Here is a 72,089-nt window from a genome sequence, read left to right as displayed (position 1 = left end):
AACAATGCCTCAGCAATGAGTAATCTGATCTACTATTGAACCAAGCCACAATCTATCGTGACTCCGGCCTCTATGTAATCCACCCAGTTGATAATGAATAGAAGGAATCCCCAAAACTGTTTTGGAAAAAATTTTGCTTTGACGGCTGCTAGACCCCAAGCAAAGAAAAAATGATTTTTTTATATATATTTTTAAGGTTTCTAAAAATTCAATAAATATAACTATGTTTTAAATCGAAAACTATAATTACATTAATTATAATAATGATTTCAGTAAACTATATATTTATTTGAATTTATATACTAACAAAAATCATGTTCTCATTGTGCGTACAACAACCTTGTACATAATGTGTTTGATATTTGATTATCCAATTAAATTAATTCTATAACTAATTTAATTCAAGCGACAACCAAACACAATACCAACTATGTTTTATTCCATTCATTTCAACTATAAGGTGTGACCCTGTAGGTTCTTGTAATGCTAGCAGTAATACTAGAACGATTCCAATGTTACAAACAATGAGTGGCACCTAGCAATGCATCATTGCTACCTAAGTCACAAGAAATCATGATTCGACATAACCTTTTATGATTAACTTTTCATGCAATAATCCTTAAGTCCTTTATCTCTGGATTGGACACAAGTCATGGAATAGTCACACTTGCATAGTCCATTCCATGTTCCTTGATATCTTAAGTAGACTATGATATACAAATAAATATGACATCTCATATCAGCTTATTTGAGCATGGCCATGCATTTCTAGCCTCACTCAATCAAGTGGCCTAAGATATTACTCTCATTATGTATGTGGGACTTATCCTATATCGATCAACTATATCCCTCTACATAGATTGTGGTATATCCAACATCAGCCTTTATAGAACAACCAGTTACGGTGTACGTTTGACTATATCAAAATATACAACTCACGATGTTGGGATTATGATAATCTCAAGTGTGAGGATCATAGACATAGTAATCACTATGAGTAATATTGTGACAATTACATAATAATCCAAGAAACATACTCATAATGGGTCAGTCCAATATGTTGTTTCTAACACACATATTCATGAATCGATTTTGACATTCCATATCAATGACAACTCTTTATCATCAATCAACTACATGTTAGTCTTAATGCATTATTCTCGTCCTATCCAATAATAATACTTGACTAAGGACCTTTTAAGAATAATCATATTACTCTCAGGACATTATTATAAAACATTTTATTTATGCACACAGAAAAAAAACTGAAATAATAATGGTAACGCCTTATATTAATAAACATGATAAATCAAGTATGTTATTACAACCATCTCATGATTGATCTTTGGGCATACTCTAACAGTTCCAATGCTTCCACAAAAGGTATATTGATGTGTAATTGCTTCAAGACCTCCAGAAATTTCTTGAATTGAGCATCTTGTTTCGAATTTTGGAAACGCTGGGGAAAAGGTGGCAGTGGCCTTCCTTCCATTTATTGAAGTTTCCTTGCCATGGCATTTGTATTGGCTCGGCAAGATAAATTTGCTTCTGTATGCTTTTTTCTAGTCCCATCTTTTGTAGCTTGTTCCATTTCTGGTTTGAAAGTTGTGATTCCAGGAACTTCGAAACTTTCCTCCTCAAATGAGCCATCATTCACAACCCTTGGTAGCTGAGTGCCACTCTGAAGTGTTATGGCTTTACAATGTTCTTTTCCTTGAGATCTAGAACTTTCTGTGTTACTAGGCAATGCTCATTATTGTCTGGAGCTTAATGCAGTGGTAATTTGCCCCACTTGATTCTCTAGAGCTCTTAAGGAAGTTGTCTGGCTCTAAATAATTGCATCATTCTTAGCCATATACTCTTTTAATAAAGCTTCCATAGCTTATGTTGAAGATGATGAACTCTGTTGCACATTTCTCCGTGGCATTGGTTGACTGTGTCCAGGTGTTACACAAGCGGCATTCTATCTATTAACAGTGTTGACATTTCCCATTCATTAATTACTCCAGCTAAAACTTGGATGTTGCTTCCACCCTGGATTGTAAGTGTTGGAGTAGGGATTGTTGTTGCTACGATTAAAATTTCTCATGTAATATGCAGAGGCTGGATTGGATGGGCATTCATCAAAAACATGATCTTCTCCATAGTATACACATGCTAGTTCTGCAGCCTTCATCTCCTGTACTGCAGATGGTTTTTTCAGAGTTTTAATCATATTCGTTAAAGATGATACCTGAGCTATTAACGATGCAATCGCATCAAGTTCTATTGCTCTAACAACTCTTCTACCAGTACCAACTCTGGTAGTGGGGTACTGATAATTATTATTTTCTATTCTTTCCAGAATTTTTTATACTTCATTGTAGGATTTGCCAAGCAACGTCCCATTAGGAGATGCATCCACAACCATTCGAATATGAGCATTTAATCCATTGTAAAACATTTCTATTTGTGTTCAATGCTGAAAACCATGCATCGAGCATTTTCTAATTAATTCCTTAAAATGCTCTCATGCTTCGTATAATGTCTCATCTTTAGATTGCTTGAACGATGTAATGTCATTCCTCAACTTGGCATTCATGTTGGGAGGATTGTACCTAAGCAAAAATCTCTGACACAGTTCATTCCAAGATGCCACCGTATCTTATGGTAATGCATTCAACCATGAATAATAATTTTAATCTAAGGGTATATTCAGGAACACCCTGCTACCTGAATAAGTCATAGACTTCAAGAAAAAGTCTCAAGTGCAATCTAGGATCTTCAGTTGGTAAACCACTAAGCTGCCCTACCGTATGCAGCATCTAAAACATTACTAGTTTTAATTCAAAGTTTTGAACTTGAACATGTGGCCTAACAATTCCTGGACTTAGATCACCCAAAGTAGGCACTACATGTTCTCTAATGGGTCTATCTCTATCATCTAAGATTCTAGGAATATCATCATTCCTTTCATTTCAGATTACCTGACCTTTTCTGATTGGATCATTTATAATCCTTTCCATTTCTCTTAATGTTTTCGGTCTTCACCTTAATGTCCTTTCAATCACAGGATCAAAACAATACTATGTATCATCTTGAATACTTCTTCTTATACACTAGTACAAACCTAAAAATTCAAATAAAATACTAATTAATTGTTCTAACAAAAATAACAAGAATAATAGTAAATCAATTTCTCACCAATGCTGTTGATCCCTGACAATGGTGCCAAAAACTTACTGCATGGAAATAACTAATGCAATTGTGCAAATGTACACGTAATTCAAGTAATAAGGTGATGAGTAAGTATCATCTCCACATAGATCAAAAATTGGTAAGAGATTGATTAAGTTATTATAATCCTATTAACTATACTAAATAGCAGGAAATACTCTTAAATTGAATAAAATGTTGGTATAATGAATTAATGTAATTTAATGCTAAAAATAGAGAATTGATATGGAAAATATAATGTAGTGGCAAATTATAGAAAAAAGCAAGAGTAATTCTATTGTTGAATGAATAATGTTGGAATTATTTAGGTGAAATGCTCATATCAAAATAATGTCATGGCAAAATATTGTCTAATCAACTGCTCAAAGAGTTACTACTATAACCTGCCTCTTTCGATAGCTAGAATTTAAGCTAAAAATCTAAGTTATTGTATGTCTATAGAACTCTAGATTAATAACTGCAATGAACGTTCTTCTCTACACAACTCGCAACATCTATGTCTAGCGTGCTAAAAATATTCTGTCAAATATTCGCTTGCATCAAACGGTTCTAGATCCAGTATATTTAACCTTTTCAAAATTAAAAATACATCCATGAATACAGCATACAAACAACTATGTCTAGAGCTTGCATGCATGCATTTAAAATAGGCAAAAATCGAATGAAACAGTGATATAGGCAATCTCAAATCATGAGCATTAAAGATGATAAACATCCACCCAAATAACTCCAACCCAGAAATTATTTAGTTCATGGGTGGAAAAGTAAACACCAAATTTAAATCATTCATCAACATTTAAAAAAGTTTGAATCACAGAAATTAGGAAAGCTAAAGGTAGAACTGAAGGATTTCTCGCTACATTCCAGCTTCTCTTTTATCTTCCGATCATACGTGAATCTAGGATAGATTTTTCTTCCCCTTCTTCACATTTGTATTCTTCTCTCTATAGCTACAACCCTTTCTTTCTCAAAAATCCTCTAATAGAGTTTTTCTCTGTGCAAAGAGAGAATTGTTGTCACTAATCTCTTTCTCACACAAATTCTCCTCCCTTTTTTTTCTTCTTCTTTTTTCCTTTTATTGGGTAGATCTATCCCACCTCAGCATACTTTTTTTCATTCCTCTTTTTCATGTTGGGTTTTCTAGTACATGCATAGCTTACTGCCAATGACGTGGATAAAGTATTGAGTCATCTCAGAATTACCATGGCAAATCTGTGGCAATCAATTTCACCATTTGTCACGCCAATATTTCACTTCCTTTATTTTCCATCTTCATCTTCTTTCTCTTCGTATACCTGTATTCACACAAAACCACAACTTTCCTCCCAAGTGATAAAAGTAACAAATAATGACCATTATATCACAATCCAAGCTTTGTTATGGAATGTTCTAAAAATATCCTAAAAATGAAAATGTATTCACTTAATTACAATCAATTAATTATTTAGAGGCCTTAAATATAACACTTTTCAAGAGTTATCAACTATTCCAGATATGAGTATGTATACCTAATGTACCACAAAAGTGAACCTTTAATAAATTCAAAGAGTTTCGTGCAGAAGTGGATAAACAACTAGGTTTACCCATAGAGGCACTTCAGTCTAATTAAGGTAGGGAATATTTATCTGATGAGTTCTTATGGCACCTCATAGAGAATGGGATTCTATCTCAATTAACCACTTCGAGGACTCCACAACAAAATGGTGTGGTAGAGAGAAAAAGTCAAACTTTATTAGACACGATACATTTGATGTTAAGTTATTCGAAGTTGTCAGTCTCTTTTTGGGGATATGTTGTACAAACGGCTTGCTATATTCTAAATGATCTGCCAACTAAGGCAGCATCAAAATCCCCATACGAATTGTGACATGGCAAGAATCCCCATTGGATTTGGGGACGTCCGACCCACGTATTGGACAAAGATGCAAGAAAGTTGGACTCACCAATAGAATTGTACATATTTGTAGGACATCGAAAGGGAACAAATGGTGGCTTGTTTTATAACCCAAAAGACCAAATTGTTATAGTGTTAACTCATGTTACTTTTCTTGAATAAAGTTACATGAATAACTTTAAACCTCGGAGTAAAGACATACTCGAAGAAATTTCAAGAAATATACAAAACCCAAAAAAAATCCAGAACCAACTCTTAATAGTGGACCTGCAAACGATCAACAGCATAGGGTGCTTTATTGCAATAGGAGCGTAACAGCTCGATTTTAGCTAAATCAAAACAGTGGTTTCGAAACAAAAAATATAAAATCCTAAAATTATTTTAATATTATTTCAAGTATTTAAAGCATGTTATTTGATATGTGTGAAAATTTCATGAGCAAATTTTATCGTTTAATTGCTCAATTTGAAAAAAAGAACTTAATCGCGTAAAATGAAAAAGTTGTATTCTACTTGTTAAAGGTATTAAATAGCTATACAATATTAAATAAGAGGTCTTTATGTTGTAATTAAACCATAATTAAATTGAATGGACATTAATGGGCATAATATCATGAAATTTGATGGTTTTTCATTAAGGTTAATTTAGTAAAATGATAAATAACTTAAGTTAAATGAAACAAAAGCTAAAATTTGGCGTTCATCTTCTTCCTTAACCAAAAATAAGAGTGGAATCCACCATTTTGGAGCTTTAAAAGGTTCGGCCATAGTTCCTTATGCATGGTATGTATTTTTTGCTCGATTTTTAATGATTTCTATGTTTTTCTAATCATTACAGCTCAATATAGCTAGCCCATACCTTTAATTTCAAAATTTTTCAAGATTTTGAGAGTTTCTATTGTTGAATATATGTGTTCTTTGACATTTAATGTTGAAATATGAAAGCTTGATGATAGTTTTATGTGTTTTGTAAAGTAATTTTTGACAAAAACGTCAAATAGGGATTAAATTGAGAAATGTGTAAATTGAGTGGTTAAAATGCCAAATAAGTGCAAATCTTGGGTTGCTAGGGACCTCTAATCAATTTGGCTAAGCATGGGTGTATTGAAATTTTGTGTAATTTGTGATTTTATGAAATAGGGACTAAATTGAATAAATGTAAAATTTTAGAGGCTAAAGTGCAAAAATGTCCAAATAGATATTTTTCAATGAAATTGAATGAATAGGTGATTAAATGAGCTAAATTTGAATTCAACTAGATCAAGAAAGAAAGAAATCAGATTTAAATCGAGGGAAATCGAAAGTTGACTGGTAGTCGATCCGATCTGTTCATCGTATATACGAGGTAAGTTCATATGAAAATAGATACCTTTAAATTAATTTATATATGTTTATTTGTTATTGAATTGCTTTGGATGCTGAATATTTGAATACAAGAAAGTATCAACCGAATTATGACATCCAAAATCCCCGTACGAACCATAGGAATAGTATAAGATACGTATGTCATGACATTAGGATTCTGAGGTGTGATTTTGTGTAAGAACATGTCTGGGACATTGGCATCGTATATGATTTCGTGTAAGACCTTGTCTGAGACAGTGGCATCGATATATTATAACATGTAAGACCATATCTGGGATATGGCATTGTACAAACTTTATATACTATCCGAGTATCCTTATCAATTCCGAACAATTCAACGGGCAACGTTGAGAAGTGGATGAATATGAGAATGAGTAATCAATTCAGGTATGTATGATGTTATATGAAAATTGAAAGGTTAAGGTAAGTAATGCTTATGAATCATTAACAAGTGAGTTAGATGAGGAATGTGATATTTATACATGTGATCAACCATGATTTTTCATTGATGAGTTGGTTATATTTACTTCATGTATTATAAGTTTATTTGTATATGGCTTACTAAGCTTTTAAAGCTTACTGTGTTTATTTTTCATTATTTTATAGATTATCGAAGCTAGTTCGGACTCAAGGATCGTCGGGAAACGTCATCACATTATCGATCATCTTGTTGGTACTTTTGAAGCTTTGTATATATGGTAAATGGCATGTATAAGCTAATGAGCTTTTGGTATGTTTTGAATTATAATACTAGCCACGTGAGTTGGCTTGGAAATGGTATATCTTGTGTGATGGATGGGGACAATTCAGTTTGTGTGATGATAAGATGCTGTCCAAATTGGTGCTTAATTGCTGTCCATTTTTTAGCATATTAATGTTGTCCAAATTAGTGCTTAAATGATGTCCATTTTTTTTAGCATATTAATGTTGTCCAAATTGAGGCTTAATTGTTGTTCATTTTTTAGTATATTAATGATGTCCAAATTGATGCTTAATTGTTGTCCATTTTTTAGTATATTAATGTTGTCCAAAGTAGTGCTTAAATGCTGTCCATTTTTGTACAAATCAATGTTATTCGAATGTTGTTACTGTTGTCCAAATATTTGTGAATTAATGATGTATGAATGTTTCAAATCAAAGCTGTCCAAATCAGGACATGTTTCCTACGATTTGCTAGTGTAAATGCTTGTTTAATTGGAGTATAAATGATGTCCAAAACAGGGTAGGTTACCTATGTTTTGTCTTATTTTACATGCTTATTGTCCAAATGTGTTGTCATTTATGTGGTTTTATTTAACTAACTATGTTGTTCAAATGTGTTGATTTTCACTGACCAGTTGTGATGCTGTTATGCTGCTATATTGTGTAATTTAGTTGTTATCCAAATGGAGGAAAACTTATTGACTTAAATGATATATGTTGCTGTTGTTTATTGAATTAACTGTGAAATGTTAAGTGCTTCTTGAACAAAAAATATAGGGATTATCCGAATGCTGAAATTTCGACATTTATCTTTTGATTATAATGTGTCTCGCTGGGTTAGTATGGCTTGCTATGTAAATGTGCATAGGTTTATAAAATAGAATGATTAGTAATTTTTTAATGAAATAAATGTATGCAAATGGATGTTTTGGCATATGCTCAGTATATGAAATGTAATGATATATGCTGGAATATATTTTAAGTATTCGAATGACATGAATTTGATGGTAATGAAATGGTTGAATTTCGAAGCATGATTTGCAAATGTGATTTAATTAGTAAAACATGTTTGTTTAAATTAGCCATGTGTTTTAATTATGTGTTTTATTGATATGGTTAAATATTGAAATAAAGTTCGATTATGTGAAATGATTAGTAAGGCATGATTGATTTTTGGTTGGCTGTAAGAATCTAATATACGAATTTGGTTTATGTGAATAGGAGAATTGAGGCTAATTGAGTTTAGAAAATTTTGTAAAGAAGTAGATATAAATTTGTGCATGAAATGTAATAAATGATTGTGTTTAACTATGTTTTGTTCGGTAATGCCTCGTAACACTAATTCGGTGACAGATACAGGTTAGGGGTGTTACATTTAATTGGTATCAGAGCTGCGATTTAGTTGGTTCTAGGACTAACGTAGCGCGTGTGAGTCTAGCTATACATGCCATATAAATAAACTGCGATAGTGTGATGATTTCTGACAATTAAAATATGTTTTTGTATAGTAAATGGATCCCGATCGAGCTGTCGCTGATGATGTGGAAAGTAATGCACCCGCTCCCACTTAAGCAGTGGCGCCGGCTGATTCTAGGCCGATTATGAGTAGCCACGAGGGAAAGGCTAAACAAGCCTTCTTCCAGATGATGAACAAATGGTTCACACAATATATCCAGACAAATCCAGCTGCTCAACAACCTTCACCCCCGCCTAATTTTCCTCAAATACCTGTGATGCCTCAAGTTACTAATCCGATACGATTGAATAAGCCCCCGGTTGATAAAATTAGAAAAATATAGGGCCGAAGAGTTAAGAGCTAATATCGATGATGATGCTGAACGAACTAAATTCTGGCTTGATAATACAATCTGAATGTTCGATGAATTATCCTGTACTCTTGATGAATGTATCAAATGTGTTGTATCTTTGTTAAAGGACACTACATATCACTGGTGGAATACATTAGTATTAGTGGTTCCAAAAAAATAGGTTACTTGGGAGTTCTTTCAGACTAAATTCTGGAAGAAATATATCAGTCAGAGGTTCATAGATAAATAACGCAAAGAATTCTTTGAGTTAAAACAAGGTAACGTGACAATAACAGAATATGAGTGGGAATGTGTGAGACTCGGTAGATATGCCCGTGAATGTGTTTCAACTAAAGCTATAATGTGTAAAATATTTGAAGATGGTTTGAATGAAGACATTAAGCTGTTAGTTAGGATTCTAGAAATAAAAGAGTTTGTGGTACTCGTCGAGCGAGCATGCAAAGCTGAAGAACTTGGGAAAGAGAAAAGAAAAGCTGACTTTGAAACTAGAGATTCACAAAAAAGATCATCGAGTAAGTTATTTTAGTCAGCATCAAAGAAGTTCTGAGATAATTTTAGCAGTTCAAGGGCTACAATGGGTTATTCTAGAAGAGACCGAGACAGACCACTTGTGCATTCGAAAGTTACTTCAATAGCTAATATTGGAAATGTCGGACCAAATCAACCTGAGTGCAAACATTGTGGTAAACGACATCCTGGTAATTGTAGATTGAATAATCGAGCTTGTTTCAAATGTGGTTCATTAGATCATTTTATTCGTGAATGTCTTAAGTTGGCCGAGCAAGATACAGTGCAAAATACGAGGCTGAATAACACTGCAGCTAGAGGTAGACCACCTAGAAACACGGGTAATGTGAGTAGTAGTCAGAGGGGAACTAAAGACACTGCTGTTAGATCTGAAGCCCGCGCACCAGCCAGAGCTTATGCTATTTGCGCTCACGAAGAAGCTTCGTCTCCAGATGTTATTACCGATAGTTACACTCTCTATGATACTACTGTGATTGCATTGATAGATCCAAGATCAACTCATTCTTACATATGCATGAATTTAGTATCCAGTAAGACTTAGCCTGTAGAGTCTACTGAATTTGTGATTAGAGTATCGAACCCCTTAGGCAAGTGTGTCTTGGTAGATAAAGTGTGTAAGAACTGTCCGTTGATGATTTGAGATTTTAGCTTTCTCACTGATCTGATGTTGTTACCATTTAATGAATCCGATATAATTCTAGGTATCGATTGGTTAACACTGCATGATGCTATTGTAAACTGCAAACAGAAGATGATTGATTTAAATGTCAGAATAATGAGATTATTCGGATTGAGTTAGATGATCTGAATGGGTTGCTGACTGTGATTTCATCGATGAAAGCTCAGAGTTATGTGAGAAAGGTTTGTGAAGCTTACTTTTCCTATGTACTTGACTCTAAAGTGACCAAAAAGAAGATTAAATATGTGACAGTTGTGTGTGAGTATCTAGATGTATTTCTCGAAGAGCTACTGGGATTATCACTGATTCGAGAAGTTGAATTTGGTATTGAACTAGTGCCAAGAACTACTTCGATATCAATAGCTCCATATAGAATAGCTCTGACCGAGTTAAAAGAATTGAAATCTCAGTTGCAAGAGTTGACCGATAGAGGTTTTGCACGACCAAGTTTCTCTCCCTGGGGTGCTCCGGTATTATTTGTGAAAAAGAAAGACATAACTATGAGAATGTGTATTGATTATAGACAACTCAATAAAGTGACAATCAAGAATAAATATCCTCTGCCATGAATAGATGATTTGTTTGATCAGCTGAAAGGGGCTACAGTGTTTTCTAAGATAGATTTGAGATCGGGTTCTTATCAGCTGTGAGTTAAAGATTTAGATGTGTGGAAAACTACTTTTCGAACGAGGTACGGGCATTATGAGTTTCTAGTTATGCCTTTCGGACTAACGAATGCACCTGCTGTTTTTATGGACCTAATGAATCGGATCTTCAAATCGTATTTGGATAGATTTGTTGTTGTGTTTATATATGACATTTTGATCTATTCTCGTGATGAATATGAGCATGCCGAACATCTGAGAATAGTGCTACAGACTTTGCGAGATAAATAGTTATTTGCAAAGTTCAGTAAATGTGAGTTCTAGTTACGAAAAGTTGGTTTTCTGGGGCATATTGTGTCAGCATCAGGTATTCGAGTCGATCCGAGTAAGATTTAAGAAATATTGGATTGGAAACCTCTGAAAAATGTATCCGAAGTCTGAAGTTTTCTAGGACTCGCCGGTTATTACAGACGATTCGTAAAAGGTTTCTCAATGATTGTAACTCTGTTGACGAGACTACTTCAGAAAGATGTTAAGTTCAAGCGGTCAGACAAGTGTCAGAAAAGTTTTGATCAGTTGAAAGCTCTTTTGACTGAAGCTCCAGTGTTAGTACAGACAGAATAGGGTAAAGAATTCGTAATCTATAGTGATGCATCATTGAAAGGTTTGGGCTGTGTTTTGGTGCAGGAAGGCAAAGTCATAGCTTATGCCTCGAGACAATTAAAACCTCATTAAAAGAATTACCCGACGCACGATTTGGAATTAGTAGCTATCGTGTTCACATTGAAGATTTGGCGTCACTATCTATTCGGTGAGAAATGTCATGTTTATTCTGATCACAAAAGCTTAAAATATTTGATGACTCAGAAAGATCTAAATCTATGACAGCGAAGATGCTTGGAATTGTTAAAAGATTACAAGCTAGTGATTGCCTACCATCCGGGAAAGGCCAATGCTGTTGCTGATGCTTTAAGTCTAAAATATTTGTTTGCTCTATGTGCAACGAATACTTAGTTAGCTCTATCTGACGGCGGCTCGATTATAGCTAAGTTGAAAGTAAAACCGTTATTTATGCAGCAAATTTGCGAAGCTCAGAAAGTTGAGAATGAATTGTTAGTGAAACGGGCTCAATGTGATTTGAATTATGATTTAGAGTTTTGAGTTGATACTAATGATTGTTTAAGATTCAAAGGCCGAATATGTGTACTGAGAAATTTAGTGTTGAATCAGATGATTTTAAATGAAGCTCATAACGGTTGGTTCTCTGTTCATCTGGGAAGCACGAAAACATATAACGATCTGAAACAGCTTTACTAGTGGTCTGGTATGAAATGTGACATCTCAGAGTTAGTTTCTAAATGTTTGATCTGTTAGCAAGTTAAAGCTGAGCATCAGGTACTCTCTGGTTTATTGCAGTCGATTATGATTCCTGAGTGAAAATGGGATAGAGTGATTATGGATTTTGTGTTGGGATTGCCCCTATCTCCGAAAAGAAAGATGCGATTTGGCTTATAGTTGACAGATTAACGAAATCAGCTCATTTCGTTCCAGTACGAACGGACTATTCTCTTGATAAGTTAGCTGAGTTGTATATTTCTAAGGTTGTGAGATTGCACGGAGTACCTATTTCTATTGTTTTGGATAGAGATCTGAGGTTCACATCACGGTTTTGGAAGAAACTGCAAGATGCACTAGGTACAAAGCTACACTTTAGTACCGCTTTTCACCCACAGACAGATGGACAATCCGGACGAGTTATTCAGATACTTGAGGATATGTTACGATGTTGTGTTCTTGAGTTTGAAGGTACGTAGGAAAAGTGTTTATCGTTGATTGACTTTGTGTATAATAACAGCTATTAATCGAGTATTAAAATAGCACCTTAAGAAGATTTATACGGTCGCAAATGCCGAGCACCTCTGTACTGGATCGAACTTACTGAGAACAAGATTCACGGGGTCGATTTGATTAAAAAGACTGAATAGAAAGTAAAAGTGATTCGTGATAGTTTGAAAGTAGCGCCAGATCGTCAGAAATCGTATGCAGACTTGAAACGAAAACATATTGAGTTTCAGATTGGGGATCGAGTGTTTTTGAAAGTATCTTCGTGGAAGAAAATACTTAGATTTGGCAGAAAATGCAAGTTAAGTCTGAGATTTATCGGGCTGTATGAAATTATTGAGCGTATCGGGCTAGTTGCTTATAGATTGTTGTTGCCACCTGAATTAGAAAAGATTCATAATGTATTTCATGTATCGATGCTTCGAGGATATCGATTTGATCCCTTACATGTGATTTCCCCATCTGAGATTGAGATTCAATCTGATATGACATACGAAGAAGAACCGATTCGAGTTTTAGATCTCGAGGTTAAAAAACTGATAAATAAGAAATTTTCTTTACTGAAAGTCTTATGGCATCGACACGAGGTTGAAGAAGCTACGTGGGAGCCCAAGGATGCTAAGAGAGAGCAATATCCAAACCTAATTCGCTGGTAAGATTTTCGGGGACAAAAATCCCTAAGGGAGGAAAGTTGTAACAGCTCAGTTTTAGCTAAATCAGAACAGTGGTTTTGGAACCACAAATCCTAAGTCGTAAAATTATTTTAATATTATTTCCAATATTTACAGCATGTTATTTGATATGTGTGAAAATTTCGTGAGCTAATTTAATCGTTTAATTGCTCAATTTGAAAAAAATGACTTAATTGAGTCAAATGAAAAAGTTGCATTCTACTTGCTAAAGGTTTTAAATAGCTATGGAATATTAAATAAGAGATCCTTATGTTGTAATTAGACCATAATTAAACTGAGTGGACATTAATGGGCATAATATCATGAAATTTGATGGTTTTTCCTTAAGGATTATTTAGTAAAATGATAAATAACATAAGTTAAATAAAACAAAAGCTAAAATTTGGTGTTCATCTTCTTCCTTAACCGAAAATAAGAGAGGAATCCACCATTTTTGAGCTTTAAAAGGTTCGGCCATAGTTTCTTATGCATGGTATGTATTTTTTGCTCGATTTTTTATGATTTCTATGTTTTTGTAATCATTGCAACTCAATCTAGCTAGCCCGTACCTTTAATTTCAAAATTTTTCAAGATTTTGAGAGTTGCCATTGTTGAATATATGTGTTCTTTGATGTTTAATGTTGAAATATGAAAGCCTGATGATAGTTTTACATGTTTTGTAAAGTAATTTTTCACAAAAATGTCAAATAGGGATTAAATTAAGAAATGTGTAAATTGAGTGGTTGAAATGTGAAATAAATGCAAATTTTGGGTTTCTAGGGACCTCTAATAAATTTGGCTAAGCATGGGTGTATTGAAATTTTGTGTAATTTGTGATTTTGTGAAATAGGGACTAAAATGAATAAATGTGAAACTTTAGAGGCTAAAGTGCAAAAATGTCCAAATAGATATTTTTGAATGAAATTGAATGAATAGATGATTAAATGAGCTAAATTTGAATTCAAATAGATCAAGAAAGAAAGAAATCAGATTTAGATCGAGGGAAATCGAAAATTGACTAGTAGTCGATCCGATCTGTTCATCGTATATACGAGGTAAGTTCATATGAAAATAAATACCTTTAAATTAATTTATATATGTTTATTTGTTATTGAATTGCTTTGGATGCTGAATATTTGAATACGAGAAAATATCAACCGAATTATGACGTCCGAAATCCCCGTACGAGCCATAGGAATAGTATAGGATACGTATGTCATGACATTAGGATTCTGAGGTGTGATTTTGTGTAAGAACATGTCTGGGACATTGGCATCGTATATGATTTCGTGTAAGACCTTGTTTGAGACAATGGCATCGATATATTATAACATGTAAGACCATATCTGGGATATGGCATTGTAAGAGCTTTATATACTATCCGAGTATCCTTATCAATTCCGAACAGTTCAACGGGGAATGTTGAGAAGTGGATGAATATGAGAATGAGTAATCAATTCAAGTATGTATGATGTTATATGAAAATTGAAAGGTTAAGGTAAGTGATGCTTATGAATCATTAACAAGTGAGTTAGATGAGGAATGTGATATTTATACATGTGATCAGCCATGATTTTTCATTGATGAGTTGGTTATATTTACTTCATGTATTATAAGTTTATTTGTATATGGCTTACTAAGCTTTTAAAGCTTACTGTGTTTATTTTTCATTATTTTATAGATTATCGAAGCTAGTTCGGACTTGAGGATCGTCGGGAAATGTCATCACATTATCGATCATCTTGTTGGTACTTTTGAAGCTTTGTATATATGGTAAATGGCATGTATAAGCTAATGAGCTTTTGGTATGTTTTGAATTGTAATTCTAACCACATGAGTTGGCTTGGAAATGGTATATCTTGTGTGGTGGATGAGGGGAATTCGGTTTGTGTGATGATAAGATGCTGTCCAAATTGGTGCTTAATTGTTGTCCATTTTTTAGCATATTAATGCTATCCAAATTAGTGCTTAAATGATGTCCATTTTTTTTGAGCATATTAATGCTGTCCAAATTGATGCTTAATTGCTGTCCATTTTTTAGTATATTAATGTTGTCCAAATTAGTGCTTAAATGCTGTCCATTTTTGTACAAATCAATGCTTTTCGAATGTTGTTACTGTTGTTCAAATATTTGTGAATTAATGATGTATAATTGCTGCAAATCAAAGCTATCCAAAACTGGACATGTTTCTTATGATTACCTAGTGTAAATTCTTGTTTAATTGGAGTATAAATGTTGTCCAAAACAGGGTAGGTTACCTATGTTTTGTCTTATTTTACATACTTATTGTCCAAATGTGGTTTTATTTTACATACTTATTTATGTGGTTTTATTTAACTAACTAAGTTGTTCAAGTGTGTTGATTTTCACTGACCAGTTGTGATGTTGTTATGCTGCTATATTGTGTAATTTAGTTGTTATCCAAATGGAGGAAAACTTATTGACTTAAATGCTATATGTTGCTGTTGTTTATTGAATTAACTGTGAAATGTTAAGTGTTGCTCAAACAAAAAATATAGGGATTGTCCAAATGCTGAAATTTCGACACTTATCTTTTGATTATAATGTGTCCCGCTGGGTTAGCATGGCTTGCTATGTAAATGTGCATAGGTTTATAAAATAGAATGATTAGTAATGATATATGCTTTTGATGTAAATATATGCAAATGGATGTTTTGGTGAGCATATGAAATATAATGATATATGCTTGAATATATTTTAAGTTTTCAAATGACATGAATTTTATGGTAATGAAATGGTTGAATTTTGAAGCATGATTTGAAAATGTGATTTAATTAGTAAAACTTGTTTGTTTAAATTAGCTATGTGTTTTAATTATGTGTTAATTAGCTATGTGTTTTATTGATATGGTTAAATATTGAAATAAAGTTCGATTACGTGAAATGATTAGTAAGGCATGATTGATTTTTGGTTGGCTATGAGAATCTAATATGCGAATTTGGTTTATGTGAATAGGAGAATTTAGGCTAATTGAGTTTGGAAAATTTTTTAAAGAAGTGGATATAAATTTGTGCATGAAATGTAATAAATGATTGTGCTTAACTATGTTTTGTTCGGTAATGGCTCATAACCTTAATCCAGCAACGGATACGAGTTAGGGGTGTTACAAGGAGGGCCTCTTGTAGGCTTGAGTTCTTCCAATCTAGCAGAAGTGTTCTTTACACTGCATCTGTAGAACATGAAGATGATGACCCACTTACATATGACGAAGTGATGCAGAGTGCTGATTCCAAACTCTGGGAAATAATTATGAAAGTTGAGATGGATTCTATGTATTCCAACTTAGTGTGGGAACTTGTAAACTTATCGATTGAGATAAAAACCCATAAGTTGTAAGTGGATCTACAAGAGGAAAAAAATTCAAATGGAAAGTGAAAACTTATAAGGCCAGACTTGTAGCAAAAATTTATACTTAGAAAGAAGGTGTCGATTACGAAGAAACCTTCTCTTCAGTTTCCATGCTCAAGTTAATTCTACATATTGCTATCCATTTCAACAGCTCTCGATTACGAGATATGGCAAATGGATGTCAAGACAGCGTTTTTGAACAGTTATCTTAAAAAGAACATCTATATGATGCAACCCACTGAATAAATAGTTAAAGGAAACGAGCATAAAGTGATAGTAATGTCTCATGCTTTATACATAAAAAAAGATATTGCAGCGTTTTGTAATGATTGATTTGAAGAAGGAAAATCAACCCTCCATATCGAGATTTTCTCTCTTTAGATGACTGTCCTAAAACAATGGAAGAAAGAGAGAACATGAGAACGATTCTTTATGTTTCAGTAGTAGGAAGTCTTATGTATGTTATGTTATGCACATGTCCAAATATCTATTTTGCAATGGGGTTGGTAAGTTAGTATCAGGCGAATCTAAGACCAAGACACTGGCAAGTAGTTAAGCATATACTCAAGTATTTACGGAGAACGAGGGATTATATGCTTGTGTATTTCGAAGAGATCTTACTCCTATCAAAGAGTTTTCATGGTGTTTATCGATTTGTGTGATTGAAGCCAACTCTTTAAGCAAACCAAAGGTTTAAAGAATAGCAAATAATATCGTGTTAGTAGAAAGCCAAGAAACAACTAAATCTGCCTAACTCAAAACACAAGTACTAAATTTGGTAAAGGGTATCGTCATAAATAACACAAAAGTTCAATTTTAGAAAAAAAAATTAACTTCTCGCTTTGCAATAAAACCATTTTCTAAACAGAATATTTCCAACTTTGATAACCAACTTTTTCATAACTAAAGAAGCATGACATATCTGAGATGATTGTAAGCATGACATATAAGAGATTATGAAGGGTTTGATCTCCATGCTTTTTTTCTTTTTCATTCCATGTGCCTTCCCTCATCTCAGTTTGCAAATCTCTTAGTGTGGCACAGTCGTTGTCTTCATGAGTTATGGTTGACAAACACTAGTGTCTCCAAGCTCTTTTTCTTGGAAAGTGATTTGTCTGTAGATATTTAAATAGTGGCTCTTTGTCAACTTTTAATCTTTTTCTGTTTTTAAGTTATTTCAGAATACTAATTGATTTCACGTGTAGATTTGAACCTAGGTTCCTTTACACCTTATGTGTTTTGTGTTGTTTTCCTTTATTTAATAAGTCTTTCCTTATAGAAATTGTAGAAGATCTTATCTTATTATGTACAAGTATTAATCTTGTTTATGCAAGTTTTTTTAGGGACGTATTGATCATCCATTTTAGTTTGGCGAATCTTAAGTTTTCTTATTCTTTTACCCCTGCTCTGGATCCTTCAAAGCCGGTTCCTTTATCATGTTAAGTGATTACAGTCAACCCAAATATATCATACTTGAGTTGTGACAAAATCAATTATCAACATGTTATAATGTTCTATTCTTGCTGAGATTATAGCCTTTGTTCGTATTAATGGATCTTGTTCTTCACCCCAAATACCTCTCTGGTCCCTCTTAATTTTGATGTTTGAGTAAATTGATCCTCTCAACAAAACCAGGGCAATTTAATCCCTGTCAACTTCAAAAGTAAGAAACTAAAAACAATTAATCACAACATTAATATAGTTCATCAATTGCACATTTTTTTTAGTATAATAACAAATTTAGCCCTCAAAATTCATATTCTATCACTTGTCATATTATGTCAATTTGGTCCCGATTTAGCAAATTACCCCATAATTTTTACAAAATACATATAAACACCAAAGGCTAAATTTGTTGTCATACTAAGCAAAATTATTTACAATTGATAAAAAAAATATTTATACTATTATTAATTATCCTTAGTTGCTCATGTTCAAAATTGATAGAGATTAAATTACTATGATTTTTGTTGGGAGGGATCAATTGGTTCAATATCAAAATTGAGGAGAACCGGAGAGGGAATTTTAACCCAAAAAAAACACCACAACAACAAGATCCTAACAATTGGAAATAGATAAAATATACATTTTCATACAACTTTGTTGAGAATAACTTACATGACTAGTCTTATTGCAGTCTTGGACATTATGATAGTCTAGTCATGTTTTTTTCAAAGGGAACCTACTTGTAGAGATTGGCTATTTCCTCCTTGTATTGAGCCACAACTTGGTCTCTTCGGATTTTCATGGTTGGAGTCAATAAGCCACTCTCGATCTACAAATCAGAAAAAGGTATACATAAGTCCAACATAAAGTATGCGAAATCAATGATCAGATATGGCAGCATTGAGTCTTACCGTAAAAGGTTCATCCACAACAAGAATTGGTCCAATTTGAAATGAACACTCGTAGGTCCTGCATAAAAGACAATAGTCAGATAACAGCCTACCACTCGAACTCTAATCGACTCTTCAAACTGCTTTAGGTACTGCAACATGATGAAAGAAAAAAGAAAACCAGTAGAGACCCTTAAATTGCAAATAAATAATTACCACTTCCTCAATTCTTCATGTAGCATGCTTGAAATTTGTTCCTTGCTAAGATCTACGGCATCTGCATCTACAACAGATGCCTCTTTTGCTGCCAGGAGTGCTTCATCTTTGTTTGGGACAATGACAGCGCCAAGGCGTCGTTGATCCTGGAGGAAGATGTCAATCAACAATGAAAAGTTAGAAATCAAATCAAAAGATGGAAACGATACATGCGTAAATAAAAAACCTATGTGCAACAACCACAAGCAACTTCGTGAAAAGAGGGTGTCCAACTTGCCTGGCCGATGACAACGATCTGTTGAATAAGAGTACTCCTTAAGGCAGCTTCTTCGATCTCTAAAGGTTCAACATTTTCACCTGTTTTCTCCAAAGAAGATTGTTTTGGTTAATAATGGAAAGCATGGTAAGTGAATGCTTAATGGAGTTTAGAAAAAGAGAAGACTTCAAAGTACGGTTGCAACATCAAAATTCAACTTAGTAAACTTGCACCATAATTTTTCTTTTCCGACTACCGGGAGAAAGAGAAAACAGCATCTCTTAAACCTGTAGTCTCCATTTATTTATTTTGGGTCCAACACATGACCATGGATGTGGAATATCGTCCTTCGAAGACCCTCAAAAGACAAAAAAGAAAAAAAAAGGTCAAACAACTCACACCCAAGTCCAAGTGACAGATCTCAACCAAAAACACCGTAGTCCAACCAAATGATCAGAGGCAAAGTGACTTTTATCACCAAATTATCTGAGCCTAGGTGACTTTTATGGACGAATATTATTATAGTCATATCAAAGATAGAAAGTTGGAATCAGATTGAGTCCCTAAAGTAAACTATGAGACATAACTCTGTCCAAGTTACAATTGGAAACTACAGTTTTTTTGGGGTAAATCACACAATTGGTCATCCAACTTTCATAAATTTTCATTTTGAACACCGAAAACAAAAAGTTTACAACATGAGCACTGTAGATACATATTTTTATCATTTTAATTACTGTTGTTGCATACTTCTACAATTTTATTCATCTTCCGTTAATTTATCATTATATACATTCATTTTAGTTACCAACTTTAAAAAATTTTCATTTTAATCACTCATTTTCTTTTCTAGAATGTTTTCTTTTAAAAAAAAACTTGGAATTTTTACAAAAAATTGATTCATTCAGCTGCTTACATGAAACTTAAAATTTTCACCAGTAACTCAACTACATGTAAAAGCATAGGTTTTTCCCTTAAAAACCTCATATTTTTCTCTTTTATTTGAAAAACTAAAATTAATTCTTAAATTTAAAGGAAAATAAAAAAATAAAATGATTTTTCCTGAAACAATTCATTCCATTTTTCTTTATAATTACCCAAATAATTACCTATGAAACCCCCGATTTTTCCCTCTTAATGAAAAAAAACTAAAATCAATTATAGAAAATAAATTGATTTTTTCGGTAAAAACTCAAGTTTTTCTTATAAAAACCTAGATGATTCCCTATAAACCCCAAAATATTCCCTTCACTTTTACTAAGAAAAACTGAAATTAATTTTAAAAAGGAAAAAACAAAAGAAATTAAGATAATTTTTTCTAACCTAGATATTTCCCCTTACTAAAAAACTAAAATTAATTTTTAAATAATGAAAAAAATAAAGAAAATTAAAAAGATAAAATGAGTGACTCAAATAAAAACTTACTAAAGTTAGGTGATTAAAATAAGTGTATGTAATTACAAATTAACGGCAAGTGAGTAGAATGATGAAAGTACGTAACGACAGTACCCATATTGTAAAATTTTTATTTCCGATGTCTAAAATGAAAAATTATAAGAGTTGGGTGATCAACCATATAATTTACTTTTTTGTAACAAGTGAAACTATAATTATACACTAAAGAGATAAATGTGGACCCACAATTTAAAAAAAACTGAGAAGGCCAACAGCTAAAACATTCAGTAGCGAATTTAAGGGGCATACAAGGGTCTTGCCATTCTAAAATGAAAAAATTACTATGCAACTTATTGGTGTAAATGAGATACAGGTGTCCGCAAACAACTCAAATTCAACTCGAAAAATATTCTAACTCGATTCGGTAATTATCAAGCTGAGTTTGAGCTCGAGCCACCAATTGAACCGAATTCGAACTTAGTTATACTTGACTCGAATAGTTCGCAAGTCTTATCGAATTTTTCATGTTTTTATATTATTAAATTACGTTATTGCCCTTAATATATATTATTACCTTAAGCTTAATTATTGAGCCAAGCCCGAGCTCGAGATAAACAAGCTTAATTGAGCTTGAGTAGCTCGATTATATCTCGAGCCGAGCTCGAGCTTAAAAATAGATGTTCGAACGAGCTAAAACCAAGTATCGAGTTTCGAATTTTCAGTTGAGCTCGAACTTTACATTATTCGGGCTCGACTCAACTAGATTACACCTCTAAATTGTAAATTGTTTAAATTATAAATTAATATATGGTCAAATTACATTTTAACCCCTCAAAAATTCTATTAAATCTCTTCAAAAAATAATGTAATCATGAAGAATAATTATATTTTGACTTCTAAATAATTTATAATTTAATTCCGGCCTCTCTCTAAAAGGAATTTCAGGAATAGCCCCTGATATTCTTTAATTGAGATAATAAAAAACGACACGCAATAAAGGACCTAATTGGCCAACTCAAAGCTAAAAGGGGATGATTGTTTTAAATTACTGGTATAAAGATTGCACCATGTAGGTTATAGGAGTTACGTAGGGTTTAAAATATACCAGAAGAAAGAACAATAGTGTCCTTGGCACGTCCTTCGAAAACTATCACACCTCCACATCGACGACTTCGCCCTACTGAATGATGAGGAGCAATCCAACCTATATCACCAGTATTTAGCCAACCATCTTCGTCTAGGGCTTGCCTCGTAGCCAATGGATTCTAATTCAAACAACAACCAGAATATGTCATTTGAGATGCCACAATAACTGATCAATTGCATGTAGCATGACACTCGTCAACAATGAAAGTTTATTCCGGAATCCCAAGAAGTGAGGAATAGAAGTCTTATACTCTCATAATTATTCCATCTTAAACTAACAAAAGTGGTCCAACGCAACAAATAATGCAAATATTTTTTGTTTTATATTCTTCATGTCTATTTTACAGTCCATATTTGTGGTTCATGGCTACCTTTCTCAACAAAGTCGTCTCCAAAGTCTGAACCTGCGTCTTCCCCATGGGAGTATAATTTGTCTTACCTTTGCACCCACCAACTTGTTGATGTAAATATTTTTTATTTGAAACAATATTGGTGTTTCCTAAATGCAAAATAGAAATTATACGTGTTTTTATTCACCAACATTGAACCCTTAAACACAACCTGGAAATAGTCCGAGCCTAAAACCTTGCAGATTCAGTTTCTTGGTTAAGTCACCTACCACCCTAGCACTCGCAATAGTGAAAATTCTACTGCTGTACAAATTCCAAAAGCATAACTTATGACACAAGGCATTTGCTACAAACAAGACCAATTCTAAACATCTTATGGGTTAATACACATTTGGTGCCTAAAGAAGCCAAATTTGTGATCGAGGACTTCACTTTGTTTAGCAGATTATAGAACTCGCTAACTCAGTCAAATGGGTGATGAGGCCAAAAAGAACAGTCAATAGAAGTTAGACAAGTATGTCGAACATTGCTATCCCCAGTTTTTTGCCACATCACCTGTTTGACTAATGGAGTTATCCTTAGGTGCAAGCTATTTAACCGAAGCAAAGTTTGCATATCTTATTGCGATTTTTTAAACTTTTGGAATCAAACATTCAAGTATACTTCGGGTGTGCAAAATATAATTAATCCCATTTTTATTTCACTAATTTCTTATATGCCTAAAGTTTCTTTATGTAATGTTCCTTCTCTTTATCAAAATAATTAATTAAAGGTTACTAGCTCAGGCTACATGTTGTAAGAAATGCACAATATATGAACATTTGACAACATTTTCAATAAGCATACTTCAATATAATACTACCTTATAGTAACCTTTCATCACTGGCGGTCCCCTGACCTTTATAATGCCCTTGGAGCCAGGTGGGAGGATTTCACCAGTTTCGGAATCTACAACTTTGAATTCTGTGAGTGGAATTGGATGCCCAACAGAACCAAGAACCTTCAAAAGTCAAACATGAGAGATCGTCATATGATAGGACACTCTTTCTTAAGGTCAGCACAATTTATACCAAAGAAAAGAACCGAGTAAGATTGAAAAAAGATGAAAAAAAGGTAAAAGGAAAACGTAGTAAAAATAAGACAGTGAACCCAATAAAATACACTTAATATCTTAGATTTAAAACATTCAAATAATTTAATAATTTTAATTTTTATGTAATTATCTTTACCTCTACAAATAAAAGTTTCTATAAATAAATCAAGTGGAGTCATTTCGGAAGTCTCTCATTACTTCTAGCCTTTTATCTAACAACATGGTTTTCGATCTTGGTCTATATGTCCTTTTTTTAACCCTTTCGCTCAGACAAGCATATTCTTGGATCTTTATATAACTCCAACTATTTATCTTTTTCAGCTGAAATAACATCAACTCTTATTCACCAAAGTCAAGCAATCAGTTTTCATTAATACTAGTAAATCACCGACTTCTATTTCTTAGTTCAAAGAGGCGAGATTCGCGCCCAATTATCTTAGTAGTCAGTTGAGGGGCTTGCCTAATAGATGTCAAACCACATCTTTGGATTCGGTTTTACACTGCCGTAACTCACAAGAGTTTGTCATTACAACATCCTCAATTCCAATATCCACCTTTTTTACACCAACTGTTCGTGTTTTTTAATGTCATTGTCAATCCAAGATTGTTGCTCTACCAATCATCAACCTTGCAGGGCCTAATAATGCAATATTCAAATAAATTAGTAATTTAAATTTTTATGTAACTATCTTTATCTCGTTTCTTCTATCAATAAATCAAGTGAAGTCATCTCATGAGCCTCTCATTACTTCAATATTTAGCAAGCATGTCTTTAACATGGTTTGACCAACACCTAGACGGTTATTGCTAGGCCGACAAACTTCATAGTGGTTGCACCAGCTAAATCTAGATTTTCAACCTATTTCAAGAATATCAATCTGATCAAATTCTTTGATCGATAAAACGCAAAGTTACTCGGATGCAAGTTTGAGCATTGGACACCATATGTTCCCAATACAGGCATGTTGACTATTTTTGGAGTTATTCCATGTATTTGGAGGGTTTTTAGAGGACATACCTCCAATGTCATATTTGATAAATGTGGGACACAAATATCCCGAGAAAAAGGAGAGGCAGTGCAACATAAATAATGTATATATAAAACAATAGTCCCATTCATTTTCATCAAGTGAGGTAAAGAATTATCAAAGATTTAAAGTACGTGCATGTGACACAGGGCTAGACCTTTTGTCTCGCAAACCGTGCAGCTTTAAGCGATTCGTTCGTCCAAACTCGCCCAAGCCAACCTTAACTCAAGTGAGGATTCTTTTAGAACTCCTCCAATGAACCAAATTGAAGAGCGGAAGCGATTTATGCCAAAAGAAGAACAATAAAGAACAACAGAAAGAACGCTCGCAAAGTGTTTGAGTAAATGCCCTCTATTTCTCTTATTCACAAAGAATAATGAAACAATGAATGGAATGAGTACAACTGAGGAGGAGGCTCTCTATTTATAGTTGAGCTCTCCCAAAACCGACGGTAAAAATACGTTTACATCGACGGATGAGATTTAACCATATCCCTTAATTTTAGGGATTTACAAGATAAACCTTATCAAATCTAATCTAATCTTTACAAGATATGATTCCCTCTATCTTCTAAGATTAGTTACTATATTAGCCTAAGTTGTCATCTCTTCATTATCGGGCCAACTAGGCTTCAATCTAACAGGCTTGTCCAATAGCTCTTTGAATCGGGCCAGTTCTCGTAGGCCAAATGATCTCCATCTAAACAATAGACCTCCATTGGATGCATTTGGTGCGATGGTCACGGGCTTTGAACTGCGGGCCGTGACATTCTCCCCCACCCATTCTCGCAACGTCCTCGTTGCAACTTTCGAATGGCACTGACTTGATTCGCCTCGGTCTCGTCTCGACGCTTTAGCCTTTCTCTTCCTTCGGGACTTTTGCTTCGGCTTCCATCGCTTCTTCACTCGAACCGTCCTACTCGTTTGTACATCTCGATGACAAGAAGTTATGTCACTCTCTTATCCACATTCTAACTTTACTCGAACAGAATCCTCTTGATTCACAACACTTGGCTTCGCTTTGCCCACAGTCTCTCGACCTCTTTGCTCAAGAACTTCTAAAGGGCTCTTACGTTCTTGCCAAGTCAACAAGTTAGAATGCAAAACACTATCAAAGTGTTCGGAATGTACCTTCGCATTTACTCTGGTCTCCCACATGCATCACTTCTTTTTCCCTAAAGTCCGATGCACCACCCACCTCTCTCATAGGTGGAAGCCTAGTCGATGACTCGGCCAACTCTACCGCCTCACTCAACTTGAGCCTCATTGGTCCCAGCTTCACTGTTTTCATCGCAACTCTTTCCTCTAAGTCCGATGACAAACTCACCTCCTCTTTGGGTGGAAGCCCCTCTGATGACTCACCAAGCTCAGACGTTGCCTTTCTTTTGACTCCGGCTTGCTTTGGACAGTTCCGCAACTCATGCGGACCACGGCACAAGAAGAACTTTACTCGCTTCTTTTTGCTCCTCTTTGCCCTCTTACCTTCGGCTTTTCCCTTGCTCGAACCAAGCTTCTTGGGCTCCTTGTCTGCTCCATCGTTCCCCTCGATGACAGACTTCCTCGGACACTTTGCAACCTATGCGGATCATGACATAAGAAGCACTCCACTAGCTTCTTCTTGCTTTTGGCCTCCTTAGCTTCGACACCCCTTATGCTCGAACCAAGTACCAAGGCCTTACCCACCGGCTTCTCCTTAAGCGCAGACTTTTTCGGACATTTCTTTAACATGTGTGGACCGTCGCAAAGAAAACATTTCAGCTTGTCCCTTTTCCTCTTGGGTTTCTTCTTCCCAACTCGTGATTTCCCATTACCACCATTGTCGCCGTTGCCATTGTCATCAACAATATCTTCCTTGTGATCCATTTTACATATGCCCCTTTCCTCGGACTTAGAAGACCCAAGCTTGTCTTTCCCTAGACCAAGCTTGACCACGGATTCAACTACCGTCATGGCTTCCGACAACTTTTGGACACCTCTTTGTTCCACCTCCTGTCTGACCAACGGCTTCAAACCATTCTGAAAAGCAAGCAATGCCTCTCTTTCGGTCACCTCTGAAACTTGGAGCATGAGTTCCTTGAACTCTCGAACATACTCCCCCACTGTGCCCTGTTGCGTTATCCCTTTCAACTTTGCCCGAGCTTCTTCCTCGACAAATTTTGGGTCAAATTGTCTCTTCAATTCGCATTGGAACTCTTGCCACGTCCCAATCTCACCTTGCCTTTTATCTGTGGTCCTACCTCGCCACCATAAAAGCGCAATGTCAGTAAGAAACATTGAAGCAATGTTTACCTTAACCGTATCATCCATAATGCCTTTGGCACGGAAGTAGTTTTCCATCCTCCACAAGAAATTGTCCACATCGCATGCAGACCTTGTCCCCACAAACTCTTTCGGCTTCGGGACATCTTCGTTACTGAGTGCTGCATTTGCCACTCCTTTTCCCACGACTGCTCGACACAAGACCAGCTGTCCTTCGAGCTCCTCTATTCTTGTGCTCAAAGCCCTCGTCGTGGCCATTGTTTCCTCCTTCAAGGCCATCATCATGGCCTCGAGAGCATCATTCCTTTCCGACAGCTTATCTCTGTGTGAATTAAACAACTCGTTTACCTTGTCCATGGTCGAATCAAGAGACATCTTTACATAATCTCTGGACTGCTCCTTCCAGTTTGCTATGCAATCCTCGACCCCATCGAGTGCCTCCTTTACATCCTCCAAGGATTCCTCGAGTTTACCCACACGTTCCTCTACTGTTGATAATGTCCCCCTCAAAGACTTCCTCGCCCACCTTTGTTCGAACTCTTCTTTCGACATCCCAACGGTGCCTTTGAACCAACAACTCAAATATTACTTGGTTCAAACCTTGGCTCGGATACCACTTGACACGGGGCTAGACCTTTCGTCTCGCAAACCGTGCGGCCTTAGGCGATCCGTTCGTCCAAACTCGCCCAAGTCAGCCTTAACTTAAGTGAGGATTCTTTTAGAACTCCTCCAAGGCACCAAATTGAAGAGCGGAAGCGATTTATGCCAAAAGAAGAACAACAAAGAACAACAGAAAGAACGTTCGCAAAGTGTTTGAATAAATGCCCTCTATTTCTATTATCGGGCTAACTAGGCTTCAATCTAACAGACTTGTCCAATAGCTCTTTGAATCGGGCCAATTCTCGTTGGCCAAATGATCCCCATCTAAGCAATAGACCTCCATTGGATGCATTTGGTGCGATGGTCACGGGGATCATTTAGCCTACGAGAACTGGCCCGATTCAAAGAACTATTGGACAAGCCTGTCAGTTGGCCCGATAATGAAGAGATGGCAACTTAGGCTAATATGGTAACTAATCTTAGAAGATAGAAGGAATCATATCGTGTAAAGAATAGATTTGATTTGATAAGGCTTATCTTGTAAATCCCTAAAATTAAGGGATATGGTTAAATCTCATCCGTCGATGTAAATGTATCTTGACCGTCGATTTTGGGGGAGCTCAACTATAAATAGAGAGCCTCCCCTCAGTTGTACTCACTCTTCATTGTTTCATTATTCTTTATGAATAAGAGAAATAGAGAGCATTTACTCAAACACTTTGCGAGCATTCTTTCTGTTGTTCTTTGTTGTTCTTCTTTTGGCATAAATCGCTTCCGCTCTTCAATTTGGTGCCTTGGAGGAATTTTAAAAGAATCCTCACTTGAGTTAAGGCTGACTTGGGCAAGTTTGGACGAACGGATCGCCTAAGACCGCACGGATTGCGAGACAAAAGGTCTAGCCTCGTGACACATGCAGTCACCATTTTAATGATTCCATGAGCTGATTTTGCCACCATTCGTTTGAACATAATAAAAAATTCCAGCAATTCTGGGTTCCGGAAAAAATTAAGGCTACCTCTTTGAAATCCACTTAACCAAAAAAAGAAACAACTAAGACTTTAATACCAAAGCACATACATAGACTTTAATACCAAAGCACAGACATAGATCATTTGATCCTAAGGAACTTAGCAAGAAATGATAGTACCAGCATAACAAGTTTACTTTTCAAATGATCTCAAACATAGTTTTCCCCAATATCCTGTATTTAAAAAAGTAGATTTCTAGCTAGTTACTTGCAGTCAGGTGCGAGCCTTATATACGGATATGTATCCAATGTACGTGTGTTCAATTTTTTTAAGCTTTTCCGTGTATTTGGAATGTTTTTGTAGGGACATATCCCTGTATCCAAGTTTGTCTAAGCGTCAGACACGTGTACTTCAAGAAAAAATAAGGGTAGGAGCAACAGAGATTACTGCTATATAACTATTAGTTCTCTTTTTAAGAATTTATTCGCATTGCTTAGGAGAAATTACATGTTCTATCAGAGGTAGCATGGAAGAAAGAGAATAGTTTCAGTTAAATATTATAATAGAAAGACCTAGAGCTGTCTTACATTATAATAAGGTCGTCGACCAGCAATGCAAGGGGATGTTTCTGTTAAACCATATCCATTCTGCACTTCCAGACCAATTGCCTGCACGTACGAGCCTCCATAAAATAAGAGATAAATTGACTGGTAACCTTTTCATTTGAAAACTAAAAACATATTAGCATCTAACCTCATAAAACTTTTCAATATGTGTTGCCAAACTTCCACCTCCGCTTTTGGCAGTCTAGAGGATGATTGAAAATAATCAATAAAACCCAGAACAGAAATACTAGAAATGCTGAACGAAGAAAACTTATAGGAACATACCAACAAGGAACTTTGCACATAAAAGGAAAAATAATAATATGGATTCCTCTTCTTTTTCTCCTTTGTAACGTTTCTTTTTTTTCAATTGCAATACACTACGTTATATGACACGGGTGTAAGTGTCAAATAAGGGTATGTAAGCAACATTGATATGTTTAATTTTGCATATGCTTTTCCATATATTTGAAGGGTCGGGTAATATCCCCAAACAACGACCAGTGATATGTGAAACACAAGTGTCAGACCCAAGTACTTCAAGAAAAGAAAAATGAAAGAGTGGCAAAACATAGACGATACATACAGATTTTATTGGTTGATAAATAGAGTTCACTCTGAAGCTGGAACAAAAATTTTCAACAACTAGTTTATGTAGCTAATAGATCAAACCTTTTGTATCCCAATAGCAGAGCGGATTTTTTTGTAGACAAACTTTGTTGCTAAGACATGCAAAGGCCACAATATTGTAGCAATAGTTTTAGACCATAAGTAGTCGAACATGAATACAATATGCGAAGGTTCCTCCGGATTTCTTGTTAGGCATAGTCCCTGTTGATCAAATAAAAATCAAAGGGCAAAACTGAGTTGAAACAACTGACAAACAAACATTAGAATTCATCCAGTTTGATAGTTTGGAGCGAAAAAGACAGTCAGAGGACCATATAAGTGCACCAACACTCAATACATGTGACATCCAAAGCAAGGGGCAAATAGATTATAGATATGTTACTTGGACTCAAGTGGGTGTGAGTAGAGGCATGCATCTTATATGGGTATGTTTGACTTTTTTTTGGCAAGTTTTTCACCATATTAACCCAACTCTTCATTTTGCCTAAATAACTACTGTGTCTGAATTCATCTCCAACACATGCTCGGACATGGGCATCGAGATATGGTCCTCCAAGAGTCCTCCAAATACATGCAATCCTAGAAAAAACTGAAAATACCCAAGTCAGATGCCTATGTCCAACACTTACACCCAAGTCCGAGTAACATAATATTTTCATTTATTTGGAGGGTCATATGCTATACCCACGTCCAAGAATGCGTTGAACACAGATACCTCAAGAAAAATGAAAATCAAAGCAACACAGGATGATGGTTTTTAATTTGCTTTATTCAGTTTGGTCGATTCCACAGGCTGCTAGACTAGTCATCATATTCTGCAGAAAGCGTTATCAGCATAACCCCACTGTCAAACGAATTCCCTGATAAGCAGAACCATGTTTAACCCTGATTGTACATTTAACAGAATTTTAACAATTTATACAAAGACACAATTGCTTAAAGAATTTCACTTGAAATTAAGTTATGTGGTCTTTTCAAAACGGGTCGTAAGTTAAGTTTAAGAAAGTCTGCAGTCTTAGTTGAACTTTAGGCATTATATCCATAAAAGAAATATGGGTATCAGGTTAAACTGGCATCTAATCCCCATTTATCTCAAGTTTTAGGGCATTAAAGAATGAATTTATGCCACGGGAGAGTGCATAAGAACATAAAACATTAACAAGGAATCTGCAGAATTCAACTTTAGTTTCACAAAAATTGCCATAACCTCATAAATTCTCTTCAACTCCGTGTATGCCAAGCTGATCCTTATGAATGAAAATACTATTAATTTAATAGCATTGGGGCTTGAAGATATCTGCTTTTGAATTCCACTGCAAGGTAATCCAAAAATATTTTAAAAGCAGCATTTAGAATCGAATAGTTTCTCTACACAATAAGTTTAACCAGAGATCTGCCATAGCAGTATAATTAGCATTTAATTTGGATAATTTAAACATGAAGATCAATCCAACATACAGAATGAGAGAGAGAACATTTATCACAAAAGAAAATTATTTTGATTCATCAGAGTAGGTAAAGTCTTTAATCAACTAATCATGCATGGCCCAACCATCTAGAATTAATCTAAAATTACAAACGTGTAACTCTCGTATCTAAAAAATGAACATCAATACTACGGGTAAGATACATGTGCCCATAAGTCACTTGGATTCCGCTACAAGTAAAACTCAAATCAATTCAGTCATTGTCAAGTTGAACTCAAGCTTGATAGCCTTACTCGGATTTGGCAAAGAGGAAAAAAAAAACTCAAATCAGTCATAGTTAAGTTGAGCTCAAGCTTGAGCTATCAAGCGAGTTGAACTTCAATACCCAAATGTTCAACTCAAGCAATTTGTGAGACTAATCGAACCTTTTATTTTTAGTTAATATTGAAAATTTTCAATTTAAACTCAAGCTTAAGCAAAAATAAGTAAATTTTAAGTTGAGCATGGGAATCAAGCTCATTTTTTACTAGGTAAACAAGCAAAATCAAGTGAGCTTGAGCAGTTCAGTCTTTATCTTGAATTCAACTCAAGTTTTTGAAAAATGAAACTCAATCAAACTCAAGCACAGCTTTAATCTTCAAAGTTCAAGTTGCGCTCAAGATTGAGCTTCTAAAAACTTCAGCTCAACTCGACTTATTTGCACCCCTATTCAAGATCCCATTCTTGTGGAAAAATTATTTCATGAACCCTTCCCATAACATTATCAATGATCCCATTAAAACCATCTACCTCACCTACCTCACATTTTTCTCTCCATGTTAGCTTTTTTTTTTTTTTACGGGTGATTACTTGGAAGTTTTGATCTGACTATACAAATTCCACAGAACGATTATACCACAATATAATTTATAATATTCATTAGGAATGCAACATGACCGAAAACTGATGGAACACATTAAATTACAGGACATATGGATGCAATGCAACATAAACAATTAACTTTTTTTTCCTTTTTGTTTATTAAAGAGAACTCAATTGCCTGCACAGACAAATATAATAGTAATATATAGTTGTTGCAAAGATAAACATTCCAAACGAAGCTAATTAATTAAGGTCATCGATGTCCCAAGTAAAGGACATACCTATAGAGTGTTTCATACACTAAAGGTACTGAAATCATATAATCTGGCTTATAATTTCTCAAATCATCCTACAAAACAAAATAAAAATATACATAATCAACATATTTAAATCAGTAATAAACTAACAATTAAGCAAAGAAGAGAATCATTGAATGTACCAGTGAACATGGTACCAGATAAGTCAAAGTGGTTCATATTTATCAATTTATTCTATATAAATTTAAAGAATGTAAACCTAAAATAAACAATACCTTCAAAGTTCTCACAGTTGTATATACTTGCTCAATTCCACGCGTAAATATGAAATACTCACAAGCCCGCTCATATGTGTGCCAAGTAGGAAGCATGCTTAGAAATCTATCCCCCGCTTTAGCAGGTCCAAGAACCCCCAAATTTTCTATCTGGAAAATGAAACACACAACAAACAATATTACACAGTAGATTAAGTTAAGCAAGACATTACTTCACACTTTTCTTATGAAACTCTTGAAAACTAAAATACTTCAATTTATTAAGAAGTTACCTGGTGCAATAAGTTTTTATGTGAAAGCATAACGCCTTTTGGGTTACCAGTGGTTCCACTCGTATATACAAGTGTAGCAATATCATCTGAGCCAATCACTTCATATCTGTAACCTTTTCCTGAAATCAAAGTTATCCAACTGCTATAATTCTATCAAGGAAATGGGAACTCGTAGTAACACCATATGATTTAGACAAGTTGTACGAAGTGCATAGTTAAATAAGAAGCAACATGCAAACAACCACTCTAGTATCATCATGTATGAAGAGGCTATTTAGGACTCGATGAAATTTCAGAAAAAATAAAATGTAGAGCCAAAGCAATATGGCAAGTAATCACAAAAAGAGAATTTGATTCTGCAAGAAAATGTAGTCAAACTTACTAGCATCAAGAGAATCGATAAGGGCAGCACGGTTTTCCCTTCCTAACTTCACCATCTCCTTATAACTGAATACAGGTACACCTAGTGTTTCATTGTTGGCCAGGCGTGATTTCTCCCCCCAAAGTAGAACAATAAATCTCATACTTGCATTGGAACAAAATTTCCCAGCAAGACGATTGAAAAATTCTGGATTGTCAATAAGCAGCCCAACACTGCCATTACAATAACATAAAATCAGCAATTTCTGTACTACTAATCACAAGGAAGGCAGCATAGCTCTGATAATGAAACCCGAAGAAGCATTTATATCTCAGAAATTAGGAACTTGGGCTAACCCCAAGACATGAGGTTCATGTGAGTTTCCATGTGTTCTATACATTGTGAACAACAATTATCAACCCTTCTTGAATAATGATTACTTCATGAAAACATGATTATGTGCAGATTATTTTTGAACTATCAATTTAGCAGTAGATAATATTACTAATCATTAGAATTAATTATGCTTGATGAAGGGGTAAATCCCACAGGAGGAAAACCCAAGGAGCCTATGTTGTTTCACTCTTAATTTTTCTTAAAATATCCATGTCCAACACTTGTGCCTGACAGTTGCATATAGAGATAGGACTTCCAAGGACCCTCCAAAACCATGGAGAAACTAAGAAAAAAAATGACCATACTTGTATCAAGCAAATACTTGTAAATGACACACACACCTGAATCCAAGTAACATAGCTTGGAGACATGCATGCTGACGTAAACTAAAGTGCAAATCGATACTCAAATGCGCCAATAAACAACAATAGCAAGTATACAAAGACATCGCATGCATTATTTCAGGACATCTTTTGCTTAAAAAGCTACAAAACTAGAGTCAATTTCAAACATGAAAAATCTTTTATTTTTGAAAAAAAAAACCACCAGAAAAGAAAAAATTGAAGTATATTACAAGAGCACTTATTCCCCAAACCTTTCTGAATGATTGTATATATGTAAAAGCTCTTTCACAGCTGATCTTGACCCTCTGACAACATTAATAGCTCCTGTTGCCATTATACCTAGGCCAAAATAAAGCAGCAAAATTATTTCAGATTTTCATAAATTCAACAACTAATAAGGCTGTAACGGAGTAAAGATAAAGTGTTCCTACACCAGATACTAATATTATATCAATTTAAAGATATAATAATGAATAGCCTCACTACTTTCACAATAAAAACACAGTAAGTTTCTAGGCTTAAAAAGGAAGAGGCCTGCTGTCTACAGGCGCAACCTTTACTGCCAACAAGAAAAAGTAAATTCATAAAACCAGACGAACGCCATCAATGGGTATAATCTAAAGCATGGAAGTTCAACAAAAATGTTTCAACAACTCTTACGTGACAAAAATGTTTCAACAACTCTTACGTGAACTCAGTATTTCAGTATGAAACAAGTATGCCAGAGAAAACTGAATAAAATGTGGCAATAAGGCTCAACCATAAGTCATCCGGTTCTAAAAATAGATAAGAGTTTAAAATCAGGTGAACAAGTGAATTGGGTTCTCAATGAGTTGGAAGTGGCGCATCTAGAAATGAAATAGAAGATACATAGCTTGTTCTTACTATAGAGAGAATGCATGTAAACATGGCTGCATGAGCTTTAAAAGTCGTGCATAGTTATTGACTAGAATCAAAATGCTCATGTTTTAAGTAATCAATTCAAGAGGAAGTTATTCAACTTTTCTCCCAATCTGTGTGCTAGGTCTTTCTTGTTTATATAGAACATAATATATTCATCCGTTATTAATTCTAGAGAAACAGAATTAAGTGCCTCTGGTCCAAAGAAAATAGAGGAGACTATCCAAAAAGCCCAAGTCCCATATAAACCTATAAAATAGAAATCCATAACAAGAATATATGTTGGAACATTTCAAATACTTATAGTGTTCCAATAACTATAAATAAATGGGTGTAATTAATCAAAAATTATATTATTTAATTTTTTGAAAAAGAATTATAACTATTTAAATAATATTATTTGAATAGTTATAATATTAAATGAATAATTATGTGTTTATTTTAAAGACGTTATTATTCAGAAAGACAACTATTGATGAAACATGTCCCTATGAAGAGACATGAAAATTTCTATAAATAGGAATGAAATTTCATTTGGAAAACACACCAACAAATTCTAATATTCTTTCTTTCCTTCCTTCATTTTCTAATATTATTAGATTAATCTATAAAGTATTACTGCAGAAATACTTTGTAGAAATTGAGTTTTTTTTATACATTGCTCAATGCGTAGTAGACTATTCTCGTCAGTGCAAAACGCAAATAGTCATTGGCTTCATTGTATCCTCGAGTTTAATTTACTTGGAACTCATTTGCACACCGAAGATAGGTGGGGGCGAATATAACCTTAAAGATAATGACTTGATACACCCCTTGGAGCCTTATCCTATTTCTTCTTTTTCTGTTTGAGTTTCATTTGTGTGTTCGAGATTTTCTTCACTGGAGATTTGTACTAACAATTTTAAGGTTATATCTCATGATGAGTATCACAACACATGAAAGTCGAACACTAAGGGAGTTGGCTGCCAACTTTGTCAAACTTGATTGGTTTGATGGTGGCAATTTTCGATTATGGTAGAAAAAGATGCACTTCTTATTATCAACTTTGAAGATTGCTTATGTTTTGGATACTCCAAGACCTGAAGAGAATAATAATGAATCTATTGCTGCAACCCGAGGACGACAAAAATGGGACAATGATGATTACATGTGTATGGGCCACATATTGAATGGTTTATCTGATGGTTTATTCGACACCTACCAAAATGAGGTCATCGCTAAAGAATTATGGGACAAATTGGAGACAAGATACATGACCGAAGATGTTACAAGAAATTTATTGTCAGTCGTTTCAATAATTATCAAATGGTTGATGGTCGTTCTGTCATGGAACAATTCTGTGATATTGAAAAAATGTTGAATCAATTCAAACAATATGATATGAAAATGGATGAAATGATTGTTGTATCCTTCATAATAGACAAACTTTTTTGTATGAGAGTATGTTCAAGCTCAATATTATTAATAAGAATAAAAATACTATTTCTGCTTATATGGTTGAATCTTTTTGTTTGTGGCATTATAGATTGGGTCATTTTAATTATAGAAAATTGAATGACATGTATAAATTAGATTTAATTCTTGTTTTTAATATTGAAAAATGCAATACATGTATGTTGGCTAAAATTACAAGAATCACTTTCCCTAAGGTTGAAAGGAAAAAAAATTGTTTGATTTGATACATAGTAATTTATGTGACATGCATAATACTCCTACATTAGGTAGAAAGAAATATTTTGTTACTTTTATTGATGATTGTTCTAAATATTGTTATGTATATTTATTACATTCAAAAGATGAAACGTTTGATAAATTTGAAGTTTATAAATCTGAAGTTGAACTTTAGTATGAATCATTTATCAAATGCTTAAGATCGGATAGAGGTGGAGAATACTATAATCCAAGTTATTTTGAATCCACTGGAATTGTCTATCAAGTTTCAGCCCCTTACACACCACAACAAAATGGTGTAGCTGAAAGGAAAAATAGAGTCTTGACTGAAATGGTAAATTCAATGTTATCATATTCAGGTCTTGAACAAGGTTTTTGGGGAGAAGTTGTTCTAACAACTTGTCATATATTGAATAGAGTTCTTAATAAGGAAACTAAAATAACTCTTTATGAACAATGGAAGAAAAGGAAACATAACCTTAATTATTTGAAGGTTTGGAGTTGTAGAGCTATTGTCAAAATTCCAACACCTAAACGTAAAAAGTTAGGTGAAAGAGAAATTGAATGCATATTTATAAGTTATGCACATAATAGCAAGGCATATAGGTTCATGGTAATTAAACCAAATGATTCAATTTCAATTAATACTGTTATTGAATCAAGAGATGTTATTTTTGATGAAAATAGATTTAATTATATATCAAGACAATTACAGTCACAACAATTGATTCATTCTTCAAATGAGAATAAGATTCTATTGAAACAAATTGATAAAAATAATGAATCTTGTCAAGAATTAAGAAGTAAGAAGATTAAAAAGGTTAAAGATTTTGAACCAGATTTCATTATGTTTCTTGTAGAAGGAAAACGTGAAAGTATATACAATAAGATACCTTATTGTTATAATACAGAATCTAATCCTATTACATTTAAAGAGGCAATGAAATATCAAGACTCTACTTTTTGGAAAGAAGTAATAAATGATGAGATTGATTCAATAATGAGAAATCAAACTTGAATCTTAGTTGATCTTCCACCAGGTTCAAAACCAATAAATTGTAAATGGATCTTCAAAAAAAAATAAAGATCGATGGAACCATTGATAAATTTAAAGTAATGTTGGTAGCTAAGGGTTTTACACAAAAACAATGTATTGATTACTTTGATATCTATGCTCCAGTAGCAAGAATTGCTACAATTAGACTTTTAATATCCCTTACCTCTATATATAATTTGGTTGTTCACCAAATTGATGTTAAAACTGCATTTTTAAATGGTGAATTGGAAGAAGTGTACATGGAGCAACTGGAAGTATATGTTGTTCCAGGACAAAAGCATAAGGTATGTAAGCTTGTTAAATCTTTATATGGGCTTAAACAAGCACCAAAACAGTGGCACCAAAAGTTTGACAAGGTTGTTTTAGCTAATTGCTATAAAATAAATTAAATCGATAAGTGCATATATAGCAAATTTGAAAATGGAAAAGGTGTCATAATTTGCTTATATGTAGATAACATGCTCATTTTTGGCACGTATTTGGAACAAATAGAAAACACAAAGAAATTCTTGTCAAACAACTTTGCTATGAAGGATATGAGTGTAGCAAATGTTGTTCTTGGGATTAAAATAACATGAGATGAAAGCACTATAGCTTTATCACAATCACATTACATTGAAAATATGCTTAAAAAGTTTAATCTTTTCAGCTATATACCAGCGCCTACACCCATGGATCCTCAAATAAAGTTAGTATCTAATGCTGGTAGGAAAATTGATCAATTAGAATATGCAAGTCTAAACGATTGTCTTATGTACATAATGACTTGTACAAGACCAGATATTGCATATGCTGTTGGAAAATTGAGTAAGTACACAAGTAATCCAAGTAGTCTGCATTAGTAAGCTTTGAAAAGAGTACTTAGGTACTTAAAGAAAACTATTAACAATGGATTGTGTTATAATGGATATCCTCCAGTTTTAGAAGGGCATTCAGATGCTAGTTGGATTACAAGTTTGGAAGATCATACATCTACTAGCGGATGGATCTTTACTCTTGGTAGAGGAGTCATTTCTTAGAGTTCCAAGAAACAAACATGTATTACTGATTTCACCATTGCAGCAAAATTTATTGCATTAGCTGTTGCATCTAAAGAAGCAAAATGGTTAAGAAATTTGCTTTATAATGTATCTTTATGGCCTAAGCCAATTTCACCTATTTCTATCTATTGTGATAGTGAGGCTACTCTAGCAAAGGCATATAGTCAAATATATAATGGAAAGGCTAGCCACATTGGATTGAGACATAGTTATGTCCGATAATTAATCTCTGATGGAGTGATCACTATTAATTATGTGAGGTCAAGTGAAAATTAAGCGGATCATTTGACAAAAAGTCTTGGTAGAAATACAGAAAAATGACCTCAAAAGGGATGGAACTCAAGCCCATTAATTAGAGTCACCCATGATGGAAACTCAATTCAACACTTGGTATAACATCAAGTCTTGAGTTCAATGAGACAAAGTACTTCATTAGTATGTGACTGTTAGCACTATAAATAAATCCATCCTAAGATTAAAGTGTTAGGTACCCGTAATGATAAGGGAAGAATGAGTAATGTACTCTTAATGGACCCATAACATAAATATGTTAGAGTGCTAAAATTACGGGAACACTCTTGATGGAATCTACCTATGTGAGTGGAAGTGTGGCCGCTTCTAGAAGCTCAAGGGATTGGCTCTGACAGCACTCATTAAAAGAAGACATAGACACATAGCCGTAATAGTGTCCCTAGATACTATGCATTGACGGATGTTGAAATCATTGTGTGAGATGTGTTCGGTTAATCAAATGGAATAGTTGGTTCAAAGCTTAATCTACCATACAATTTCGATTAACTTTAACATGTTTTCACTAAGTGAAGGCTCAATCGTAAGATACCTTCATTTATGCAATTTAATTTCCAAAAATATCAAAATCCAAAATATTTTAAAAATGGGGAGAGATTGTTGGAACATTTTTAAATATTTATAGTGTTCCAATAACTATAAATGAATGGGTGTAATTAATTAAAAAATTATATTATTTAATTTTTTGAAAAAGAATTATAACTATTTAAATAATATTATTTGAATAGTTATAATATTAAATGAATAATTATGTGTTTATTTTAAAGACATTATTATTCAGAAAGACAACTATTGATGAAACATGTCCCTATGAAGAGACATGAAAATTCCTATAAATAGGAATGAAATTTCATTTGGAAAACACACCAACAAATTCTAATATTCTTTCTTTCCTTCCTTCATTTTCTAATATTATTAGATTAATCTATAAAGTATTACTGCAGAAATACTTTGTAGAAATTGAGTTTTTGTTATACATTGCTTAGTGCGTAGAGGACTATTTTCATCAATACAAAACGCAAATAGTCATTGACTTCATTGTATCCTCGAGGTTAATTTGTTTGGAACAGATTTGCACACCGAAGATAGATGGGGGCAAATATAACCTTAAAGATAGTGACTTGATACACGCCTTGGAGCCTTATCCTATTTCTTCTTTTTCTTTTCGAGTTTCGTTCATGTGTTTGAGATTTTCTTCACTGGAGATTTGTACTAACAATATATATGTATTTTAAACTAGCAATGAAATGTTAACAGAAAGTTAATGGAAAATTAAAAACGATACACACCTTGATCTGCAACGAGCCACCTGCACGAATTATCAGCGAAAAGTGCATACTTCTCTTCTGGCTTTACTCCAATAACCCTTAAACCTTCGGCAAAGTCCAATATTTCCTGCTCCAACTGCAATACGGAAGGAGTTGAAAATAGGCAAGTGAAAAAATATAATAACTTGTTTTAGATAAATACAATTTGGGATAATTAAATACAAAGAAATTATGAAAGAAATAAGTATTCAGATATTAATTTAATAAATGGGCTTCACATTTTCTACTTCAATGTGTACTCTAATTAGTTTTGTAATAACTTATAGAAAAGTAGAAGCAAAAATTTACCTGCTTATATGTCAAGGTAGAGGGTGGATCATGATATGGATCCACCAATGCTACTTGATCACCATACTTTTCTGCTGAAGACCTCCAAATGTCTGGGACTGCTTTCCATTCATCTGAGAGCGGTGCACCATTACTTGGCAGTGATGCCTTTTCTAGTAAAGGCGAACACCTTCTAATCTGCAACTCTTGTGTCTAGGACAGAAAAAAAAACATGGCTAGATGTTGAGACTACATTCTTTCTCTAACTCCACTAGAACAAGCTATGTTACACGAGTTTGAGTGTCAGATACAGGTATGTGTCAGACATAAGTATATTGAATTTCTGAATGCTTTCCATGTATTTGGAGGGTCTTTGGAGACTCACATCTCTATACCTAGGTCTGGTTATACAACGGAAATAAGTGTCAAGAAACAAGAACTTCAAGAAAATAAAGTCATAGCAACACATGAAACAAGTATAAAATGTTTCATAAGGAAAGGAAATTTTAAGAGCTTTGTGAAGAAGCACTATAACAACCTTTTGAAAATGAGAATAACGCTACCAAGCTCAAGCAAACAATAAGAGTAATATATGTTACAGGGAGCTACATGGAAATAAAAATATTGAAGCTTGAACGGTTAAAAGTTAGGCCAGATAAAGCCAAGGAGGAGCAGGCCTATTGATAGCAATGATGCAAAAAATAAGCAATCCACATTACAGGTGAATTTTCAGTGCAACTGCACGGTCCACAAGCTGTTGCTATAAAATGAAATATAGGATTAAACCATTTACAATAGAATGCAGGTTATCGAGTGGAGTTGTCCAGCATTACCAACTTTGCCATTAAAATCAAACCCCAACTAACCTCATTGGAACATGTCTTAAATTATCCAATCCTCAATATTAGGCTATTTTACTTGCTAAAACACTTCAATGCAATTGAACTTTTTCCCCTATTACACAAACTTCAGATATTTTAATCATTTCTTTTATTAGCACCAAATGAACCTCCATTTTTTTTTGTCAAATTAGACAGGTTTTGATCTAATGGAAACTAGTTGTGATTATCGCACTTCAATTTTTAGGATTTAATTGATGTGACAAAGCAAACCTATGCTTTGATGGAGGAGACATATACATAGATATATTTTTCTTCCTCCTTCGATTCCACTTTCTTCCAACTTAAAACAATCATTTTTCAGTCAATAATTTATACACAACCTTGACAACCGATTTGGACTTTCAAGAGTTACAAGTAAAAGAGTAGTTCATAAAAATTCTCTCTCTTAGTTATTAACCAAAATAATTAATATTCAAACATTATCTTTTTGGATAGTCATGCCTTTCGGAATATTTTCAAACTATTTATAATTTTTAAAGAATTGACTCAATGGCGAGAAGTGACAAATTAAGTATCATAATTATTAAAATTATATCTCTTGACTAATAAGCAATAATTGTAGTTATCTCTATTAATAAGAGTTAATAGGAGTGACTATCCAAAAAGACATCTAAATAGATAGTTGTGTTTAGATGAACAAAAAAGAAAGTTCTTATAAATAGAACTTGGAATTCAATTGAAATGAAGTTTCACTTGTTCTCCTTATATCTTCTAATACACAGAGAAAATACCATTGGATTTCTCAGTTAAGTAATGATAAAAATACCCTTACTATATAAAATATCAACATTATTTTAAGGTATTTTTGTCAAGTCATATCTTTTATATAGAAAAATAAAAATATTAAAACACATAATAAGATTTAAACCCAAGTGTCTACAATTTTCGACAGTTATATTTCATCATTCAATTAAAACCCCATTTGTTAGTTATATTAAATTTTTAGTAAATATATTTATTACATAATTATATTTGTTACGGATTGTATATAGGCTGATTTGTAGGGATATGTAGCCTGATTTATAAGTTAAATATATAGGATACTTTACTTCCTATTATAGGATTCCTATACTGCTATATATACACTTACGATTGATGAATAAAAAAAAAATCATTCTTTTCTTCTGAAATTTACATGGTACCAGAGCCTGTTCGGTTCTGTGTTTGACTCGTCTCTGTTTCTCGACGCTATTTGCATACTTGTTTTTGGGTCAATATCGATATATGTGTGGGACTTGGCTATGACATGTTTAGTTCTCTTATGGGTAATCTGTTATTTTTTTAGCAATTATGTCTGACAAAAAGACTGAAATTGTTTCTGATATAGTTCTGGTGGTTTCAAAATTCACGGAACATAAATTAGATGGAACTAATTTTTTTTATTGGAACCATACTATTGAATTATATCTGCTCAGTATTTCTATTGATGGTAATCTAACTGATGATCCACCTACGGATTAGTCTAGATTGTCTTGGGTAAGAGAAGACGCTCGTTTGTATATACAAATTCGTAATTCTATTGATAGTGAGGTGTTACTCATTGTAAGACAGTGAAACAATTAATGAACTAGGACTTCAAGAAAATATATGAAGAGCTCCATATGCTGCTTCCTTTCAGTACCGATGTAGAGGTGCAACGAAATCAGTGAGAGAAGATGGCTGTTAATGAGTTTTCTAGCCAGTCTTCCGTCTGAATTTGAGACTGCCAAATCTCACATCCTTTCAGAAATTTCCAGTCTTTAAGATGCTTTTCGAAGGGTCCTCCATACAGAGAATTCGTTACCTCTCCTATCTACTCAGCCTAACAGTGTTCTTATTAGTCACACTACCCCATCTGACTCGGGCGGACAACAATACAAGAGTAGTAACAACAATAAGAGCATGGGGTTGGGATCCTACAACTCTGATAAGAATGCTGAAATTCGTAAACAGGAGCAAGGAGAAATGTATGTCACTACTATCATAAACCAAGTCATATCAAGCGGATTGTAGGAAGTTGCAGTATCAGAAAGCTCAATGCGCTCATTTTGCATCTAGTTCCAAGACCTCTGAAAAGTCTGTTACAATACCTGCAGATGAGTATGCCAGATTGACTCAGCTTCCAGAAACTGTAAAACAGTCATCCGGTTACATTACTGCCCTTGTTGAGTCAGGTAAACCCAATACATGTCTTGTTTCCTCCTCTTCAAAATGGGCCATTAATTCTGGTGCTACGGATCACATGACAGGTAATCCCAGTTTACTTTCTAACTTTCAGCCACATAAATCTATCACTCTTGTTACCTTAGCCGATGGTTTAATATCCAGTGTCATTGGGTCTGGAACCACTAATCCCACATCATCTCTCCATTTATCATCTGTTCTGAGTCTACCACAACTATCTTTTAATCTGATTTCTGGTAGCAAACTTAATCGTGCCCTTAATTGTTGTGTCTTATTTTTTCCTGATTATTGTTTATTTCAGGATCTCATGACAAAGAAGATCATTGGTAAGGGACATGAGTCTGATGGTCTCTACATTCTTGATGCCCAGAAACCAGAGTCTATAGTCTGTGTTGGAACAATCACTCCTTTTGAAGAACATTGTCGATTGGTCCTCCTTCACTTTCTACTTTGTCCTCAGTTTTCAAACATTACTTCTTTAGAGTGTTAGTCTTGTCAGTTTGCTAAACATCATCATCTTAGTTTTAGTTCTAGAGTCAATAAGTGAATCACTGCTCTCTTTGTACATTCTGATGTTTGGGACCCTTATACAGTTACCTCTAAAACTGGTTTCAGATATTTTGCTACATTTGTTGATGACTATTTTAGAATGACATGGCTTTATTTGATTAAAAATCGCTCAAAATTATTCTCATTTTTCTTCCTTTTGTGCTGAAATTCAAACCCAATTTGGTAAACCTGTACAAATTTTATGGAGCGATAATGCTAAAGAATATGTTTATGGAAATTTTCAAAAATACATGCTTGAGCAGGGTATTCTCCATCAGACTTCTTGTGTTGACACCTTTCTCAAAATGGGGCTGCTGAGAGAAAGAAGAAACATCTTCTTGAAAGAGCTTTGTTATTTCAGAGCAGGTTCATAATGCTTCTGGGATGATGTTGTGTCTACTGCTTGTTTTCTAATTAATCATATGTCTTCCTCTGTTTTGTTTGGTAATTCTCCTTTCCATACTCTATTTCCAAATAAACAATTGTTTCTTATAGCACCAAAGATATTCGGTTATACTTGTTTTGTTCGGGGTGTTCGTCCTTAAGTTACAAAACTTGATCCTAAGTCCTTATAATGTATGTTTTGGGGATATTCCCATGTACAAAAAAGGTATCGTAGTTATTGTCCTTATAATGTATGTTTTGGAGATATTCCCATGTACAAAAAGGGTATCGTAGTTATTGTCCAAGTCTTGGTAAGTATCTTGTGTCTGCCAATGTTAGTTTTTTGGAACAAACACCATTATCTTCAAGTACTGTGAGTCAGGGAGAGGATGATTTGTTAATCTATAATATCATACCAAATTTGGGTCCGCCTCCCTCTACACCAATTAAGCCTCCCATCAAACGCACCTACTCGTGTCGCCCACATCCGCTTAGTTCTGACTTGATTCTCAAGTCTTTAGAATCATGTCCTGATGAACAAGTATCTTTGTCATCAGATCCGACGACCACAAATGATCTTGATCTTCCTATTGCTCTTCGAAAAAGGTAAACATACATGTACATATCTAATATCTTCAGTTGTTTCCTACAATCATTTGTCTTCCTCTTCTTGTGCTTTTCTTAGATAGATAATGTTTCTGTACCTAAAACTGTTCGAGAGACATTAGATCATCCTAGATGGCATAATGCTATGATTGAGGAAATGAATGCTCTAGATGTTAATGGTACCTGCACTTTGGCTACCGTACCTGTTGGTAAACAATCTATTGGATGTAAATGGGCATTTACTGTCAAAATTAATCATGATGACTCCATTTCTCGATGAAAAGCTAGACTTGTTGCTAAAGGATATGCTCAGGCTTATGGAGTGGACTATCATGATACATTTTCTCCTGTTGCTAAACTTGTTTCTGTCAGGTTATTTATCCCCTTTGCAACAACTTCTGACTGGCCTCTGCAACAATTAGACATAAAAAAATGTCTTTCTTCATGGTGATCTTCAGGAGGAGGTATATACGAAGCAACCACCTGGTTTTGTTGATCAGGGGGGAGTATGGGAAAGTATGTTGTCTGCAAAAATCCCTATATGACTTGAAATAGAGTCTTCGGGATTGATTTGGAAAATTTAACCAGGCTGTTGAGAAGTTTGGGATGCAGAAGAGCAAGTCAGATAGGCATTATACTGTTAGATGTATATGTGGATGATATTGTAATCACTAGTAGAGTCACTAGAGGAATTTCATCTCTTAAGTCCTTTCTTCATACTCAATTTCATACCAAAGACTTGGGATGTTAAAGTATTTCTTGGGAGTTGAAGTTAGCGGGAGTAAGAAAGGAATCTTCCTATCTCAAAGGAAGTATGTGCTTGATTTATTGTCAGAGTCGGGAAAATTGGCTGCTAAACCATGTAGTACTTCAATGTTCCTAATTTACAATTAACCAAAGAAGGTGAATTATTTGCATATCTTGAGAGGTACAGAAGACTTATTGGAAAGTTGAATTATCTTACTGTGACACATCCTGATATTGCTTATTCGTTAAGTGTGCTGAATCAATATATGTCATCACAAACTGTTGATTATTGGAAGGCGGTAGAACAAGTTCTGCACTATTTAAAAGGTGCTCCTGAACGTGGAATCCTATATGAAAATCATGGTCATACTAGGATCGAATGTTTTTCAGATTCTAATTGGGTAGGATGTAAGGAAGATAGAAGATCTACTTCAGGATATTGTGTGTTTCTTGGGGGAAATTTGATTTCATAGAAGAGTAAGAAACAGAATGTAGTATCACGATCGGATGCAAAAGCTGAATACAGAGCTATAGCCAAGTCTGTGTGTGAAGTCATGTGGGTATATTAGCTCCTCAATGAAGTAGGAATTAAGGTCTCAGTACCTTCAAAGTTATGGTGTGATAATCAAGCTGCACTTCATATTGCACTTCATATTGCTTCCCATCCAATCTCATGAACAAACGAAACATATTAAGATTGATTGTCATTTCATTAGTGAAAAGATTCAACAGGGTTTGATTACTACAGGTTATGTGAAAACTACAGAACAATTAGGTGATATAGTCACAAAAGCTTTTAACAAGGTCCGGATTGATTATCATGTAACAAGTTGGGCATGATTAATATATGTAGAAAGGAGCCAAATTAGTTTGTCTATATTAGGAAATTACTCATAGGCTGTAATCTTGTAGATTAGGATTTATTATTTAGTTTCCTAAGAAATATAAGATCAGTCATTAATTGATTCCTAATTAGTTGCTTTCCTAGTTTATTAAGATTTCTAGTTTTGTGGGATTGTCCTATTATCTTTCCTAAAATAATGGATTGAAATGTTAGTCATCCTAATATAAGCATTAGGTTGTATTTCCTTGATAAAATAAGAATTTTTTACTTCACCAAAATTTCTCATGACATCAGAGCTAGGCTCTAAAGCTTAATACGGCATGGATACACAAACCATTTTCTCCTCAGAAGTCAATTCCAGACCCAAGAAAAATCCCTCAGCCAAAAACTATGAAAATTTCTAAACCAATATCATCAAAATACATCAAGGTAAATTTTCATCTGCTCATATTGCAACAACTAGAAAATTAAGACCATGGATAGTTGATTCTAAAGCTTCGGATCACATGATCGAAGATATCAATGTCTTCCACAAGTTCAATCCATATTCAAGCCCCTCTACAGTACAAATAGCAGATAGATCAATCTCAAAAGTGGCAGGAATTGAATCAATCAAATTGACAAAGGACCATATTCTCTCGTCAGTCCTTTATGTTCCTTAGTTTGCAATCTGATTTCTATTAGTAAACTCACTTGTGACTTAAACAGTGTGACTAAATTTTATCCAAATCTTTGTGAAATTCAGGCAACGGATTCAGGGAACGTGATTGGTAGTGTTGAAATGTGTGGTGGTCTCTACTTGCTCAAAAGGAACTCTCCACTATATGGACAAGTTTATTCAAGTTGTGTTTCCGAGTCTGTTTCTAACTCTTTCTCTAATTATGTTTCTGTTTCAAATGAGAATCAAGTCATGTTATGGCAGTCCCGCTTTGGTCACCCAAATTTTGTATACCTTTAAAATTGCTTCCTCATTTGTTCATCAATAAAAATTCAAAATTTTTTCATTATGAAATATGTCAACTTGCAAAACCTATCCTAGCATTCAATATAAGCTTTCACATCCATTCTTTATAATTCATAGTGACATTTGGGGACCCTCACGAGTGAAAAATATTAATGAAGAAATCTTTCATAGACGATCATACTAGAACCACTTAGGTATTCCTTATGAAAGAAAAATCTGAAATTAGGGAAATCTTCAGGTCATTTTATTCCATGATTCACACCCAGTTCAAAGGCAAAATTTAGATTCTTAATACTGATAATGGCAGGGAGTATTTTACATCATTCTTGGGTATTCATTTCATAACACAAGGAATTATTCATGTGAGTTCTTGTGTTGACACCCCTCAACAAAATGTGATAGCTAAGAGAAAAAATAAACACTTACTTTAGGTAGCTAGATCACTCATGTTTACTAATCATGTACTTAAACACTTCTGGGGTGAAACCATCCTTACTGTCACCTATCTCATCAATAGAATTCCTAGTCGAGTGCTACAATTTTAGAGACCTCATGAAGTCCTCCTACAAGTCTTCCCTCATGAGTCTTTGGTTGTTCAACATTTGTTCACGTGCACCAACAACATTGAACCAAACTTGATCCCAAATCAATAAAATTCATTTTCCTAGGATATTCTTCTAATAAAAAAAGGGTACAAGTGTTACTCACATCTTACTCGAAAGATGTAGTCACTTTTTTGAACACCAATCCTATTTGTCCAAATCTGAAATTCAAGGGAGAACTTGAGGGAATTTCAGCTTTGGGACATTCTTCAAGACACTCAATCCGTGTATATTTCACCCCAAAGTGTCAATTTGGCATCCTTACCCTCTTCCAAGCTCTCTAATATCTTATCTCTTCTAAGTCTTCAAAATCCGAATCCCAATTCCACATCAAGTCCAAACGACACACCATCCGAGTCTCAGTTCCATGAGTCCACTCAACCACAACTTGGTGTAAATCATCAAGAACTTCGTGTCTATTCTGAGAGGAGACGACCTACTAAAAATCTAGAGAACGACACTCAAATTAGAGATTGTCAAGAACTAGAACCGGAGCCTCCTGCTTCAGAATTTCACAAAAGTATGGATTCTTCAACTCGTGAGTCTTTGTTCTTTTTATTGATGATTCTGATTAGCCACCTATTACTCAAAGAAAGGGTGTCCGAACATGTACAGACCATCTTATTGAGAAGTATGTGGCATATGAAAATTGTTGCCATCATATAAATCATATATTTCAGTTATTGACAGTATACAGATACCAAATTCAATTCAAGAAGCTTTGAAAAATCCAACATGGAAGAAGGCTATCGAGGAAGAAATTAGAGCTCTAGATAGAAATGGAACCTGGAGTTTTACAGAGGTACCTCAAAGAAAGAAGCCAGTGGGTTGCAAGTGGATATTTATAGTTAAGTATAAAGCATATGGAAGTATCGAGAGGTTTAAAGCCAGGCTGGTGGCAAAGGGCTTTACTCAGTCATATGAAACCGATTATCAGGAAACCTTTGCACCTGTTGCCAAGTTAAACACGGTTCGAGTACTGTTGTCACTAGCAGTAGATAAAGATTAGCCCTTGTACCAGCTAGACATAAAAAATGCCTTTTTGAACGAAGATCTTGAAGAAGACGTTTACATGGAAATACCTCTGGGTCTAGAAACCTTCTCTAACAACCATCAAGTGTGTAAGCTAAAGAAGTCATTGTATGGGCTAAAACAATCACCTCGTGTCTGGTTTTCCAAAACAGTAGTCACAAATGGATACAATCAATGCCAGGCAGATCATTCCTTATTTGTGAAATCCTCATCAAAAGGTAGAATTGTTATTCTCATTGTCAACGTCAACGACATCATTCTAACTAGAGATGCCTCAAAGGAAATTATCAAACTCAAAAGATTGAGTTTGAAATTAAAGATCTTAGCACTCTTAGATATTTCCGAGGCATGGTTGGGTGTAACCTACAGAGACGCCTATGGACCCCAACCTAAAGTTAAGGAAAAATGAGAGTATACCAGTGGATAAATGGCAGTATCAAAGACTAGTGGGCAAGTTGATCTATCTCTCATACACAAGGCTAGACATTGCATTCTCAGTAAGTGTTGTTAGCCAGCACATGAATAATCCGCATGAGGAACATTTAGAAGTTGGGAATCAGACTCTCAGATACCTAAAGATGACACCAGGTCATGGTTTACTCTTCAAAAATAGTGAAATTCATGAGATAGAGGTTTACACCAACACAAGTTGGGCTAGAGAATTGACTGAAATAAGATCCACAAGTAGTTACTACACCTTTGTTTGGGGCAATCTTGTTACATGGAGAAGCAAAAAGCAGTCAGTGGTGTCAAGAAGTAGTGAAGAGCCAGAATATCGTGCTCTTGCTTTGGGCATTTGCGAAGGAATGTGGATTTAGAGATTACTAAGGGAATTGAAAGTCGATTTTAAGGACCAAATAAAAATATACAGTGACACTCAATCCGCCATGAGCATTGCTAAAAATCCAGTACACCACAACAAGACCAAACATGAGGAAATTGACAGACATTTCATTTCAGAGAAGATCAACAATGGAATAGTCTAACTAAGCTATATCCCTATTCAAGTGTAATTTGCTGACATTCTCACCAAGCTCTTCCAGGAATCAGCTTCGATGAATTCAACTCGAAGATGGGATTGTATAACATATACACCCTAGCTTGAGGGGGAGTGTAGAAAGGAGCCGAATTAGTTTTATATATTAGGAAATTACTCATAGGCTGTAATCTGGTAGATTAGGCTTTATTATTTAATTTCCTAAGAAATATAGTATAAGTCATTAATTTATTCCTAATTAGTTGCTTTCCTAATTTATTAAGATTCTTAACTTTATGGGATTGTCCTATTATCTTTCCTAGAATAAAGGGTTGAAATGTCAGTCATCCTAATATAAGTATTAGCCTATATTTCCTTGATAAAATAAGAATTTTTTCCTTCACCAAAATTTCTCAATATCTATGCTCCAACTTGAGGAGGAATGTTACAGATTGTATATAGGTTGATTTGTTGGGATTAGATAGTTGATATGTAGGTTAAATGATAGGAATTAAAGTGCTGGTTTATTGTAATTTATATAGGATATTTTACTTCATATTATAAGATTTCTATAATGCTATATATACCCTTACGATTGATAAATAAAATACAAGAAATTCATTCTTTTCTTCTGAAATTTACAATATTTTTCATCCATGTGGGTGTGCCGTAATCTAATAATTTCTTTAAACAAATTTATAATCCTATTGTGCATTGTTTAGATAATTGTTTTTATCCATGCAAAATGTAAAACGTTATTGGTTTCCTTGTATGTTCAAGACTCCCTTTATTGCATAGCAGTATATACAAAGTTGGTCAAAGAATTCATGTTGGGCTTTATGGTCTAATGGTTAAGGGTGTTCAACCCCCAGATGTAACGTGAGTTCAAATCGTGTTTGTTATTCGGGCTTTAAATAAAAATTAAAAATATATCATTTTTAAAAAAAACAAGTAAAAAATTGTTGATACATTCACTAATCACATTTAAAATATTAAAAAAATACAATCAATTTTCATAAAAATTGTACAAAAGTTCTTTAGAAAAGAAAAATACTCAACAATAGCATATTCTGATATTTGCCACATTTGATTGTAGTTGTGACCATAAATATTAAAGATTAAATTCAAATATTTTACTGCAATATATGCTCATGTTAATTTTTAGATATCCACTTCTCTTTTAAAAAAATTTATTTGTGAATTAAGATATTGATTTAGAGACAAATAATTTGTCTAAAAACAATTGAAATAATTAAAAATATTATATAATTGAAATAACATTAATTCCATTATTTGAATAATTTGAAAATTTAAACGAATCCGAATTTATCACCTAAAAATATCTATTAATTATAAATTTAGATTGATTGAATTATAAGTCAATTATTGCATTTGGTATCATTCCAAGGGACAGGAATCATGTTCAAGTTCTAGTAAATGTGATTTAAAAAATTATTAAAATATTAAAATATCTAATCTTTTTAAAATTTTAGTAAATTTTTTTATATTTTAATTTTTATAATTTTAATAATTTTTAACATTTTTATATTTTTTATTTTTAAAGAATTTTTTAATTTCTTTTCTAATGATGACATCATTGTGACGACATTATATGACACGAGACAACATATGATTGGTTGGATATCTCATTCGTTAGTTTTTAACATCTAAAGGACTAAACTGAAAATATTTGATAATAATAGAGATCAAAGTAGGCCAAAAAAAATTTAAGAACTAAAATGGAAAAACGATATACTTTAACGACAAAAGTGCATATTAAGCCTAAACAAAAATTAGATAATGGCTAATCTTTTTAACTTAAAATTTAAGGCTTATTTTAAGCCTAAAAATAAAATTAGATAATTGCAAATCTTTTAACTTAAAAGTTAAGGATTATTTTTCCAATAAGCCTTCGAATTTTTTCAAAAAAAACAATTAAGCCCCTCTAACTTTGTGCACCAACTAAAGCCTAAGAACTCACAATTTTGACCAATAAGACCTTTTAACAAATGTTGACCGTTAAGAAACTAACGGTAACACTAATGCGACTATCCATAGATGCAACGTCAACATCGATTGCTAACGTGGCAGTGCACATCAATAAAAATAAAAAATTTCAAAAATATTAAAAATATATTTTTAAATTACTTTAAAAATAAGTATACAAGGAATCCACACGCATAGCTGTCTTGCCCAGATACATTTGGAATTATAAAAAAAATTAAAAAATAAGAAAAAGTCATGAAATTAATTATAAATATTATTAGAAATTAATTAAAATTTATAAAATTTATAAAAAAATAATTTATAAACAAACATCAACAACTTATATCATAAAATCAATATTAACAATTTCTTTGTTATATTTTTCCTCTCATTTCTTTTTTCAATTTGTGCAAGTTATAGTCAAATTATTTAATCAATATGAGGAAACATTTTTTTATAATTTTTTTTTAAAATTTATGGTTTTAGATTAATGTCTAAGATTTTTATAAATTTTTTTATGGTTTCTAATCAATTATTTTTATAAATTTTATGGTTATTAATTAATTTTTAATAATTTTATAAATTTTAATAATTTTAATAATTTTTTATTATTTTTTATGTTATTTATAATTTTAGAATAAATATGTATAAATGATTGTTCAGATTCTGTGGGAGAATACCTCTATTCGGCCCAAATAGTGGATCTCGTTCCAACAAGGAACAAAGACTCGTCCCGACGACGCAATTGTTTTAACGTCCTGACGAGCAGAGAAGCAGCGTCACGACGACGCGACATCCAATCCAAATTTTTGACTTTATTATTCCTAGTTAAATTCTGTTTCAGTTTCCCATTTAAACTATAATTAATCTAGAGGTATTCTAGTCATATTATAATATGAATTTTAATTTATAAATAGGTCACAATTACTCTAGGTTAGGCATACAACAAAATATTGAGATTGAAAGAATTTTGTTCTTTGTTTTTGAAAGGTTTGTTCTCGTGGGTTTTGGATTTTCCTTTGATTCTCTCTCTTGTACTCATTATTTATTATAGTGGAATATCTTTTTAACCGTGATTTTTTATCCTCAATTGAGGAGTTTTTTCACGTAAATTTCTATATTGATTTTTTCAGTTCTTATTTTCTTCACTTTGTTCATTACTTACTTGGGTTTATCACTAACAAATTCAAATAAAAGACAACTATTTATCCAAGTTTAGTGACGAACTTACTTTTTAAATAGAATTTTTTATTTTTACTGGTGTGACATTTTTTAATGATCATGTAGAAATTGCTGTTTGTTTTTAATAGTCAACATTGGTCAAAGATCTGATTGAATAAAATTGTGAGTGTAAAAAATTAGAAAAGTATAATTGACTTTTTTTTTTTAAGTTTGAAGGTTTATTTTCCTAATAAGCCAAAAATTAAAAACTTAGCAGACCGAAATTAATAAATTTAGACCAAAACCGAGCCGAATGGTATAGTTGTAATGCTTTCTCGGTCTTTTTCTGAGCCCTACCGTCCAACCCATTAACTCAACTACGAACTACTATTACTCATTACCGGACAAACAATATCGTCAATTCCAAAACCATTTGACTAAAATATATATAATACCAAAAATAAAATAAAGCCAACTTGCAGGAAAAGAACATTGAATGAACAGTTGAACACATCCAAAAACCCAACCCATCACAGATCCCCGATAATCCCATAAAAATAAAGTACAGAATTCCGAAGAAACTCACCTTGGAATCACAGAAAACTCGAAATTTCGATCCTCGGGAGACCCGGAACTTGGCGCTGGAGAGCTGCTTGATATCCAAAGTTTTGGAGCACTGCAATTTAGAACCCGAGAAAAGAAACTGAAAAGACCTCGATTTATCTAAACAAACCGGCGACAACATGATCGCCTTTCTATTTTCAGAAGAAGAACAGCAAGAAGGCGAAGAAGATATTTTGATCGGAGCCCCCAACATTTTTGAAAAAAGCGAAAGCAAAGGGAATGAAGTGATGTGGCGGTGGTAGGTGAGAGGAGCAAGTGCGGGGGATCACGAAGTATCCTGAAGATGCTGAAGTTGAAGAAACATTAACGTGATATATAGAAATCATAGGGAATTGAGATGATGCAAACAAATTAAAAATTATATACACGACAAAACGGCCCACTTACTTATACTACTGACACTGACATTTGCATTTTTATCTTTAAAACCCAGTTTGCTTGCGTGACAATTATTATTATTCGTGTTTGATTATTAACGCAGTGCTTTTTTTAGGGCAATTTATAGAAAAAAATCCTTTTTTTTTAAATTATTGAAATGGATCAATTATTTAATTATTTATCGAAATGGTTCATTTTTCAAAAAATCGCGTTTATGTCAGTGCGATTTCAGGGGACCCGCCAGGAAATCGCGGTCAGGTCAGCGTGATTTGCTGACATGATAGCAAATCGCGCTAACGTGACCGCGACTTGCCCCGCGTGTGAACAGTGCTCCAACAGTCTCAACGGTAAAAAAAAACTATAAATACCCCCACCTTTTTTTTTCACAAACTAATCTTCTTTCAAATTTTCTCTCAATTTTCTCTCAATTTCCTTCAAAAATTCTCTTAAATACATATTTAATTTCAATTTTCTCTCAAATTTCTCTTAAGTTTCTCCTAACTCCTTTTTTTAAATAATTTTTAAAATATTTTTTTAAATTTTTTTAAAACCGTAAAAATTTGTACGATTTCAGCAATGGCCGGAGAATTGACTTGTCTTGATAAGCATTACATATCGATGGAACAAATGAAAATGATAAGTATTAAATTTAATTTTTAAATATCATTTAAGAATTTTTTATTTATGCATTTTTAGATAATTATTAATTTTTTATTTGTTATAAAAGTCTGTAGATCAGGTATTGAAATGCAATATTCGGAATATGCATGCTCCTCCATCACCGTTGGTAGAGAACTACTTGCAGGAAGCGGGTTTTTGGCACGTGGCGATGGTAGGCCGGGGATGCAAGGTGGACCCGAAACTAATCAGTGCGTTGATCGAGAGGTGGAGACCCGAGACGCACACATTCCATCTTCCATGTGGAGAGTGCACTATCACTCTAGAAGATGTCAGTCTGCAATTGGGATTGCCGGTGGACGAGAACACAGTCACCGGGTCTGCCCAATCTAGCAATTGGGGGCGGTGTGCTACGAGCTTTTGGGCACTATTTCGAAGAAAATGGAGGGAGGTAAGATCGAGATGGGCTGGTTAGGTGACACATTCCCTGATCCGGATGAATATTCAATCGAAATTGAAAGAATCCGATATGCTCGGGCATACATTCTTCAATTAATTGGAGGCTATCTGATGCCTGACACGTCACGGAGCTGCGTACATCTAAGATGGCTGATGAAACTCGTTGATTTTAGAGCAGCCAGTGAATTGAGTTGGGGTCTACCGTCTTGGCAACGTTATATCGAGAGATGTGCAGGGCGACGCGACCGGGAAGAGCAAAAATCGGAGGTTGCCTCTCACTACTGCAGTCGTGGGCACAGTTTCGCTTTCCATTTCTACGTCCTCGAGTGGACCACCCATATACATTCCCACTCATAACGAGGTAAATTTTATATTAGATTTTACAATTATTATGTAGATTTTTAAAAATAAAAGTATGCTAAAAATTTATTTAATTAGGTGGAACCATCCGGCAAGTCGTGCTCGATTACCGTCCTCTCTTGAAGATATACGGCTTCTATTGGACCAACGGTCGGAAGCACAAGTAAGTTTTAAATAAAATAGATATTTTCATACATTCGCTAGTCAATTGATATTTAGTATTTAGTATTTAGTATTATGTATATAACTAATATTTCTATCATGTTCATATAGTTTCAATGGACACCATACGAGGATCAGGCAATTCGGGCAGTAATCCCGGAAGAGTTCTTACAAAATCCACAAGCTTGGCACGTGAAAGTCGTGTTGATCAACTACACAACTGTGGAGCCACACTAGACAGACAGAGTGCTACGACAGTTTGGATGTAGACAACCGATTCCCGTGGATCCTGAGGTGTTTGACAATCAACACAAAGTCGACCATCGGCAATTGAATACGGATTGGACGAGATGCTGGTCCGAGTACATAGAAATGTGGGAAGATCGGTATAAATATATACCTACTCAGGAACCAATCATCGTTCCGGAGTTAGCGTGCGTTCCAGAATACATGCCATGGTTTAGGATCCATGGCAAGCCGTATTTACTGACGCCAGAGGAGAGGCAGCGGCAAATACGTGTCGAAAGGGAAAGGAGCGGACCTCTAAATCCAAGAGACAAGACGACGAAGGCCTAAACATTCACCCGGCTCATCATCAACGACCATGCAATCACCAGGCCCAACGAGAGCACCAACACAGTCACTCGATGCAGCAGTTCAACCGATAATACCCAAGCAACCGCCTTTTCAGATGATGCCAAGTGAGTTTCCTAGCCCTTATATGTATCCTGACCCTTATATGTATCCTTTTCCGAGTCCTATGGCAGGTTGAAGCCAACCTGGTTCAGCTCCATTTCTTGTTATGTCGAGTGGACCGCCGATGTATAGGCCAGCGGCGCACGAGGGATCGCAAGAGGGGTTGTCGGGGAGCTCTCCTTTTTACCAATCCCCACCAACGTATAGGTTTTAAACACCGTCGCCGTTCGTGATGCAAACACCTCCACATACACTATTTTTTGAAGGTGGATCATCGCCCCAAGTCCGACAACCAGATGCCGTACCGAAAGAACCAGAATTGTAACAGCCCAATTTTGGCATAAATTGGAATAGGGGTTTCGGGACCACACATCCGAGTCTGAAAAATATTTTAATATTTTATTCTCTGTTTATTTTGTGTGAATTTACATGTGTGAAAGTTTCGTGAATTAATTTTGTTGTTTGAGTGTCAATTTAATAAAAAAAAGGGGGGCTTAATCGCGTACAATGAAAAATTGATGGTTAAATAAGAAAGTGCTTAATTGTTGTTGTCTTTATAGTTTGGAGGTCTTATTTTGAAATTTAGCCAAAATTATAAGGTAGTGGACGGCATGTTGTTTTAATATATGTTTTTTTATACATTAAAAATAAAAGTTAAAAATGATAATATTATAATATATGTTATAATAATAATGATAATAACAAAGCCATTATCATATCATCTTTTCCCACTTTCGAAACTAGAGAAAGAATAAAAGATAAAAGCTTGGCTAGGGTTCGGCCATTGTTGAGCTAGATTAAGGTTAGTCTTTTGTTCGGTTTTTGATAATTTTTACGTTTTTGAGATCGTTGCTTTGTGTTCTTTAAAACCCATACTTAAATTTTGTGAATTGATGATAATTATGTGTTTTGCCATTGATGAGTGCTTGAGTTTTTTGATAGTTGTTGATGAAAAATGAAATATATGTTAAAGATTAATATGTTTTGTATTGAAGTTTTTGGTGATTTTGAGTAATTAGGGCTAAATTACAAAAATAAATATTTGAAGGACTCAAATGTGAAATAAATGAAATGTATGGACTTATATGGGTACTAGGAAGATTCTGCCCTTAGGGAGTGTGGCCAAATTTTGTGTATTTTGTGTTTTGTTTAATAAGGACTAAATTGTGAAAATGTGAACTATTAGGGGTAAAAATGTAATTTGCCCATCTATGTGTTATTAGACTAAATTGAATGAAAATATGTTAAAATGAGATTTATTTGAATATGTTTAGATCAAGAAACCAAGAAATCGGATTTAGATCGGGGGAAATCGAAAGTAGTTGAGTAGCCGATCAATTAGACGACGACATCTGAGGTAAGTTATTAAGCATATATATAATTTTATCGTTTTAAAAACCAGCTTAGTATCTATGTAATTATGCTGAATTGAATGGTATATATATACATGTAGTGATAAAATTATTGAAATAAGAAGTATTGAATTGTTGACTTTCGACACTAAGTGTGCGAGTTTAATTTGTAAAGCACTAAGTGTGCGAGTTTAATGGTAAAGTACTAAGTGTGCGAGTTTGATTATTGAGCACTAAGTGTGCGAATTTATTAAATATTTTCGAATAACTATTAGCATTGAGTATTTGTCTTATTGAGAAATCATGATTAGTAAAATGAGTAAACACTTGGAATTTTTGAGTAATAGCCATTATGGTTTTATTTAAGGTTAAATTTTATAGGTATTAAACCTATGTGGTGATTATATTTGGATTCATATATATATATAATATGATTCTTTATACTACATGATGAGGAAATGCATAATGTATTTGGTCTTGTGTTTAAATTAGAAGAAATGTTTATTGATGTATAATTATATTGATTTTAGTTAAATCATAGTAATAAGTGAATAATTATCTTATGATATGGTAAGCTAAAGGTAAGATGATTTAGTAGTATGAATTGGTTGAATATTATTTGAGATATCGGTTTAAATAGTAGAGTTTATTTTGCTTATAACTTACTAAGCTAAATTAGCTTACAATGTGTTGGATAATTGTTTTGATGTATAGATTTCGGTGTTCGCTACGTGTTCGGGAATCGTCAGCTAGGCTCGTCACACTATCGATATTTTCTTTTGGTATTTTGCTAAATCGTTCTCAAATATATTACATGTATAGCATAGTTAAAATATTGATTTTGGAACCAATGTGCATATGTATTTTAAAAGCCATGCAAAAATGGTTTATCTCTTTTGGTTTGAATTTGGTATTAATGCATATACTTTAATGGTTTAAAATGTGGTATATGTTCATGTAATTTTTATGCTTAAATGCTGCCCAATTAATGTATTTATGCTGCCCAAATTGTCATATATATGCAGTCCAAATTTTTGATGTAAAAATGCTGTCCAATTTTGTATATACATGCTGTTAAATTTTGTGTATAAGTGCTGTCCAAATTGGTGTATGTATGCTGTCTAATTTTTGGTGAATCAATGCTGTCCAATTTTGTATATACATGCTGTTAAATTTTATGTATAAGTGCTGTCCAAATTGGTGTATGTATGCTGCCTAATTTTTGGTGAATCAATGCTGTCCAATTTTGTATATACATGCTGTTGAATTTTGTGTATAAGTGCTGTCCAAATTGGTGTATGTATGCTGCCTAATTTTTGGTGAATCAATGCTGTCCAATTTTGTATATACATGCTGTTAAATTTTGTGTATAAGTGCTGTCCAAATTGGTATATGTATGCTGCCTAATTTTTGGTGAATCAATGCTGTCCAATTTTGTATACACATGCTGTTAAATTTTGTGTATAAGTGCTGTCCAAATTGGTATATGTATGCTGCCTAATTTTTGGTGAAAAAAAAATGCTGTCCAATTTTATATATATATGCTGCTCAATTTTTGATGTATAAGAGCTGTCCAAACAGGGTAGATTACTTATGTTTGTAATATGTAGTATAGTTAGTATATTGAAATGAAATAAATGTTTGGATAAATGTTTGATTTATGATATTAAATTTTGATTAGGTAAATGATAATGATGTGGATGAATTGTTGAAACATGGTTAGTATATGAAACTTGATTAAAGATGCATGTTTGATTTTAAATTGGTTATGTGATAATATATATATGGAATAAAATTTCGTGGTTGAGTAAAAAAAATTTGAGTGGGATTTTGATCGGTAATGCTTCGTAACTCTAATCCGACGACGGACAAGGGTCGAGGTGTTATATTTTATTGGTATCAGAGCTACGGTTTAGTCGATTCTAGGACTAACGTAGCGCGTATGGGTCTAGCTATACATGCCATATTTTATATTGAGATAGTGTGATGACTTCTGACACCTACAAATGTGTTTTCGTATAGTAATGGATCCCGATCGAACTGTAGCGGATGATGTCGAGAGTGTAGCGCCTGCTCCTATGCAAGAGACGGAGCCGGTTGATTCTCGACCGAATACGAATAACCATGGTGATGAGACTAAACAAGCCTTCTATACTATGATGAATGAATGGTTTACTCAATATATCCGGACAAATCCAGCTGTTCAACAACCTCTGACCCTGATTAACCCACTTCCGATGCCTGTGCTACCTCCGACTATCGATCCTATGAGATTGAATAAACCTCCTGTTGATAAAATAAGAAAATACGGAGCTGGAGAATTTAGGGCCACAGCTAGTGATGATGCTGAACGGGCTGAATTTTGGCTCGATACTACCATTCGCGTCTTCGATGAATTATCCTGTACACCTGATGAGTGCCTAAAATGTGCTATATCCTTGTTACGGGATTTAGCTTACTATTGGTGGAACACTCTAGTTTCGGTTATTCCGAAAGAGTGTATCACTTAAGATTTCTTTCAGACAGAGTTTCGCAAAAAGTATATCAATCAGTGATTTATTGATCAGAAACGCAAAGAATTTCTCGAGCTAAAACAGGGTCGTATGACCGTCTCTGATTATGAGAGCGAGTTTGTGAGTCTCAGCCGATATGTCCGAGAGTGTGTTGCGACCGAGACTGCTATGTGTAAAAGATTCGAGGAAGGGCTGAATGAATACATAAAATTACTTGTCGGCATACTCAAAATAAAAGAGTTTGTAGTACTCGTCAAGCGAGCTTGCAAGGCTGAAGAACTCAGCAAAGAGAAAAGAAAAGCTGAGATTGAAGCTAGTGATTTCCGCAATATATCAGTGAGTAAAACTTTTCAGACGGCAACAAAAAAGTTCAGAGATGTTAGTAGCCGATCTAAGGCTACTGCAGGGCTTCCTATGCAAGAACGACCACCAATGAGTTCAAGAGCCACATCAGTTGCTAGTGTTGGTAATACCCAACCGAATAAACCCGAGTGTCAACAGTGTGGTAGGAGACATATTGGTGAGTGTTGGGGCAAGTACAACAATCGAGTTTGCTATAAATGTAGCTCAAAAGATCATTTTATTCGAGAGTGTCCAGAATTTATGGATCGAAATTTTGTTCAGAATATGAGATCTGGCAACACAGCAGCTCGAGGTAGACCACCCAGGAATACGGGTAATGTGAGTGGCAGTCAGAGAGGTACTAAAGATACATCTGTTAGATCTGAGGCTCGCGCGCCTGCCAGAGCCTATGCCATTCGCGCACGTGAGGAGGCTTCATCCCCAAACGTTATCACTGGTACTTTCACTCTCTATGATACTAATGTTATTGCACTGATTGATCCTGGTTCGACTCATTCATACGTGTGTGAAACTTTAGTATTCAGTAAGACTTTGCCTGTTGAGTCTACTGAATTTGTGATTAGAGTATCAAACCCCTTGGGCCAGTGTGTGTTGGTTGACAAAGTGTGTAAGAATTGTCTGTTGATAATTCGAGATTTGTGTTTTACGACTGATTTAATGTTGTTTCCATTTGACGAGTTCGATATAATTTTGGGTATGGACTGGTTGATTTTACACGATGCTGTGGTTAACTGCAAAAGAATGACTATTGATTTAAGATGCCTGAATGATGAGATTATTCAGATTAAATCTAATGATCTGAATGGTTTATCAGCAATAATATCCTCGATGTCGGCTCAGAAGTATGTGAGAAAAGGTTGTGACGCTTACCTTTCATTTGTTCTTGATAGTAAAGTAACCAAAAAGAAAATTGAATCCGTACCAGTTGTGTGCGAGTATTCAGACGTATTTCCCGAAGAATTACCGGGTTTGCCACCTATTCGAGAGGTAGAGTTTGGTATTGAGTTAGTACCAGGGATGACTCTAATTTCAATAGCTCCGTACCGTCTGGCACCGACCGAATTAAAAGAATTGAAAGTACAGTTGCAAAAGTTGACTGATGAAGGTTTCGCACGACCGAGTTTCTCTCCTTGGGGTGCACCAGTTCTATTTGTGAGAAAGAAAGACGAAACGATGAGAATGTGCATTGATTACCGACAGCTCAATAAGGTGACTATAAAGAATAAGTATCTGTTACCACGGATTGATGATTTGTTCGATCAGTTAAAAGGGGCTACTGTGTTTTCGAAGATAGATCTGAGATCAGACTACTATCAACTGCGAGTTAAAGACTCTGATGTGCCAAAGACTCCCTTCCGAACGAGGTATGGACATTATGAGTTTTTGGTTATGCCTTTCGGACTTACTAATGCACCTGTTATTTTCATGGACTTGATGAATCGGATCTCTAGACAGTATCTGGATCGATTTGTGGTAGTATTTATAGATGACATTTTGATCTACTCTCGTGACGAAAATGAGCATGCCGAACATCTGAGACTTGTGTTACAAACTTTGCGAGATAAACAGTTGTATGCAAAGTTCAGTAAATGTGAGTTTTGGTTACGTGAAGTTAGTTTTCTGGGTCATGTAGTATCAGCATCGGGTATTCGGGTTGATCCGAGTAAAATTTCAGCTATACTCGATTGGAAACCTCCGAGAAATGTCTCTGAAGTTCGGAGCTTTTTGGGGATCGCTGGTTATTATAGACGGTTCATGAAAGGGTTCTCTATGATTGCGACCCCGATGACAAAGCTACTACAAAAAGACGTTAAGTTTGAGTGGTCAGAAAAGTGTCAGAAAAGCTTTGATCAGTTGAAGGTTCTTTTGACCGAAGCTCTAGTCTTAGTTCAGCCAGAATCGGGTAAATAGTTTGTTATCTATAGTGATGCATCTTTAAATGGTTTGGGTTGTGTTTTGATGCAGGAAGGCAAAGTTGTAGCCTATGCCTCGAGACAATTAAAGCCACATGAAAAGAACTATCCGACGCATGATTTGGAATTGGCCGCTATTGTATTTGCATTGAAAATATGGCGCCACTATCTGTTTGGCGAAAAATGTCATGTTTATTCTGGTCACAAAAGCCTGAAGTACTTGATGACTCAGAAAGATCTGAATTTGAGACAGCGTCGATGGTTAGAATTGCTAAAAGATTACGAGTTTGTGATTGATTATCATCCGAAAAAAACTAATGTTGTTGCTGATGCCCTAAGTCAAAAATCACTGTTTGCTTTACGTGCAATGAACGCACATATGACTATATCTGATGATGGTACGATAGTAGCTAAATTGAAAGCAAAACTGTTACTTGTTCAACAAATTTGTGAAGCTCAGAAAGTTTATGATGATTTAATGGCAAAACGAGCTTAGTGTGACTTAAATGTTGATTCAGAGTTTCTAGTTGATGCTGAGAATTGTTTGAGATTCAAAAACCGATTATGTGTTTCGAGAAATTCAAAGTTAATTCAGATGATTTTGAATGAAGCTCATAATAGTCGATTTTCTGTTCATCCGGGTAGTACGAAAATGTATAACGATCTGAAATAGCACTATTGGTGGCATGGTATGAAACGAGACATTTCTAACTTTGTTTCGAAATGTTTAATTTGTCAGCAAGTTAAAGCCGGGCATCAGGTACCATCTGGATTGCTTTAGCCGATCATGATACCTGAATGGAAATGGGATCGAGTCACGATGGATTTTGTATCCGGTTTACCGTTGACACCGAGCAAGAAAGATGTAATCTGGGTTATTGTTGATAGGTTGACAAAATCGGCACACTGTATTCCGATTCGCTCAAATTTTTCACTCGATAAACTTGCTGAGTTATATGTTTCTCAAATTGTGAGGTTGCATGGTGTACCAATTTCTATTGTTTCGGACAGAGACCCGAGATTTACGTCGCGATTTTGGAAGAAACTACAAGATGCTCTGGGTACAAAACTACATTTTAGCACTGCTTTTCATCCACAAACAGATGGTCAATCTGAGCGAATCATTCAGATACTTGAGGATATGTTGAGATGTTGCATTCTCGAGTTTGAAGGTACGTGGGAACGATATTTACCTTTGATTGAATTTTCTTATAATAATAGCTTTCAATCTAGTATCAAAATGGCACCTTACGAGGCTTTGTACGGTCGTAAATGTCGTACACCATTGTATTGGACTGAGCTGAGTGAAAATAAGATACACGGGGTCGATTTGATTAAAGAGACTGAACAGAAAGTGAAAGTGATTCGGGATAGTCTGAAATCAGCGTCGGATCGTCAGAAATCTTATGCGGACTTGAAAAGAAAGGATATAGAATTTCAAATCGAGGACAAAGTGTTTTTGAAAGTCTCACTGTGGAAGAAAATACTCAGATTTAGACGCAAAGGCAAATTAAGTCCGAGATTCATTGGACCGTATGAGATTATAAAGTGTATCGGGCCGGTTGCTTATAAATTGTTGTTGCCATCTGAGTTAGAAAGGATTCATAATGTATTTCATGTTTCGATGCTTCGTAGATATAGATCCGATCCTTCGCATGTGATTTGTCCAATCGAGATTGAAATTAACTCTGATATGTCATATGAAGAAGAACCGATTAGCATTCTGGCTCGTGAAGTTAAAGAATTACGAAATAAGAAAATTTCGTTAGTCAAAGTACTTTGGCATAAACACGGAGTTGAAGAAGCAACTTGGGAGTCAGAAAATACAATGAAAGAACGTTATCCAAACCTATTCACCGGTAAGATTTTCGGGGACGAAAATCCCTAAATGGGGAGAGTTGTAACAGCCTAATTTTGGCCTAAATTGGAACAGTGGTTTCGGGACCACACATCCGAGTCTGAAAAATATTTTAATATTTTATTCTCTGTTTATTTTGTGTGAATTTACATGTGTGAAAGTTTCGTGAATTAATTTTGTTGTTTGAGTGTCAATTTAATAAAAAAAGGGGGGCTTAATCGTGTAAAATGAAAAATTGATGGTTAAATAAGAAAGTGCTTAATTGTTGTTTTCTTTATAATTTGGAGGTCTTATGTTGAAATTTAGCCAAAATTATAAGGTAGTGGACGGCATATTGTTTTAATATATGTTTTTTTTATACATTAAAAATAAAAGTTAAAAATGATAATATTATAATATATGTTATAATAATAATGATAATAACAAAGCCATTATCATATCATCTTTTCCCACTTTCGAAACTAGAGAAAGAATAAAAGATAAAAGCTTGGCTAGGGTTCGGCCATTGTTGAGCTAGATTAAGGTTAGTCTTTTGTTCGGTTTTTGATAATTTTTACGTTTTTGAGATCGTTGCTTTGTGTTCTTTAAAACCCATGCTTAAATTTTGTGAATTGATGATGATTATGTGTTTTGCCATTGATGAGTGCTTGAGCTTTTTGATAGTTGTTGATGAAAAATGAAATATATGTTAAAGATTAATATGTTTTGTATTGAAGTTTTTGGTGATTTTGAGTAATTAGGGCTAAATTACAAAAATAAATATTTGAAGGACTCAAATGTGAAATAAATGAAATGTATGGACTTATATGGGTACTAGGAAGATTCGGCCCTTAGGGAGTGTGGCCAAATTTTGTGTATTTTGTGTTTTGTTTAATAAGGACTAAATTGTGAAAATGTGAACTATTAGGGGTAAAAATGTAATTTGCCCGTCTATGTGTTATTAGACTAAATTGAATGAAAATATGTTAAAATGAGATTTATTTGAATATGTTTAGATCAAGAAACCAAGAAATCGGATTTAGATCGGGGGAAATCGAAAGTAGTTGAGTAGCCGATCAATTAGACGACGACATCCGAGGTAAGTTATTAAGCATATATATAATTGTATCGTTTTAAAAATCAGCTTAGTATCTATGTAATTATGCTGAATTGAATGGTATATATATACATGTAGTGATAAAATTATTGAAATAAGAAGTATTGAATTGTTGACTTTCGACACTAAGTGTGCGAGTTTAATTTGTAAAGCACTAAGTGTGCGAGTTTAATGGTAAAGCACTAAGTGTGCGAGTTTGATTATTGAGCACTAAGTGTGTGAATTTATTAAATATTTTCGAATAACTATTAGCATTGAGTATTTGTCTTATTGAGAAATCATGATTAGTAAAATGAGTAAACACTTGGAATTTTTGAGTAATAGCCATTATGGTTTTATTTAAGGTTAAATTTTATAGGTATTAAACCTATGTGGTGATTATATTTGGATTCATATATATATAATATGATTCTTTATACTACATGATGAGGAAATGCATAATGTATTTGGTCTTGTGTTTAAATTAGAAGAAATGTTTATGGATGTATAATTATATTGATTTTAGTTAAATCATAGTAATAAGTGAATAATTATCTTATGATATGGTAAGCTCAAGGTAAGATGATTTAGTAGTATGAATTGGTTGAATATTATTTGAGATATCGGTTTAAATAGTAGAGTTTATTTTGCTTATAACTTACTAAGCTAAATTAGCTTACAATGTGTTGGATAATTGTTTTGATGTATAGATTTCGGTGTTCGCTACGTGTTCGGAAATCGTCAGCTAGGCTCGTCACACTATCGATATTTTCTTTTGGTATTTTGCTAAATCATTCTCAAATATATGACATGTATAGCATAGTTAAAATATTGATTTTGGAACCAATGTGCATATGTATTTTAAAAACCATGCAAAAATGGCTTATCTCTTTTGGTCTGAATTTGGTATTAATGCATATGCTTTAATGGTTTAAAATGTGGTATATGTTCATGTAATTTTTATGCTTAAATGCTGCCCAATTGATGTATTTATGCTGCCCAAATTGTCATATATATGCTGTCCAAATTTTTGATGTAAAAATGCTGTCCAATTTTGTATATACATGCTGTTAAATTTTTTGTATAAGTGCTGTCCAAATTGGTGTATGTATGCTGCCTAATTTTTGGTGAATCAATGCTGTCCAATTTTGTATATACATGCTGTTAAATTTTGTATATAAGTGCTGTCCAAATTGGTGTATGTATGCTGCCTAATTTTTGGTGAATCAATGCTGTCCAATTTTGTATATACATGCTGTTGAATTTTGTGTATAAGTGCTGTCCAAATTGGTGTATGTATGCTGCCTAATTTTTGGTGAATCAAAGTTGTCCAATTTTGTATATACATGCTGTTAAATTTTGTGTATAAGTGCTGTCCAAATTGGTAGATGTATGCTGCCTAATTTTTGGTGAATCAATGCTGTCCAATTTTGTATACACATGCTGTCCAAATTGGTATATGTATGCTGCCTAATTTTTGGTGAAAAAATATGCTGTCCAATTTTATATATATATGCTGCTCAATTTTTGATGTATAAGAGCTGTCCAAACAGGGAAGATTACCTATGTTTGTAATATGTAGTATAGTTAGTATATTGAAATGAAATAAATGTTTGGATAAATGTTTGATTTATGATATTAAATTTTGATTTGGTAAATGATAATGATGTGGATGAATTGTTGAAACATGGTTAGTATATGAAACTTGATTAAAGATGCATGTTTGATTTTAAATTGGTTATGTGATAATATATATATATGGAATAAAATTTCGTGGTTGAGTAAAAAAATTTTGAGTTGGATTTTGATCGGTAATGCCTCGTAACTCTAATCCGACGACGGACAAGGGTCAAGGTGTTACAAGAATCCTCGCTGGAGGAACAACAACTGCCGTCGGAAGCTAGAGAAAAGAGGAATCCAACGCGTAACCGTCGATGGCCGCCATGTGGCACTGAAACCTCCGGGCATAGACATTGATTACCGTATATAAATTTATTTGTACAAATATTTTGAATATTTTGATATTATTTGATGTAATAAAATAGAAGTTTATTTGATGTAATAAAATAGAAATTTTTTTTAGTTATTTTGATATTATTTGATGTAATAAAATAGAAGTTTATTTGATATAATAAAATCGAAATTTTTTAATATTTTGAATATTTTGAATATTTTGATATTATTTGAGAATTCTACTAACCATTAATACCCTTAAGTTAAAAACCCTAACCTAATTTAATTAGAAACCTTAAACCCTTAACTTAAAAACCCTAACCTAATTTAATTAGAAACCTTAAACCCTTAACTTAAAAACCCTAACCTAATTAAATTAAAAACCCTAACCCTTAACTTAAAAACCCTACCCTAATTAAATTAAAAACTCTAACCCTTAACTTAAAAACCCTAACCCTTATCTTAAAAACCCTAACCTAATTAAATTAAAAACTCTAACTCTTAACTTAAAAACTCTAACCTAATTAAATTAAAAACCCTAACCTAATTAAATCCCTTAACTTAAAAACCCTAACCTAATTAACTTAAAAACCCTAACCCTTAACTTAAAAACCATAATCTAATTAAATTAAAAACCCTAACCTAATTAAATTAAAAACTCTAACCTAATTAAATTAAAAACCCTAACCCTTAACTTAAAAACCCTAACCTAATTAAATTAAAAATCCTAACCCCCTTAACTTAAAAACCCTAACCTAATTAACTTAAAAACCCTAACCTAATTAAATTAAAAACCCTAACTCTTAACTTAAAAACCCTAACCTAATTTAATTAAAAATCTTAAACCCTAAACTAAAAAACCCTAACCTAATTAAATTAAAAACTCTAACCCTTAACTTAAAAATCCTAACCTAATTAGCTTAAAAACCCTAACCTAATTAAATTAAAAACTCTAACCCTTAACTTAAAAACCCTAACCTAATTAGCTTAAAAACCCTAACCTAATTAAATTAAAAACCCTAACCCTTAACTTAAAAACCCTAACCTAATTAAATTAAAAACCCTAACCTTTAACTTAAAAACCCCAACCTAATTAAATTAAAAACACTAACCCCCTTAACTTAAAAACCCTAACCTAATTAACTTAAAAACCTTAACCTAATTAAATTAAAAACCCTAACCCTTAACTTAAAAACCCTAACCTAATTTAATTAAAAATTTTAAGCCCTAAACTTAAAAACCCTAACCCGTTACTTAAAAACCTTAACCCTTAACTTAAAAACCCTAACCTCTTAAGTTAAAAACCCTAACCTAATTAACTTAAAACCCTAATCTAATTTAATTAAAAACCATAAACCCTAAACTTATAAACCCTAACCCTTAACTTAAAAACCCTAACCCCTTTAACTTAAAAACCTTAACCCTTAACTTAAAAACACTAAATCCTTAACTTAAAAACCCTAACCCTTAACTTAAAAACCTTAGCCTAATTAAATTAAAAACCCTAAACTAAATTAATAATTTTACTTTCACATAATGTTAGATTTGGAAAAATATTTTTCCTAGTACTAACAATTAATTATTTTATATAATTTGATAATTTTACTAATCATTAATACAATTTATCAATTAATGATTTTACATTCACATAATTTTAGATTTGGAAAAATGTTTTGACTGGTACAACAATTAATAATTTTATATAATTTGATAATTTTTACTAACCATTAATACAATTTATCAATTAATAATTTCACAAACTTAATTTTTTTTACAATTACATTCAACTATTGCGATTAGGGTATAATCGCCTTGTATGGCCTGGATTCCTACACCATCCGTACAACTTCGTTTGACTGGCTGTTTCTCGGATATCCATAATGTTATGTATTCTAGTCGAGCAAGGTTGACCCTTTGGTTTGCAACATAATTCTCTATCCGGTAACAGCTTAAAAGGAGCAAGAGATACGGGCGGCCACTTACGTTCATCTGGGACCGGTGGGAAAATGTGTCTCAAGACGTTGTACATGTTTTCTAATTTGTACACTTCGTCCACATAACTTATCGGATCCAGACAGAGATTCTGACAAGCTGCAATAACATGTGCGCATGGATAACGAAGTGCATCAAACATCCTACAGTCACAAGTCCTATTTCGCAAGTGTACACGATATTGCCCGCCAACAATACCTTGGTGCGGTCTGTCAAACTCTGTCACGTGAAACCATAAATTGTATCGATCGTGACACACTATGTGCATGGTGTTTGCCCTCGCCTTGGCCCTGTTAAATTCTTGAACTACCTTACTGCACAATACATGTCCTCCCTACATCTGGCCTGCATAACTTGCTGCTCGCTTTGGAAATAGCGCCGCTAAACGAAAATATGTCTCTCGCACAATCGATGTTATGATAGATGGCGCGTTCTTTTAAGAACAAAATTTATGCATTTAGCCAGGTTCGACGTCATATGGCCATATCGTAGGCCGCTGTCGTATGCTTGTGCCCACTGTTCGAAACGTATGTTACAAAGGTAGTCCGCCCCTTCTCCGTTAATTGAACGTAAAATTGCCAACATATCATGAAAACGATCTTTATTTATTTCATAACCTGCCAATATAAGATCATAGCGAATAATTTATACCACTTCTACCAATAAAACTAATTCAAATTGACAAACAAAATAACGCAGATATAGACTAAATACGCATGTTGGTCACTTGTCGTCGTTCGCTCTTAGATGGATATTACATGTAGTAGTTCGAAGCAACGTGTCTTAGGCAATATCTATGGTGTGTGCGCTGCCATAAGCTTCCTTGTCGATCAAATGCAGCTAGTATACCAGTGCCCCGATCTGAAATAACACAGATATCAGGTTGAGGGCACACATGCCTCCTTAACCTAGAGAGAAAGAAATCCCAGTCATCAGATGACTATCCCGGTGTTATTGCAAATGCAATTGGAAGAATTCTCCCACTGTCATCCTGTGCCACTGCAAGCAATAGCCGATGAGTATACCTACCGAACATAAAGGTACCGTCAATTTGTACCAATGGCTTGCAGTATGGAAATGCATCTCGGCATTACTTAAAGATCCAAAACAGGCGTTTGAACACTTGGCATCCACGTAGCAATCAGCCGTTGTAGTACGCATGTTCCATTTCAAGGTCTGTGATGGCACCTAAGACGTATCTCTCTAACACCTGACACCACTGCCATATTTCATTATATGAGGCGTCTCACCCACTATGCATATTCTCCAACGCCTTTTGCTTAGCTATCCAAGCCTTGCGGTAAGAGGGCATGTACCCTATTTGGCTACGGATATTGGTAATTATCACCGGTACTGAAGTCTTGGGATCTGCTTTTACCGTGGGCAGTATCAAGCTAGCTAACATAGCTGAATCCATCTCGGGATAATCTTGTGAAACACCTATAAACCGAGTGCATTAAATAATGCAACATTGCATAATAAAAGTATTATTCAGAAACCGTCAATACTATACCTGCAGCACATGTATGTGGACCTTTGTACTTTTTAATCTCCCACAACCCTGTCTTTTTCCTTAACGAGGCGTAGATTTTCCATGAACATGTGCCGTCTTGGACCGCACACTTCGCCTCAAACTTATCAGATTTGGATTTAACGATGTGGTAGTTAATGCCGTTTTTGATGCTATATTGTTTCAAAGCACCAATAAAATTATCCTTGTTGGTAAACTGATTACCAACTTCAAATTCACCGGAATCTACCCCCAAACTTGTACGATCACGTAATCGGTGTGATAGATCTGGAAACTCTAACGCATCATCTGTAGACAGATCGGCATTATGCATGTGGGCTGGAGGTGAGTATGCTCTGAATCGTAAATTTTTTTCTTCATCTGAACTCCTTTTAGCATCTTCAGGTTCTGTTGGAATAGGCTCCGGTTCAGAAAATAAGCTAACTTCTGTACTATCTAGCCCGAGCTCTCGAGGTGGATCCACATCGGAGTCATTTTCTAACCTACAATCATCTGCAGCGTATGAGGTCCCCTCACCGGTTGACGTTGTAGGGAGTACGTCATCCCTTCTTCTGGGCATTTGATAATGTCCCCAATAGGATGTAGATTGCCACCCACTAAAACTTGATACCGTTTCCCAGTACGTATTTCCAGCATCAAACGTCGAGCCACCGACGTACATGTCACATCCACCAACAGAGTGTTTTGCAGGGGATGTGCATTCGACACCGCTACCGAACATGGGTTGTTCTGTATTTTGTAACCCGCTAACCGAGTATCGGCCAGGGGTCGTGTATACATGTCGAACACCAGTCGCAAGTACATCAGTTGGTGATGTAAATTGTACATATAACTCAATATAAGGTGCTCCACTAGCAAGATGAGTCTGCACCATTGCCTCCAAGCTACGAGCACCTTTTATGTCAAACGAGTCATATGTCACCGGATCAACAGAAGAACAAAATCGATACATGATAGACAGAACTTTCATTGGCGTCGTT

General features: G+C 34.2%; 1 protein-coding gene, 1 long non-coding RNA gene, 1 other non-coding gene and 1 pseudogene across 4 annotated transcripts; 3 read left to right on the top strand and 1 right to left on the bottom strand.

Annotated features, from left to right (window-relative positions):
* The first annotated feature begins 2,465 nt into the window (after positions 1–2,465).
* Positions 2,466–2,572, top strand: LOC121218004 (small nucleolar RNA R71). Its single transcript, XR_005914277.1, has one exon. It is a non-coding gene; the product is annotated as a small nucleolar RNA R71 (small nucleolar RNA).
* A 16,200-nt stretch (positions 2,573–18,772) lies between these two features.
* On the bottom strand, positions 18,773–54,228 carry LOC107903886 (probable acyl-activating enzyme 16, chloroplastic). Of its 2 annotated transcripts, none has more exons than XM_016830066.2 (18): positions 53,849–54,228; positions 40,368–40,559; positions 40,041–40,155; positions 34,026–34,113; positions 33,056–33,267; positions 32,674–32,792; positions 32,402–32,551; positions 32,151–32,218; positions 30,789–30,894; positions 29,624–29,782; positions 29,100–29,153; positions 28,934–29,014; positions 23,262–23,399; positions 22,009–22,168; positions 19,530–19,609; positions 19,253–19,398; positions 19,058–19,115; positions 18,773–18,975 (listed from the first exon to the last, which is right to left on the bottom strand). In XM_016830066.2, exons 1-18 carry the CDS (start codon positions 54,077–54,079, stop codon positions 18,883–18,885), a joined length of 2,250 nt encoding a protein of 749 aa, XP_016685555.1. In that variant the 5' UTR covers positions 54,080–54,228; the 3' UTR covers positions 18,773–18,882. The 2 variants fall into 2 exon arrangements, with proteins under 2 accessions (XP_016685555.1, XP_040948547.1); XM_041092613.1 differs by having other exon boundaries at positions 23,298–23,399.
* Positions 40,754–43,590, top strand: LOC121217050 (uncharacterized; annotated as a pseudogene).
* Positions 47,020–47,548, top strand: LOC121217051 (uncharacterized). Its single transcript, XR_005913260.1, has 2 exons — positions 47,020–47,181; positions 47,287–47,548. It is a non-coding gene; the product is annotated as an uncharacterized lncRNA (long non-coding RNA).
* Positions 54,229–72,089: the final 17,861 nt, after the last annotated feature.

The sequence above is a fragment of the Gossypium hirsutum genome, chromosome D05, assembly GCF_007990345.1.
Source record: "Gossypium hirsutum isolate 1008001.06 chromosome D05, Gossypium_hirsutum_v2.1, whole genome shotgun sequence".
In the NCBI taxonomy this organism is placed as follows: Eukaryota; Viridiplantae; Streptophyta; class Magnoliopsida; order Malvales; family Malvaceae; genus Gossypium; species Gossypium hirsutum.
The sequence above is the reverse complement of the archived record's forward strand: the minus strand, read 5'-3'. Positions and strand labels throughout refer to the sequence as shown.

What these genes read in the sequence shown, in the direction of transcription:
- LOC107903886 (XM_016830066.2), bottom strand. Translation starts at nt 54,079, where the DNA reads ATGTTGGGGGCTCCGATCAAAATATCTTCTTCGCCTTCTTGCTGTTCT. An exon ending in CAACTGTGAGAACTTTGAAG is followed by an intron (nt 32,219 to 32,401) that starts GTATTGTTTATT and finishes TTTGTTTTGTAG; the next exon opens with GATGATTTGAGAAATTATAA. An exon ending in ATATTGAAAAGTTTTATGAG is followed by an intron (nt 29,015 to 29,099) that starts GTTAGATGCTAA and finishes TCGTACGTGCAG; the next exon opens with GCAATTGGTCTGGAAGTGCA.